Genomic DNA, 72089 nt, shown 5'->3' on the forward strand with positions numbered 1-72089 from the left:
CAGTAGACACCGACAGGGAGAAACACACGGGCAGGGCTTAAATACACAGGGTAACAATAGGAAGCAGGTGACAGACATTATGGTAACGAAAGGGGTGTGGCCGAGCGAAGTGGCACGGGCGTGACAGTTGACAGTGTCACTTCTTTTGTGGCTTACCTCTTCATCATTTCACATCTAAAGTATCGTATCATATTACCTTGCGGGTTATACCACACCGTACATACCATATCATGTCGCCCATACAACTCATGCATGAGATGCAGTGGCTGAGATATTCAGGCGATGTGTTGCTACCCGATTGTGGTCTCCACTCATCATTTCATATCACATCCTCGCCGGATTTTCAATATCTTCACATCGAAAGTATCTTGGCACAACGTACATAATGTGATGTGTCAACACAAATTGTCCAAGAAGAGGCGGCCGAGAGTTTAAGGTGATGGATTGATAATCCGCTGTGCTCTGCACGCATGGATTCCCATCCTCGTCGAAGGGTGGTTTTGAATCTGGAATCTGGCTTGTATTTGACTCTACATAATAATATTTATATGCTCTTTGGCGGCTTGGTGGTACACTGGTTAGCACGTCCACTTCACAGTTAGGAAAGTGCGGGTTCGATTCCACCAACAGCTGTTGCATGTTGTTGATGATGTCTGTTGCTGGGTCAGGAAAACTAAGATGTGGAGTAACGGTTTGTTCTTTATTGGCAAGATCTTGGGATTGTTTAATGGCGGTCAATGCACACGGCACTTCAGCAGATGTAACAACATCCCCCATCTCCAGGTCAAGCTATTATACTGTCCGGAAAAGGCGGGAAAGCGTCACCTGACTATTTTGTATCTATGTTTATGAGAGTCACTGTCCTGTGTGTGTGTGTGTGTGTGTGTGTGTGTGTGTGTGTGTGTGTGTGTGTGCGTGCGTGCGTGCGTGCGTGTGTGTGTGTGTGTGTGCGCGCGTGCGTGCGTGCGTGCGCGCGCGCGTGCGTGCACGCGTGTGTGTAAGTGTGAGTACGTGTGTGTGTGTCTATTCCATGGTGTAATGGTTAGCACTCTGGACTCTGAATCCAGTGATCCGAGTTTTAAGTTTCAGTGGTACCTCAAATAATTGGTCAAATAGTATTTGATAAAGTAATCACATGTTCTCCGAGTTACAATGTCAACTGGTGGAACTTACTTTAGATCTTGGATGGTTCGAAAGCTAATGCTCTTCTAGATTACCGTATAATGTTGGCATGGTGTGATTGTGAGCACTCTGAATCTAGCAATACAAGCTCAGGTCTTGGTGGAACTTACAATTTGTAGTCATTTGTCTGGAACAAAAATTTGGAAATTCCAATCCAGTACATTGTGTACAGCACTATGAGTGTGTAATCACTGCTTCCACTAATTTTGTCAGTTTAGTAAAATGAGCGCCTTAGAGAGTGCATTGTGCTTAGAAAAATGATGCCCCTCCTTCTGTCACTGCCAGGGTTCCATAGTGTAATGGTAAGTACTCTGGACACTGAATCCAGCATTCTGAGTTCAAGTCTTGGTGGGACCTCAAATATATTGTCATATAGCTGGGTAGAAATTGTGAAATGGTTGCTTGTGTGCTGCCCCATGAAAGCCTATGCTTGTATACACCTGAGGGTTCCTTGAACACTCAACTCTGAAACCAGTGATCCCAGCTCAAGTCTCGGTTGGACCTCAACCCTTTGGTCATATACGGTCATATGCAAAAGTTTCATTCGTATGCAAAATCAATTTCAAGATTTTCCTTTATAAATCATTGGCTGTTCAGATCAGCAATATCAGTTAAATATATCATATAACGGACAGAGACAAAGATATTTGAAAAGTGAAATGAAGTTCATGGGAGTTACAGATTTGTCAAGAAGAATGGTCCAATATACCTTCAACCAGAATCCACACTCACATTAGAAGCAGCTATAGAAGCTTTAGGAAGTATCTAGAGCAGTGGTTCTTAACCTTGTTGGCGGTACCAAACCCCAGCAGTTTCATATGCGCATTCACCAAACCCCTCTTTAGTGATTTTTTTTTTTTTTTTCAAGACAGAGATGTTTTTACTGGTGCACAAAATGAGCCGTGCATAAACATCACCTTGTTCAAAGAATAAAACAAACACAATGCATGAATTCACAACAAATGACATACCAGCAAATCAGTGTGACTTCTGCTTTTGCCTTTGCGAGACCAGTTCAGATATGTGGATATATAAATCAAGTGTGTTCGGACCTCTGCAGTGGAGGCTCTGTCGAACCCCTGAAAACCACTCACCGAACCCCCAGGGTTTGACCGAACCCAGGTTAAGAACCACTGGTCTAGAGGCTGTTATTTCTGCAAAAGGAGGATCTACTAAATTTATGTACCTGCCTACCTTTGTTGAAATAATGATTGCACACTGTCTGCAAATCCAATAAACTTCTTTTCACTTCTCAAATATCACTGTCGCCATCCACCGTGTATGGATTCGGGCTAGCCCCCAAGATTAAATTGGGCTAGTTGATCAACAGCAATGTTTTAAAGAAGGGTTCGTGTGGGAGTTGAACCCAGGACCTCCCACACCCAAAGCGAGAATCATACCCTTAGACCAACGAACAAGAATGAGGGCTTGCGGACCATGTTACATTCCGTGTAACGTTGGCCTGTCAAACGCTCCACATAATGATAGACAACAGTGTTTGCAAGAGGAGCTTGTCCGGGAGCTAAACCCAGGCAATCATGCACCCAAAGCAAGAATCATGCAAGAATCATTCCCCTGTACCAATGAGCCCCATAGTCGACCAGCTGACCCCGTTACATTCCGATTGGTAGCCCATGTGACATGGACCTGAAGACTGAATGTCAGTGATTAATGGAATAAATGGAATCTGGTTGGCCTAATGCTCCTAATTCCCTAACTTCAAGCCCTAACGCTAACTCTAAAACCCTAATAATAACCAAACCCTAATAATTAACCCCTAACCTGCTAACTCGCTAACGGTAACCCCCTCACATTTAACCCTAACCTTCAATGCTCCCCCTAAAGGTAGTGCCCTCTAAACTTGAAGGCAGGCATATATGAACCAGACCAGCAGATTGTCCCATTTCAGTACTGTTTTAGAAACCTTTACAGATGGTTAAAATCCACATAATAGGTATATGCGCATGTGTTCCGTGAGCGTTCTCCTTTCTGTCCCCTCCCTTTCCTTTCTTCCGCCAAGCAGCGCATCTTGCCCCAACACAGGGCATGTTCCTCGTTAGTATCGTGAATAGTATCTCTGCTTGTTGCGTGAAAGACCGGGGTTCGCTTTTCAACCCAAGTGCGTTAACCTATGTTTGCAGCAGAGTTATTATATAGCTGCATTGGTTGTGCGTGCGTCTGAACTTGAGTGACCTTTAAGTTTTTCAAATTGAACTGAAACGTTCATCTGTAGCCACCTTCTACTAAATCAGTGGTCCCCAACCTCTTTTGTGCCACGGACCGGTTACGTCTCAGAAATATTTTCGTGGACTGGCCTTTATATAAATAAATAACACATTTATACACCGTATGTTTCGGACTATAAGTCGAGGTTTTTTTTCATACTTTGGGTGGGGGGGCGACTTTTACTCAGGAGCGACTTATATGTGAATTTTTTCACAAATTTTTACTTTATCATTAACACTTTACTTATTTACTAGTATAGTTGATCACTTCACATGTTATTTTCACTTTTTAACCGCATGAGGGGGCACTATGGCTGTGGAATAATTGGAGCCTCACTGACAATGAGTTCCATTTACTGACTTCCGAAGTCGGGAGATTTAGTGATTTGGAGTTATACAGATTATTCGATAAACTTGTTATTTATTTTATAGTTATTTGATATGTAGTTTATTTAGAGTAGCAACGTGTATGTTGTTAGACTTCAGTAGTTTCCGATTTTTTAGGGAGGCCGTGAAGGCAGCAGGGCGTGGGGGGGGGCGGAAAGAGCGATCCTGGGCGCTTGCGTGTGTTGGCTCACATGTTGAGCTCTTGATTTGTGAAATAAAGAGCCGGCCTGTTACCAAACCCACGTCTTGCCTGGTACTTCTGTAACGCTACGATATAGTTATATATGTAGATCTGTGGAATAATTGGAGCCGCCAACTGAAAATGAGGCTGACATCAGCGCCGCACGTAGGTCCGGAATCGACAGCTGTTTATTTTGGGGTTTTTTTACACATAGGATGAATATTCCGGTGGATTTAATGATTTGGAGTGACACGGATGGTTTGTTAAAATTGATGTTTATATGTATTACATTTATTTGATATATCTAGTCTGACGTCCGTGGCACACGTATTCTTTCCGGCGTCAATTTTTTTTCTTTTTTTTTTTCTCAAGTGACACGGAAGACGAAGATTCTGATGGATTTATTGATTTGGAGTGACATGCATGGTTCGATAAAATAGTTGTTTATATTTTTGTTATTTCATACATAGTTTATATATTGTTATATGGGCCTGTAGCAAAATTTGAACTGCAACGCGCCGCTGACATCGGACTTGTTGACTTGACTTAAATCACTGACATTCAGTCTTCAGGTCCATGTCACATGGGCTACCAATCGGAATATAATGGGGTCAGCTGGTCTAGTATGGGGCTCATTGGTGCAGGGGAATGATTCTTGCCTAGGGTTCTTTGATTACCCGGGTAAAACTCCCGGACGGGCTCTTCTTTGAAACACTGTTGTCTATCGTTGTATGGAGTGTTTGACAGGCCAATGTTACACAGAATGTAACATGGTCTGCAAGCTTTCTTTGAGGCTCGTTGGTCTAGGGCATGGGTGTCAAACTCATTTTTGTCGCGGGCCACATTGTAGTCAAAGTTTCCCTCGACGGGCCATTATGACTGTCAACCCAAATAAATAAACGCCTCATATTATATACAGTATAAGCTACAAAACAAACTGACAAATAATTGCTTTTTCAAATCAGACTCGTGGAAACTTTTCACATATTTCAAAAATAATTTTAAGAAGATTCTTAAAAGTTCCGACAATTTGCAATGTTAGTATGACATAGATTTAATGCACAATTTGTCGTTGCGGGCCACAGAAAATGATACGGTGGGCCATAACTGGCCCCCGGGCCTCGAGTTTGACACCAGTGGTCTAGGGGTATGAATCTTGCTTTGGGTGTGAGAGGTCTGGGGTTTAACTCCCAGATGATCCCTTCGTTAAAACATTGCTGTTGATCAACTAGCCCCATTTCATCTGAGGTGCATGTCACATGGGCTGTCAATTGAAACGAAACGGGTTGTGTTCATTTACCTTGGGTCTCTTGAATCTGTTGTTTCGATTCTCATCACTTGAATCTGCTGTTAGGGTTTTCCAGGTTATCTTTATCATAGGATTATGTTGGAATGTAGACTGTAATGATTAAATCAATCCTGTCTGGCCCTCACAATGTAATAATTAAATCAATCACGTCTGGCCCTCACAATGCAGAGTCTGTTTCCCACAATAGTGTAAAACACCCCCTGCTCTGATCTTATCAGAGGCCGGGGGTTCACCAAACCTGTCCACTCCCACCCCCACTCTGTTCCTCCTAATAAATATGCCCTTGCAGGGAGGAGACTTTTAGACTTCATTCCTGTAGCGAGTGAACTCTCCACCTGCAGGTGTCTAAAAGAACTTGCCTGTCTCCTTGTGGTTCTTGCAAAATAAGTTGGAGTAAGCAAATCTCTAACATTTTGGTGCCGAAACCCGGGACCCTCATACCCATCATCTGGCTGACGGAGGACGACGCGCTGTACACCGTCGACGGGCCAGCGTCCACTAGCCGGACCTGGTAAAGAAAGACCTGGGAAGGAAATTTTTCGCTGGGCCAGCATCTTAGGTCTGCCTTCGTCTGACAGAGGTGGATTGACGGGACCCGGCAGTGCAACGAACCAGGGGACAAGTAAGTTAAAGGCTTGAAATTGTGTTGTGTTGTTAAACGCGTAACACATAGAGGTGCACGGGAGATAGCTTGGGTTCAAGTCCCAGTGGAAGAAACAGGCTAAGAAAGGCAGAGCTTCTTTTTCGTTCATCGAAGTGTGTAGACTCTTCTTTGTCTGTTTTTCCGAGCTGAGGGATCTGGCTTGGGTTAAAGTCCCAGTGGAAGGAACGTGCTAAGAAACACGGAGCTTCTTTTTTGTTAATCAAAGAAGGGCGTAGATTTTTCTTTGTATGTTTTTCCAAGCCAAAGAATAGCTTGGGTTCAAGTCCCAGTGGAAGAAACGGGCTAAGAAAAACAGAGCTTCTTTTTCTTAATTGAAGAAGGGCGTAGATTTTTTCTTTTGTCCGTTTTTCCAAAGCTGTTTGGGAGGGTTTTACACCCATCCCTGGATAGGCCTAAAAAAGCGCTGGAGTTTGTGTGATTGAGTGTGTGACTGGTAGGATAAATTGACTAAGAAGCAGTTCTAGCGTTGATCCATGGCAATAAAACAGGCTAGTAATTTGTTGAAAGGTCAATTTAAACCTGCATTGAGGATCCTCAAAGAAAAAAAATTGAAAAAAAAAAAAATTGTAAAACCTTAAGCTACTAAAATTAAGATGGGAAATAAAAACGGTAAATCTCTACCTCTTGACGGAGATGAGAAGTACATGGCGAGTAGATTTCTTAATTGCATGCAATATATGCCGAAGTGGAAGAAAAAGTATGGAGTAGAAGGGAAGTTGAGAGTTGAAGTGTGGAAGATAGTAGTTGATGTTTTAGAAGAGAGTGTGGATAAAAAGAAAAATGGACTGAAAAAGAAAACAAAAGAAAGAGAATTGGATTGTGCTAAAGTGTGGTTGAAAGCTTCACAAGAGAGAAAAGAACAAATCCAAAAGACAAAAGATAGAAAGATGAAAGGTGATGAGGCTGAGACTATGTTTGTCAGGCCGGAAGACAATGAGGCCGGAGTGCGCAGGCGCACTGCCGCGGCCACGGCTCCCGCCGACGCTGAAGGCGCAGCTCGAGCAGAGGAGCAAGAGGGGCCTTCCGCTCGTACACAAAACTTGTATCCAAGCTTAACAAACCTGCAGCCCCCCCCATATAACAACAAAAGAAGTCAGGGTCACATTACTAGAAGTCCTGTACAAACAAGAAGTTTGACCACTGCTGCTAGATTTTCTCAAAATTTGGACAAGGTTGATGTGTGCCCAATGATACAGGTGCCAAACCCTAATGTAGGGGAAGGCCAACTCCCACATACATATGTTTTCCGGCCATGGACTTTGGAAGAGGCAAGAAAAGCTGTTGAAGGGGTTACCCCTGTTGCTGAAGACCCAGCTATATGGGCAGAGGACATGGCTGGAATTATACATTCCTATAGACTGAATGGACATGAGGCAGGAGAAGCTGCAATGTCCTCCCTGGGAAAAGACTGGGCAAAGGTTAGGGGAAATTATACAGGTAGAAATAATCAAGGGCCTTTTCCCTATCCCGTTGAGGGAAATCAATTGGGAGGGGAGTATGCAGCACAATGGAATGGTCTTGTGCAAAGAGTGCGAACTATATTTCAAAGACGAGCGAATTATGGTCATTTGGCAGGAATAAAACAGAAGCTTGGCGAAGATACTGATGATTTTCGTTTGAGATTTGAAAAATAATTCAGGGTGCATAGTGGCATCCCATTCAATGATACAGCTGAGAGTGCTTATCAACAACAGCTTAAAAATGCGCTCCTCACTAATTTCCGCCCTGAAATAGGCAACTGGGTGAGGAAACATTTGGTGGAAGTGGATGTTGCAAGTGTGACAACAACTATGCAATGGGCCAGACATGCTGAAAAAGTGATCAAAAAAGGCAAAAGTTCTGATGTATTTCATCTAGATAATGATGATGATGAACTAGATGAAGATACAACAGTCTTCTTCCAAGGGTCCCAGGAGGTTAGAGGGAGAGGTAGAGGCCAACAAGGTCGCAGGCCGCCATATAATTCAAAACCCCCACGAGATTCTGACAACTGTTGGAACTGTGGGAGACGAGGACACTTCGCACGAGAGTGTCGTTTTGCAAAACAATATCAATCAAAGGGTAGAGGAAATAGCAGAGGAGAAGCCAAATTTTTAGCATGACAAGCTTCCTCCTCTTTGACCGCTTATGCTCATACAGAGAAAGAAAGAATAGATGCCCATATGACAGCAAAACATGTCATTGTCAGATTATTAGAATTTTTTTTAGATTTTTAGAAGTCCTGTCCATCCAAGAAGTATGACAATGCTGTTTGTATGCCCAAATTACAAATGACTAGAGCTCAAATTGTGTTACACTGAAGTTAAAATATGCAAATCAAGTGGTAAAGAAATGCAACTTGCTTCTAGAAGATAAATAAATAAAATTAGAATGTGCTGTCCTCGTGTGCATGGGAGGGACCAGCTCATGATCGACCACAGGAAATGGCCAGCCTGTGACGAATCATTGTTGCTGGGAACTACCTTTTGCATGCGAGAGCTGTGCATGTGTGTGCGTATATGTTAAAATGATGAACATTGGCTAAAGTTTTAGTATAAAAAAAAAATTGCTAGACTGTGGTCTATCCAGGCGGCTCGGTGGCGCACTGGGTAGCACGTCCGCCTCACAGTTAGGAGGGTGCGGGTTCGATTCCACCTCCGGCCCTCCCTGTGCGGAGTTTGCATGTTCTCCCCGAGCCCGCGTGGGTTTTCTCCGGGCACTCCGGTTTCCTCCCACATCCCAAAAACATGCTTGGTAGGCCGATTGATCACTCCAAATTGTCCCTAGGTGTGAGTGCGAGTGCGAATGGTTGTTTGTCTCTGTGTGCCCTGCGATTGGCTGGCAACCGGTTCAGGGTGTCCCCCGCCTACTGCCCGATGACGGCTGGGATAGGCTCCAGCACGCCCGCGACCCCCGTGGGGACTAAGCGGTTCAGAAAATGGATGGATGGATGGTCTATCCAATTTGCACCGCAGAACAGAAATGATTTTGAAAGATAAAAATGAGAGGAAAAAGAAATCTGTTTGCAAGCAGAAACTAATCCACACTAGTGCATGTAAAGTGTCGAGCCCACATGAGAAATTCGAAAAAAAAAAAAAAATGACAGAACATGCTTTCAGGAATTGGAAGAAGCTAAATTGTGAATTTAAGATTTTGCAATGCTACATTTAATAGGAATAATTGATTGGTTGTGTTATAAGATTATACAAAATTCTAAATGCAAGCTAAATCTGAGAGATTGGGTTCTTCAAATTTAAAAACAAAGAAAAAATTCAGATTAATTTGCCAGTTGGTTGTTATAGTTAAGTTTTTTTGAATTGGTGGATTGTTCTACCAGGAAACCTGAGTTGAAAATGATATATGAATGTTGTGTGGTGAGCTTGGATGAATTGGGACCAATGTAATAGAAAGACTCCTTTTTGGAGACTGCGTGTGAGATGCAAATGAACATTGATGAATGATAGCCTGAATGAAAAGAAATTACAGGTTGAATGTTAGAAAGAAACACGTAGCTTTTGGATTGATAATTAACTAGAAAAAAACTGGAGAACCAGTAACACATGTAGAAGATGTGTGAACTGAGAAATTGAGAAGCGTTTTGGAAAGAAAGTCAAATTAAATGATGATGGAATCGTATGTAGTAAAGAACGCATTCTCCCAAAAAGTTTGTCAAGGTGTGAGGCATGGGCGTTGCCAAGCCTCAAAAGGGGGGGGGAGCGAGTAGGACAGATAGTGGAAGATAGTAATAAGACAACACTTTATGATGAATTTTCGAATACATTTGGTGTTATATTGTGGTAATTTTTTTGTTCTGGTGTAGATAGTTTAGCAACACGAGAGATTTAGAGGTTCAAAAGAAAGACAGTTAAAAGAAAACATTTTTGATTTGGACAATTGCAGGCTAACAGGAACATGAGAAAGATAAGAACTACGAGGTGGGATCCAATTTCATTGGGGAGATTGAGAATTCACAGCACCATACTCTAAGTAACATTTTTGAGCAAGCATGACAATAACATGTGAGAGGTCAAGACATACAGATCAGGGCTTGATGTGGAAAGCAGACCTCGATGAGTTGATTTTCAATAATGATACAGAAGACAACATACTGTCTGATTAAATTGGAACTATAGATAAAATGTAGCTCAAAAAAATAGGATGAGTTGCAGGATTTACGATATAAAAACGAGACCTCTGTTATTAGAAGAATTTGAAGTTTGGTAAACAAACATTACCAGCAAATTGATGGAAGCAGCTACATTTGGAGATAGTCTTACAAGTGTTCAAACCAGCCTGTCATTCTCAGTGTCAGGGCCCCTGAAACCCAATCCGAGTCTTCGCCTGCAGCCGTGAACAACTACAAAATGGTGCCTGGCTCTGAAGCACCTTTGACCTTTGGCGAAGGACAAGAAAAGACTGCTGTTGTGCTTGGAGGAGGACAAGTACACTCTGGAGGAAATACAACATCCTCGGGGACGAGAAAAGACAGTGAAAAGCGGAGGAACTCACAATGATGAAAATTGACTCATTTGAACAATGGACTCATTCAAGAGTGATGGATGGGGTCGCTCTGAAGCAACAACAAAAGAACACCAACTTGATAGGGTGAAGTGCGGCAAAAAGATATGGACTTGGAGTGTCCGACAACCAAATCGCACTCCTTGCTACGGCGTTCCCAAATTTGGTGGAGCTTGGTTCAAAGTGGAAGGGAGGTTCATTGTGCACTGAGTTTGACAGAACTGAGGAGATTTGATAAATAAATAAATAAATAGAAATTTGAAAAATACGTAGGGCTACAGATTATAATCGGAGATTGAACGGATTTGGATAAAACAAATAGGCTAAAACGGTAGGAAACAAGAGCAAGATCTTATATTTTGGCTCATCAAGCTTAAGACGTAGAGGTCGAGTTATATAAATTTTAGAACAGGACATTTGGCAGTCAGGAGGAAGCTAGGTTGCTCAATGTACCTACTCAATACAATAGTAAGGGTTTTTATACCACAGTGGAGGTTGGATGGTCAGAAAGTTAGGTACGTTCAATTTTTGACATTCACACAGTCATGCATAGGAGTCACAAGGCGACAGTTAACAAGACAATGACTGCAATAGGGGCCACCTACGACTGCACCGACATGAAAAAGTAGAAGTGAGAGAGCAGAGTATGGGATTATATGCTAAAACGTCTGCTATACAGTTACCAACAGGAGATTCTATCAAGAGAAGCTACATGAGAGATGGATTAGAATCTCTTTGTCTGCGTGGGTGCGTGTGTGTGTGTGTGTGTGTGTGTGTGTGTGTGTGTGTGTGTGTGTGTGTGTGTGTGTGTTCACACCCTGTGTGGGTGCGAGCGTGTGAGGACAAAGAAGGCATGGATAAGACAATCTCTTTTAAACCAGGAGGCAATAAATGGGAACGCCCCTGTCATAAATAGTTTTTGGTTAAAGGGAATCATTAGGAAGTGTTCAAACTCTTCCCGCAAACATTCCTATTTGCCAGTTAAATGGGCACTACAATTGACTACGAGAGTTGCAAACAACAGATGAAGAGCAGTCCTTGGCAGATTATATGATCAGGACGCTCAAACTGTGTCAAAGACAAATTTACTGCCGCTTGATCTTTCCTCCTCACAGGTCGACAACCCCATAAATCCAGTAGACTGGGTCTACATCGAGGTCATCAAAGGAAGGAACTGGGCCAGCCACGACGGGAGGGACCATTCCAAGTCTTGCTGACTACACATGTTGCACCCAAGGTTGCAGGACCCACAAATGCATTAACGACGACTGCTCTCCAGGAGGAAACTGGATGGGAGCTTTGGACATCACCGCTGTGTGCCAGGATGAGAGAGCCGTTTTCAAGGTGTAAGGGCTCTACTACCAACATGGCTGCACCATCGGACGGGACCTACTTCAGCCAGAAGTTCAGAGGCACTGCCCCACCTGCATCCTATGAGTGCACGTGCCTGTTCAGTACGGATCATGGTTTTGTGGTCACAGGAGTTGTCCGATGCTGCCTGCCAACTGGACAAGAGTGTGTGCGCCAGTGTGTGTGACAGACCTCACCTACAGACTAGAACATCATCAGCTGACGAAAACACGAGCACATATACAACTTCTTAGACGTGACAGACGTGATAATGATAATGAGACGTGGATTGCGTAGATGCTGTTCTGTTGAGCATGTTTTACAGAAACTTGATGATTTGACCATCGAAAATGCTTCGCAAGTGATGGATACAATGATGTACTGTTTCTGTGTTTTTGTTTTTTATTGATAGCATTCTGGTCGTCTTAGGCAAAGGGACCGTGTAAGAATTTTCCTGCTAATAACATCTGGCCAGCAGGTTTTTCGCTTACACAATAAGTTTGATCTGGGGTATTAAGGTAATGCCTCATCTTCACTGGAAAGTGTTGCTATCATTGTTTGTTGTTTTTATTTTTCCTATTCTTCTTTCTTCATTATACATATATATGTGTTTTTTTCTTACTTGTCTTTGTTGTTTGGGGTAGCATAATCATATGATAAAACAGGAGGGAGATGTTAGGGTTTTCCAGGTTATCTTTATCATAGGATTATGTTGGAATGTAGACTGTAATGATTAAATCAATCCTGTCTGGCCCTCACAATGTAATAATTAAATCAATCACGTCTGGCCCTCACAATGCAGAGTCTGTTTCCCACAATAGTGTAAAACACCCCCTGCTCTGATCTTATCAGAGGCCGGGGGTTCACCAAACCTGTCCACTCCCACCCCCACTCTGTTCCTCCTAATAAATATGCCCTTGCAGGGAGGAGACTTTTAGACTTCATTCCTGTAGCGAGTGAACTCTCCACCTGCAGGTGTCTAAAAGAACTTGCCTGTCTCCTTGTGGTTCTTGCAAAATAAGTTGGAGTAAGCAAATCTCTAACATCTGCCGTCATGTGTCATCCATTGCGCCACTCACCCTACAAGACTGTATCGACTGTAAACTTGTGTGGAAAACTGTCATTGTCCAAAGGAAGGCTGTTTAGCAACAGTGACCAGCAGACAAATTCAACAAGGTCATTTGATTATACCATAACCCGGATTCGAATCGAACATTAACCACTACACGATCATGGCCTGTACGCAGTAGCGTTAATAAGATGCACATGTTGGCCATGATCGTATAGTGGTTAGTACTCTGCGTTGTGGCCGCAGCAACCCCGGTTTGAATCCGAGTCATGGCACACTCCAATTACTGTGTGGAATTTGTCCCTTTCTTACTATTGCTAAACAGCCATCTTTTGGACAATGACGATTTTCCACACGTTTGCGGTCGATAGCCTTAACTTGTAGGGCGAGTGGCGCAATGGATAAAGCATCATGGCGTATTCAAATAATGTCACCCATTTTTTATTTTTATTTTCATTTTTTGCAAAAGCTTACAAGCCACATATTCCCGTGGGGCTCGTGGAGCAATGGATAACGAACGCATCTGTCTACAGATCAGAAGATTCCAGGACTCCTGGCCAGCTCACATGCCATTTTGTGGTCAACATTAGCTATGTGTAATTTCTGTGAACTATTGGGTTGAAGTAACTCACAGACACTGTCAACCAATAGTCTTTCCAATTTTGTCTCATCTCGAGACTTAGGGATCATCGGATCTGCGTAGTTATTGGATAGTTCCACCAACATTTTAACATCAACAATCTTTCATGGTCTGCTTGAGTGTCGTGGCTGAAGATCCTAGAGAAAAGACCCTAAACATGCAACTGCATGTTGGCCATAATATAGCATTGAGGCGGCTGCAACCCCAGTTTGAATCTGGTTAATAGCCGAATGAACTTGTTGCAGTTATTTTTTATTCACCCTCAACAGTCTTACGTTGGACCATGACAAATTTACATACACGCAAGCTTACAGAAAATGACAACTTCCCGTGGGGCTAGTGGCTCGTTCCTTGCTCTGAACGGACAGCCAAAACGATTCCTAACACTTACTAATTAAGTCCTAACCAATTCCTGTGTGTGTATGGGGGAGGGGGGGGGGGCAAAGGAACCAATCAGATGGCCCGAATCCATGCATGGCCGATGACGGCAGTGATCAACACAGTGATATTTGAGAATTGAAATGAAGTTTATAGGATTTGCAGACAGTGTACAATCATTATTTAAGCAAAAGTAGGCAGGCGCATACATTTGGAAACCCCAACAGAAAAATGACATCAATATTTAGTAGTTCCTCCTTTTGCAGAAATAACAGCCTCTGAACCAGTGGTTCTTAACCTGGATTCGGTCAAACTCTAGGGGTTCGGTGAGTCGGTCTCAGGGGTTTAGCAGAGCCTCCCTCCACTGCGGAGGTCCGAACACACCTGATTTATAAATTCGTGATAACGCATATCTGAACTGGTCTCGCAAAGGCAACAGCAGAAGTACTACTGATTTGCTGGTATATCATTTGTCGTGAATTCATGCATTGTGTTGGTTTTATTCTTTCAACAAGGTGGTGTCCATGCACTTCTGCATAAGTTCCGCTCTAGTCTTCTGGCCCAACTCTTTCGTACATATGATGACCATGGAAAGTTCTTTGCGAATGATCAATCTTTGCCTTTCATGTTCATCGGGACTACCCTTTTAATAGGTACCTACACTGTGTATTTGGATAGAGACTGCTGAAAGGGGACACATATATGCCTCGTGAACTACATGCATTACTGCGGGTGAAGAAGAGTGAACAAATAAGTCAGCAGACAAGCTTGCCGATTTATTAGTGCCCAGAAGAGCAGCACTCTGTTCCGTACTGTAACCTGCTAGGTTTGTTCCCGGTTCTTTATCTTTAATGCTCGATATGCTAACAGCAATTACCAAGAGGCAGCCTTCACAGTTTAACTCTTTAATGTATGCCAGAATGATCGATGCACAGCTGTGGAGCCCTTTCTGCCAGATGCGAAAGAAGGTCCCTCTCTCAGCGCCAAGGTTCCTGCTCTTATACTACTCTGGGCCGCCTTCCTGCAAGGAGGCGACTCTGCCTAATCTGTATGATAACGTGTGACCTTGTCGTCTTAACTGAGAGCGAATTCTACATATGTGCAAAGGGTGTCATAGAGAAGAGAAAGCTAATAAAGCAAGAGAAGGGTTGCAGCGATATAACGGCATAGCTCAAGCTACCCAGCTAAACACATGTGCCAAAGAGGCCTATTCTAACAAACCGTTGGTGAGAATGGCTAGAGATAGACTCTTATTGTTCCTCCCCACGGAAATCTTTAGTAAAAGGCGAACGATTTATTCGATCTGAAGAGAAAAAAGAATGAGCTGATAATCTGGGTGAAAACGGGCCACCCCACTGCTGGTCTCACCAAATTCACAGGCGGTCTCACACTCAAATTGCAGCAACCATTCCTTCTAATACAAACAATAGACGTTCATAGATTTACTATACTTAGAAGGCCTCAACCTAAATAGAAGGTTTAAACGAACGAGTATTTTGTGTTCATTAATGTCTTTTTTACTTAAAACATTGTTGGCGCACAGGATTGTAGGTACCTGATCGAACACATTCTTTCAAACAGCGATTGGGCGTCTATTTTGAGTATTGAAGGTAAAAACAGTTGTATGTCTTGGTACGTGTAGAATGGGAAATGATCCCATATCTGTGTTTTATTTGAAAACATGTGATTTCATAACGACACAAATCGGGAAAGAAAATACGATCGTAATTTCTCAAATGATTTCTCAAATTTCAGAAGTGCTCTATATCTCTCGTGTCGCAAATAATTGAGGCTTTTGTCGTTGCAGTGGAGGTGAATTTGGAGTGTAATTCACCTCCACTGCGACGGTGGCGTTCGAGATTTGACATTTGAATATAAATCTGTCCGTTACATTCCGATTGGTAGCGAATATGACATGGACCTGAGGACTGCATTTTAGTGATGAACGAATTCTGATTAATATCATAGCCGGTTTGGGCGTGCCCTTTCAGGGTCATATTTTGTTTCTACCGCTGCCTCGTGGCAGCCAGGCCTAAAAAAAGATGGGAACACCTGAAGGAGGGAGTTTCACCAAGATGAATTTGGAAGAACTTTATGAAATAAAGTTGATGTTAAAACATAGGTGGACGTAATGTCTGGAAGCCTGCGTTCAACAGAAGGCTGTTTGGCAACAGTGAACAACGGACAAATTCAGCAAGGTAATTTACTGACGCCATGACCCAGATTCGTTCCGGTGATGCTACGGCCACAACACTATACGATCATGACCAATATGCAATCGCATACAATAAGTTTAGGGTCTTTTCTTTAGGATCTTCAGCCAAGACACCCATGAAAGAATGTTGATGTTAAAATGTCGGTGGAACTATCCAACTGTGCAGATCCGATGATCCCAAAGATTTGGGGTGAGACAACATTGAAAAAACGTTTTGCTTTGTTTACAGTGTCACTTATTTTGTGGCTTACCTTATCTTCGTTACACATCTAAAGTATCGTATCATTTTACCTTGCGGCTTATACTACACCGTACATACCATATCACGTCGCCTATTCAACTCATGCATGAGATGCGATCGCTGAAATATTTAGGCGATGGGTTGCTACTCCATTGTGCTCTCCACTCATCATTTCATATCACATCCTCGTCGGTTTCACATTCACATCCAAAGTATCTTGGCACAACATACGTAACATGACTTATCAACACTAGACGAGGTGGCCGAGAGGTTAAGGCGATGGATTGCTAATTCGTTGTGCTCTGCACGCATGGGTTCAAATCCCATCCTTGTCGAAGGCTTGCTTTGAGAGAATATTTTCCACAAACTAAACAGGAAAGAGGGTTCTTACCTGTGTATGTGTTTTGAACTGTTGCTTCTCTGAGAATCTTTGACCACAAACTGAGCAGGCAAAAGGTTTTTCTCACCAGTGTGGGTTCTTGTGTGTCTTTTGAAGTTTCCCATCTCTGAGAATCTTTGGCCACAAACTGAGTAAGAAAAAGGCTTTTCACCTGTGTGTGTTCTTGCATGTGTTTCTAAATTTACCTTCTGAGAGAATCTTTGGCCACAAACTGAGCAGGAAAAAGGGTTCTTACCAGTGTGGGTTGTTGTGTGTCTTTTCAAGCTTCCTTTCTCTGAGAATCTTTGGCCACAAGCTGAGCAGGAAACATTTTTTTCACCTGTGTGTGTTCTTCCATGTGTTTTTAAGTTTACCTTCTGGGAGAATCTTTGAAATTCTGCTGGAATGTAATGGGGTCAGCTGGTCTACTATGGGGCTCATTGGTGCAGGGGAATGATTCTCGCCTAGGGTTCTTTGATTGCCCGGGTTAAACTCCCGGACGAGCTCTTCTTTGAAACACTGTTGTCTATCGTTGTGTGGAGTCAAAGTCAAAGTCAAAGTCAGCTTTATTGTCAATTTCTCCACATGCCAAAGACACACAAAGAAACCGAAATTCCGTTCCCCCCTATCCCACGGTGACAAGACATGGCTCACAACAGACAAACAAGTAAACAAGTATAACAAAAGCGTGCTGAATAAATAATGAATAAATAACACAACAATAATAAATAAATAAATAAATAAATAAATAAATAAATAAATAAATAAATAAATAAATAAATAAGAGGAGCAGAAAAAAAAGGAGCAAGTGCGCGTACAGCAGACATTCCCGAAAATAGCGCAACAGTGCCGCACGCTACGCAGAAGGGGGTAGCGAGTTCAGGGCCCTAACAGCCTGGAGAAAGAAGTTGTTGGCGAGTCTGGTGGTGCGGGAGCGCAGGCTCCTGTACCTCTTCCCAGAGGGCAGAAGGTCAAACAAAGAGTGAGCCGGGTGACTCACATCTCTGGCAATCGAGGTTGCCTTGCGGGCGAGATGGGAGGTGTAAATGTCCTTCAGGGAGGGGAGCGAAGCACCAATAGTCTTACCAGCCGTATTCACTATGCGCTGCAGGGCCTTCAAGTTCTGTTCAGTGCAGTTACCACCCCAGACAGCGATGCAACTGGTGAGGACGCTCTCAATGGTGCCATGGTAGAATGTAGACAGGACTGCCTGAGGAGCACATGCACGCCTGAGCTTCCGCAGGAAGTACAGGCGGCGCTGAGCTTTCTTTGCCAGTGACGAGGTGTTTGCGGACCAGGAGAGGTCCTCACTGATGTGCACCCCCAGGAACTTGGTGCAGCTCACCCTCTCCACCACAGCACCGTCGATGATCAGCGGCAGGTGTGTTGTTTGACCCTTCCGGAAGTCAACAATGATTTCCTTGGTCTTATTGACGTTCAGCAGGAGGTTGTTGTCCCTGCACCACGTGGTCAGAAGGTCAACTTCCGACCTGTACCGAGTCTCGTCGCCTTTCGTGATGAGACCCACCAGAGTCGTGTCGTCAGCAAACTTCACTATGTGGTTGTCGCTGTAGGTCGCAGTGCAGTCATGCGTCAGCAGGGTGAAGAGCAATGGACTGAGCACGCAGCCCTGGGGGGCCCCCGTGCTCAGCGTGATGCTGGCGGAGATTTTGTCGCCAACACGCACCACCTGAGGCCTCTGACAGAGGAAGTCCAGTATCCAGTTGCAGAGGGAGGTACTGAGGCCCAGCTCATCGAGTTTGCAGATGAGTCGCTGCGGCACAATGGTGTTGAAGGCAGAGCTGAAGTCCACAAACAGCAACCTCACATATGAGTCCTTTCTCATATGACAGGCCAATGTTACACAGAATGTGCCATGGTCTGCAAGCTTTCTTTGAGGCTCGTTGGTCTAGGGCAGGGGTGTCAAACTCATTTTTGTCGCGGGCTACATTGTAGTCAAAGTTTCCCTCGATGGGCCATTATGACTGTCAACCCAAATAAATAAACGCCTCATATTATATACAGTATAAGCTACAAAACAAACTGACAAATAATTGCTTTTTCAAATCAGACTCGTGGAAACTTTTCACATATTTCAAAAATAATTTTAAGAAGATTCTTAAAAGTTCCGACAATTTGCAATGTTAGTATGACATAGATTTAATGCACAATTTGTCGTTGCGGGCCACAGAAAATGATACGGTGGGCCATAACTGGCCCCCGGGCCTCGAGTTTGACACCAGTGGTCTAGGGGTATGAATCTTGCTTTGGGTGTGAGAGGTCTGGGGTTTAACTCCCAGATGATCCCTTCGTTAAAACATTGCTGTTGATCAACTAGCCCCATTTCATCTGAGGTGCATGTCACATGGGCTGTCAATTGAAACGAAACAGGTTGTGTTCATTTACCTTGGGTCTCTTGAATCTGTTGTTTCGATTCTCATCACTTGAATCTGCCGTCATGTGTCATCCATTGCGCCACTCACCCTACAAGACTGTATCGACTGTAAACTTGTGTGGAAAACTGTCATTGTCCAAAGGAAGGCTGTTTAGCAACAGTGACCAGCAGACAAATTCAACAAGGTCATTTGATTATACCATAACCCGGATTCGAATCGAACATTAACCACTACACGATCATGGCCTGTACGCAGTAGCGTTAATTAGATGCACATGTTGGCCATGATCGTATAGTGGTTAGTACTCTGCGTTGTGGCTGCAGCAACCCCGGTTCGAATCCGAGTCATGGCACACTCCAATTACTGTGTGGAATTTGTCCCTTTCTTACTACGTATTGCTAAACAGCCATCTTTTGGACAATGACGATTTTCCACACGTTTGCGGTCGATAGCCTTAACTTGTAGGGCGAGTGGCGCAATGGATAAAGCATCATGGCGTATTCAAATAATGTCACTGTTGGAAATGATATACTTTTTATCATTGGATTCTATGTATCTACTTTTGTGTGCAAGACTCTCCGCAGTATGTGACCATCTAGCCTTGTGAAAATGATTTGGGGGCATATGGCCGGCTAATGACTGGAGTCATTAGCCACGCTATACAATAAGCCCCATAGTTAGCTAGACATGTTCAGATCATGAGATTGTCATGGGATGGCTGAAGCAGACAGAGGTCTCATTTAAGTTGAAGTCATGAGTACGACACCGGGATGTATTCCCAGGGCCACTAAAGACTACGTTTTTGTTAAGCTAATAGTCATGAGACGTCCAATACTGCTCCGTCCACGAGAGTATCCCCTTTGTTCTGTGGTAATGAGATATAACTTTGGAATGTATTTCCTGCCTGTGAACCTACCCGATCATGTACACTTGCCCAATTGTTTCTTTCTCAATAAAAAGGTCGGCAAAACTCAGCGCGAAGCGCGAATCTCAGCCACACTTGCTGTGTCTGGGATGCGCCCTTCTGCGCAGGAGAAAACGCTAAGCCAAGAAAGACCTACCGTCTCCGAGATTGATTTCAGATAAATGTTGTCAACCCAACATTTTTGGGGGCTCGTCCGGGATTTCCTGAAAATCTGCTCGCTGATCCGAAGAGTGTTGAAGACGCCGAATCCGTGCACGGCAGAGGTCACAGGACGCCTGAAGGAAAGCCCTGGGGAACAATGTTCATCCACCAGGCCGGCGTCCGGTTCAGCACCTCTCGGCAGCGAGGATTGACGGAAACTTCAAAAGAAATCTCTCAGAGACTCGGTGAGACCTCTTTGTTGGCTGCGTGGTTGGGGTATTTTAGTCCCCAGAAAAAGGGTACCCGGGTAAGGACGGCGGAGTCCTTGTTGTGAATTCCAAGTGATAGGAATTCGGTCTACAGATGGAACTTGTAGACGGAAATACACCTCGTTGTGTTAAGAAAATTCCGCGGTGTGAATGTGTGTGAATGGTAGCACGTATCACTCGCTATTGTGCTGCATGTAACATGGTGGGGAGAAATGGCAAATTTCTGTGGAATTCCTCACCAGAAAACTGGTCAAAGCAGGAATTACCACAGAAAGTTGTTATTGCACTAAAGAAACATTCCATCTTTAGAAATCCCTATGATTTAAATGTTGAACTAAATTGATTACAATGGGGGGGGCCGTCAAAGTGTTACTGACAATGTATCAGGGGATGAGAAGTATACGTTAAATAAGTTACCAAACTTGAGGCCGCAAGTATGATTGTCAGACAATGAAGCTATAGTGCGTAGGCGCACTGTTAGGCGTGGCTCAAGAAGAGGAGCCTGAGGCAGAAGCTCCTTCTGCTCCTATGCAAAACATGCATCTAATTTAAAAGACCTGAACCCCCCCCCCATATGATAGCAAAATATATTATGGTCAGTCAATAAGAACTCCTGTACAAACAAGAAGCATGACCAAGGCTGTTAAATTTCCCCAAAGTATAAATGATGCTGATGTATGCGAATGATACAGTTGTCAAACCTTATTGAAAGGCCAGTAATGTGAGAAAAAATAAATAAAAATAGTAAAACCAAAACATCAAATAGAGGAAGACGTTTGCACAGCATTGTTTGTTGATGTTGTTTGTGCACTGTGTTTTGTTGTGGGCCTTTGTGTTGTCCTTGTGTTCTCTGTGTGTTTATGTGTGTCTATGTGTTAAAATTTTGAAATTGGCTAAAATAGTGTGCAAGGAAAGTTACTAGACTGGGGTCTATTCGATTTGCACTGCAAGAAAAAATAAAATAAAAAGGAGACATTGAAACTGGAAAATGCATTTTTTGGAGAAATTGGTGTAAAGACAGGCGAAAAAGATGAATAAATATTTAGGAGATGCAACAGAATGATGTTCGAGCAGAATTGAATCAGTTGAAACATGTAGAACTTAGAGGTGAAATATGAATTTTGTAAAATTTTGCAGAAATTTGAATCAATCTTTTATTGGCCAAGTTTGAGCATGCCATAGCATTACAAAGAAGTAATAATTTAACGTGAAAATATGAATTTCTTAATTTTGCAATTTCGGGAATGTTTAAAAACGTTCCCAGTGTGATTTAAATGGGCTGAATGATGTGAATTTCAAACTGGGACAATGTAAAGGTGAAATGTAGAATTTGCCTGTAAGAATGAGTGGAAGGAAAATTGCCCTAAATCTGCAAATTTTTTGGAAATGAAAAGCTTATGGAATTAATTCAATGCAAGCATCTCTTGAGTGAATTTTTGGAATATGTCAAAATCGGAATGAGTGGGTTGTTTTACCAAGAACCTTGAGATAGGACAGATTCAAATGAGGACTGTGAATTAAAAATGATGTAGTATGACTGTGTGGACGGCTTGAAGAGAGCTTGAGGAGAGTGAGAACAGTGCATGCGTGCGTACCTGTGTGTGTGTGCGCGTGTGTGAGATGCAAATGAGCAGGAATGAATGACAAGATACAGCTTGACTGGTTGACGTTGTTGGAGACTACTATGTGAAAAGTAGTAGAACAACTTTGAAGAAAGAATGATTTTGAGCATATTTAATGCTAAGAAAAGAAAATAGGCCTTATTTCACAGTGGTTGACTGATTATCATGAATTGAATGGCTCGTTTTAGGCTTTCATCTAAAAGTCAAGTCAAGTTTATTGTATAGCCCTAAATCACAAACAGTCTCAAAGGGCTTCAAGTAGACAAAAGTTCAAGTTTTCGTCTACAATGATGATAATTGCTTTTGAAACAAAGGAAGTGTAAGGATGAGATTCCTTTCTCCTCATGCAGCATTTAGGCCAGAGAGGAAGTGAAGTCAAGTAACAGAAGTTAGGATGGGTAAAAACCAGAAGTAAACTATCTTGGTTTACTCTCAGCGAAAGGGAGAGCAGGTAACAGGTTATATTAGACACACCACGACCTGCCACGAAGAACAACTGATGTTTTTTTTTTTGTCATTACAGCTGAGCTTGGGCTCCATGCTATGCTGAAATTGCTAAGCCACTAACAGGAGTGGCTCATGGACAGCCGTTAGCAGTCAAAGATACATTCGCGTGGACACCAAAAGTAGAAGAAGGATTGACAAGATTGAAAATGATATTAGTTCAAACAACAAAGGGTGTGATAATGGATAAGGTGCTATTGACGATGTCAATAACAAAACTGTTTTGCCAAAATGACTTTTAAGGCAACGCCTGTTGTGTCACTTATGTGACAACAGGGGGGAGATGAGTTATTAGTTACCTATTAGTTACCTTTGGTTTAGATTCTTGAAAAAAAAAATTTTTTTAAGCATGTCCTGTTTGTGTGAAACATGATCCACACAGGAACCTAAAAGAAACTCTATATAAAAATTCGAAGATTCGAATAGTGGAGCCTAACAGGAACATGGAAAAAGTGAACGGCTGAGAAATGGCCTTCGATGTACTGGCAGTGAATTATAAATTCAGGACAGTTCAGTAATATCTGTAAAGTGAGCATAACACCATTAATACTGAGGTCAAAATAGAGATGATACTAGGCAAAATTTGGAAACTAGATCAGAAATTGAAGGCTCAAATCAGGAAAGGTGGAAAGGTAATAGAGAGAATGGCATAAAATCAAAGTTAGGAAAACAAAAGATAGATAGTGGCCTGAAAATAGGAGGAGTTTCTGGAAATTACAGTATAATTGAGAGAAATAACAGTTAAGACTTGCAATTTAAGTTTAGGGTAATCTGTCAATTTAAAATGGTTCAAATGAGGTCCATCACAATACATCCGAGCGCTCATGAAGGAAAGGCGCTGTTCTTCTCAGGTAGATTAGATTATTGATAATAGTAGAATTTGAAGTTTGATTAACAGAAGGCACTATGGAATTTATGTCAAATTGGAAGATGATATTTAAGTTTGGTATCCCAGTCTGTTTTTTCAGTATCCATCAGTGACTCTGAAACTCGATCCCGAGACTCCACCGACAGCTGAGAACATCAAGAAAAATGGTGCATGGCTCTAAGGCACCTTTGACCTTTGCAGGAGCAAAGAAGGACTATATTTGTGCTTGGGGGGAGCACAACGCCCTGGAGGAGAACGACATCCTCGGAGGCGGAGTACAAAGAGTGAAGGAGCTCACAAGATGAGAATGGACTCAGTTGAAAATGGACTCATCCAAGAGTGAGGGATGAGTTGACTCTGGGACTACAACCAAAGATAACAACCTGACAATGAGGTGCGGCGAAAGACACACAAGACCTGAAAGATGCATCAAGACGTTATCAAACTTGGTGGAGCTTGGGTCAGAGTGGATGGAAGCTTGCTTGGGCACTGAGTTTGACACAACTGAGGAGTCTTGCTAAAAGATAAACAAATAAGGAACAAATTGTGTAGTGTTACGAAGAAAGAAAAAGTATCATAGTCAGAGGATAAATTTGGATGAAACAGATAGGCTAAAATTGTAAGAGATAAGAGTAGAATCACATTTAGCCCATCCAGCTTAACAATTAGACATTTAGTCATTAACAGTTCGGAGAAGGAAAAATAGGGCATTAGGATCTACTAGGATGCAGTCAAAAGGTGATTAGATTATTCAATGGAGGTAATTAATAAAGTAGAAGTTAATCACACCTCATAGGGAAATTCTGGTGTCAAAACAAAAAGTTTGATAAGATCAAGGAATAACAGCCATGAAAACTTTTTACAGTTAAGAATAACACTGCATGAGACTCACACCAAGTGACAGTGAACGCGATGACAAATGTGATAGGACTCGGAAAACAAATGCCTTAACATGGCAAAGTGAAAATAATGTAGTGGAGTAGACTGTTGGAGGAAGACTTTTGAGTATCTTTACCCAGGTGCTCGATCAGAACGATGGATTAGGACAAGATTATTTAAGGACCTACTGAGGCTGCTTCTTTCCCCATGCTCACCCATGAACATGCTCAGCAGTACAAATGACTGAATTTTTAGGCATTTAATTGGCAATTTTACAGTAAAGGTCCGGTACGAATGTACGAAATATTCACTTGGGAAGGACATCCAGAAATGAAGGGTTTACCGTTAATATTCGCTGATTGCCTGTTCACTTACACATACTAAATTTGTTTGCTGTTGTATGAGTGATAGATGCAAATGGATTGGCGCTTGTGTGGTTACGAATATGTGTGTGTGTGTGTTGAGGGCAGTATGAAAGGCCAAAGTATTTTGTGGTTGGTATGAAAGGGTCACAGTTGAGGGTGAGATTCCTCTCACCTGAGACGGGAACACCCAAGCGTGATGACTAACAGCCGATGGTTAATCAAAGGCACCATGAACAACAAAAATAGTTCATGGAGAAGGCCGAATTCAGCAACACGGATGGACAAGACAGGACTGATATCGAACACTAGGACGATGGACATATGACATGACGAACCTGAACTCACCCGACAAGGTGACAGACTATGTAGATGACAACCATACATATGGAACTTAAGCTTGCTTGTGGCAAGTGCGAGCTTGGCTTTGTTTCTGTGTGTCACTTGACTTATTGCAGCGTCAACCGACAGCCAAGGAGCAGATTGCTGGTTGTTTTATAACTTGTATTACTTTTGCAGGTTGTCGATTGCAGTCTTGGAAAGTTTATGTTGAATTCACGTGAAAATGTTAACCCTAACCCTTTTGATTTTTATGATGATTGATGATTTTCAGGACGGAATCCCCGTGCGCCATGATTCATTGTGTGTCTATTTTCATTTAGTAGATACTCGATGCCTGTGTAGTTTTGTGAGTACAAGTGTTCGTTGTTGGTATTGCCGAGTGTGAGGTGCACAGTCAATTTTCAGGAACTTGGGGATGACGATCCTGGATGACTGCAAGGTTCGACAGGACTGGCTGCAAGACGTGATGATGTGGTAGGACGTTTGCCGGTTCCTTTTTAAATGCCTAATGACACATTGGGCGAATGTGTTAAAGGGGGGTGGAGTTACGTTTGAGTGCGTAAGTAGATACATATAAAATTTAATTGTGACATTCAATGCTTTTTTGGATTCACTTGTTTTGGAGGCTTTAACAGGACGTGCCAGAATTCAACAGGCAGCAGTCACAGGAGAAATCGTGCGAGACTGACAGCACGATGAGAAATAAGGAAGATAATTCATAACTCCTGGGGGGAGTGTTGTTGTTTGTTTGTTTGTTTGTTTTAGGTTCACGCGGGCCTCTGGATCGTAGGAGTAGATGCAGGGACGCTTGGAGGTTCTATTGAACAACGACCACCAATCATCCCCGTGCCCCAAACAACCACAAAGGAGAAGAATTGTTTGCTGACGACTGGTTATGGAGATGTCGATTACTAGGGAACTCCTGAACGCTGACCGGGGCCTGGGAAGAGACTCTGAGGACGGTGAAGTGGACATAAAGATCTTGGATGGACAGCAGGCCCTGGGCAGTGATCCCAGAGCAATTCATCGACAGACACATACATATGCAAGGGGGGCAAAACTAAGAGCATTTCAACTTTGCAGTATGCTGTGATATTGTGTCAATATTATGTCCTTCATTACTTTATCAAATGACCACATGCGGCATTATTTTAATTAGTCACATGACTAAAAGGCTGACATCAGCATCTGCTGTCCAGAATATCATGTTGGCCCAGTGTGAACAAGATGAGTGGGACCGCCTTGCGTAAATCGCCTACCTGTCTATTTTTCTTGACGATCCAGAACAAAATACATTCCATTATAACGAACATAGCCAAAGCCGGATGAAGGGCTGTAGTTCTGATAAACTCTGGAATGTAAATTTTCATGCTTTTTGATGGTACTATACTATATTGTGTAAGCATATACTCATTTATACACATATGTAGTTATTAGTTGATGTTTTGTTTTCCCATGAATTCCAATGTTAAAAACAGGAGGGAATGTTGGAAATGATATACTTTTTATCATTGGATTCTATGTATCTACTTTTGTGTGCAAGACTCTCCGCAGTATGTGACCATCTAGCCTTGTGAAAATGATTTGGGGGCATATGGCCGGCTAATGACTGGAGTCATTAGCCACGCTATACAATAAGCCCCATAGTTAGCTAGACATGTTCAGATCATGAGATTGTCATGGGATGGCTGAAGCAGACAGAGGTCTCATTTAAGTTGAAGTCATGAGTACGACACCGGGATGTATTCCCAGGGCCACTAAAGACTACGTTTTTGTTAAGCTAATAGTCATGAGACGTCCAATACTGCTCCGTCCACGAGAGTATCCCCTTTGTTCTGTGGTAATGAGATATAACTTTGGAATGTATTTCCTGCCTGTGAACCTACCCGATCATGTACACTTGCCCAATTGTTTCTTTCTCAATAAAAAGGTCGGCAAAACTCAGCGCGAAGCGCGAATCTCAGCCACACTTGCTGTGTCTGGGATGCGCCCTTCTGCGCAGGAGAAAACGCTAAGCCAAGAAAGACCTACCGTCTCCGAGATTGATTTCAGATAAATGTTGTCAACCCAACAGTCACCCATTTTTTATTTTCATTTTTTGCAAAAGCTTACAAGCCACATATTCCCGTGGGGCTCGTGGAGCAATGGATAACGAACGCATCTGTCTACAGATCAGAAGATTCCAGGACTCCTGGCCAGCTCACATGCCATTTTGTGGTCAACATTAGCTATGTGTAATTTCTGTGAACTATTGGGTTGAAGTAACTCACAGACACTGTCAACCAATAGTCTTTCCAATTTTGTCTCATCTCGAGACTTAGGGATCATCGGATCTGCGTAGTTATTGGATAGTTCCACCAACATTTTAACATCAACAATCTTTCATGGTCTGCTTGAGTGTCGTGGCTGAAGATCCTAGAGAAAAGACCCTAAACATGCAACTGCATGTTGGCCATAATATAGCATTGAGGCGGCTGCAACCCCAGTTTGAATCTGGTTAATAGCCGAATGAACTTGTTGCAGTTATTTTTTATTCACCCTCAACAGTCTTACGTTGGACCATGACAAATTTACATACACGCAAGCTTACAGAAAATGACAACTTCCCGTGGGGCTAGTGGCTCGTTCCTTGCTCTGAACGGACAGCCAAAACGATTCCTAACACTTACTAATCAAGTCCTAACCAATTCCTGTGTGTGTATGGGGGAGGGGGGGGGGCAAAGGAACCAATCAGATGGCCCGAATCCATGCATGGCCGATGACGGCAGTGATCAACACAGTGATATTTGAGAATTGAAATGAAGTTTATAGGATTTGCAGACAGTGTACAATCATTATTTAAACAAAAGTAGGCAGGCGCATACATTTGGAAACCCCAACAGAAAAATGACATCAATATTTAGTAGTTCCTCCTTTTGCAGAAATAACAGCCTCTGAACCAGTGGTTCTTAACCTGGATTCGGTCAAACTCTAGGGGTTCGGTGAGTCGGTCTCAGGGGTTTAGCAGAGCCTCCCTCCACTGCGGAGGTCCGAACACACCTGATTTATAAATTCGTGATAACGCATATCTGAACTGGTCTCGCAAAGGCAACAGCAGAAGTACTACTGATTTGCTGGTATATCATTTGTCGTGAATTCATGCATTGTGTTGGTTTTATTCTTTCAACAAGGTGGTGTCCATGCACTTCTGCATAAGTTCCGCTCTAGTCTTCTGGCCCAACTCTTTCGTACATATGATGACCATGGAAAGTTCTTTGCGAATGATCAATCTTTGCCTTTCATGTTCATCGGGACTACCCTTTTAATAGGTACCTACACTGTGTATTTGGATAGAGACTGCTGAAAGGGGACACATATGCCTCGTGAACTACATGCATTACTGCGGGTGAAGAAGAGTGAACAAATAAGTCAGCAGACAAGCTTGCCGATTTATTAGTGCCCAGAAGAGCAGCACTCTGTTCCGTACTGTAACCTGCTAGGTTTGTTCCCGGTTCTTTATCTTTAATGCTCGATATGCTAACAGCAATTACCAAGAGGCAGCCTTCACAGTTTAACTCTTTAATGTATGCCAGAATGATCGATGCACAGCTGTGGAGCCCTTTCTGCCAGATGCGAAAGAAGGTCCCTCTCTCAGCGCCAAGGTTCCTGCTCTTATACTACTCTGGGCCGCCTTCCTGCAAGGAGGCGACTCTGCCTAATCTGTATGATAACGTGTGACCTTGTCGTCTTAACTGAGAGCGAATTCTACATATGTGCAAAGGGTGTCATAGAGAAGAGAAAGCTAATAAAGCAAGAGAAGGGTTGCAGCGATATAACGGCATAGCTCAAGCTACCCAGCTAAACACATGTGCCAAAGAGGCCTATTCTAACAAACCGTTGGTGAGAATGGCTAGAGATAGACTCTTATTGTTCCTCCCCACGGAAATCTTTAGTAAAAGGCGAACGATTTATTCGATCTGAAGAGAAAAAAGAATGAGCTGATAATCTGGGTGAAAACGGGCCACCCCACTGCTGGTCTCACCAAATTCACAGGCGGTCTCACACTCAAATTGCAGCAACCATTCCTTCTAATACAAACAATAGACGTTCATAGATTTACTATACTTAGAAGGCCTCAACCTAAATAGAAGGTTTAAACGAACGAGTATTTTGTGTTCATTAATGTCTTTTTTACTTAAAACATTGTTGGCGCACAGGATTGTAGGTACCTGATCGAACACATTCTTTCAAACAGCGATTGGGCGTCTATTTTGAGTATTGAAGGTAAAAACAGTTGTATGTCTTGGTACGTGTACTTTTGATATCAGAGAATGGGAAATGATCCCATATCTGTGTTTTATTTGAAAACATGTGATTTCATAACGACACAAATCGGGAAAGAAAATACGATCGTAATTTCTCAAATTATTTCTCAAATTTCAGAAGTGCTCTATATCTCTCGTGTCGCAAATAATTGAGGCTTTTGTCGTTGCAGTGGAGGTGAATTTGGAGTGTAATTCACCTCCACTGCGACGGTGGCGTTCGAGATTGGACATTTGAATATAAATCTGTCCGTTACATTCCGATTGGTAGCGAATATGACATGGACCTGAGGACTGCATTTTAGTGATGAACGAATTCTGATTAATATCATAGCCGGTTTGGGCGTGCCCTTTCAGGGTCATATTTTGTTTCTACCGCTGCCTCGTGGCAGCCAGGCCTAAAAAAAGATGGGAACACCTGAAGGAGGGAGTTTCACCAAGATGAATTTGGAAGAACTTTATGAAATAAAGTTGATGTTAAAACATAGGTGGACGTAATGTCTGGAAGCCTGCGTTCAACAGAAGGCTGTTTGGCAACAGTGAACAACGGACAAATTCAGCAAGGTAATTTACTGACGCCATGACCCAGATTCGTTCCGGTGATGCTACGGCCACAACACTATACGATCATGACCAATATGCAATCGCATACAATAAGTTTAGGGTCTTTTCTTTAGGATCTTCAGCCAAGACACCCATGAAAGAATGTTGATGTTAAAATGTCGGTGGAACTATCCAACTGTGCAGATCCGATGATCCCAAAGATTTGGGGTGAGACAACATTGAAAAAACGTTTTGCTTTGTTTACAGTGTCACTTATTTTGTGGCTTACCTTTTCTTCGTTACACATCTAAAGTATCGTATCATTTTACCTTGCGGCTTATACTACACCGTACATACCATATCACGTCGCCTATTCAACTCATGCATGAGATGCGATCGCTGAAATATTTAGGCGATGGGTTGCTACTCCATTGTGCTCTCCACTCATCATTTCATATCACATCCTCGTCGGTTTCACATTCACATCCAAAGTATCTTGGCACAACATACGTAACATGACTTATCAACACAAGACGAGGTGGCCGAGAGGTTAAGGCGATGGATTGCTAATTCGTTGTGCTCTGCACGCATGGGTTCAAATCCCATCCTTGTCGAAGGCTTGCTTTGAGAGAATATTTGCCACAAACTAAACAGGAAAGAGGGTTCTTACCTGTGTATGTGTTTTGAACTGTCGCTTCTCTGAGAATCTTTGACCACAAACTGAGCAGGCAAAAGGTTTTTCTCACCAGTGTGGGTTCTTGTGTGTCTTTTGAAGTTTCCCATCTCTGAGAATCTTTGGCCACAAACTGAGTAAGAAAAAGGCTTTTCACCTGTGTGTGTTCTTACATGTGTTTCTAAATTTACCTTCTGAGAGAATCTTTGGCCACAAACTGAGCAGGAAAAAGGGTTCTTACCAGTGTGGGTTGTTGTGTGTCTTTTCAAGCTTCCTTTCTCTGAGAATCTTTGGCCACAAGCTGAGCAGGAAACATTTTTTTCACCTGTGTGTGTTCTTCCATGTGTTTTTAAGTTTACCTTCTGGGAGAATCTTTGAAATTCTGCTGGAATGTAATGGGGTCAGCTGGTCTACTATGGGGCTCATTGGTGCAGGGGAATGATTCTCGCCTAGGGTTCTTTGATTGCCCGGGTTAAACTCCCGGACGAGCTCTTCTTTGAAACACTGTTGTCTATCGTTGTGTGGAGTCAAAGTCAAAGTCAAAGTCAGCTTTATTGTCAATTTCTCCACATGCCAAAGACACACAAAGAAACCGAAATTTCGTTCCCCCCTATCCCACGGTGACAAGACATGGCTCACAACAGACAAACAAGTAAACAAGTATAACAAAAGCGTGCTGAATAAATAATGAATAAATAACACAACAATAATAAATAAATAAATAAATAAATAAATAAATAAATAAATAAATAAATAAGAGGAGCAGAAAAAAAAGGAGCAAGTGCGCGTACAGCTGACATTCCCGAAAATAGCGCAACAGTGCCGCACGCTACGCAGAAGGGGGTAGCGAGTTCAGGGCCCTAACAGCCTGGAGAAAGAAGCTGTTGGCGAGTCTGGTGGTGCGGGAGCGCAGGCTCCTGTACCTCTTCCCAGAGGGCAGAAGGTCAAACAAAGAGTGAGCCGGGTGACTCACATCTCTGGCAATCGAGGTTGCCTTGCGGGCGAGATGGGAGGTGTAAATGTCCTTCAGGGAGGGGAGCGAAGCACCAATAGTCTTACCAGCCGTATTCACTATGCGCTGCAGGGCCTTCAAGTTCTGTTCAGTGCAGTTACCACCCCAGACAGCGATGCAACTGGTGAGGACGCTCTCAATGGTGCCATGGTAGAATGTAGACAGGACTGCCTGAGGAGCACATGCACGCCTGAGCTTCTGCAGGAAGTACAGGCGGCGCTGAGCTTTCTTTGCCAGTGACGAGGTGTTTGCGGACCAGGAGAGGTCCTCACTGATGTGCACCCCCAGGAACTTGGTGCAGCTCACCCTCTCCACCACAGCACCGTCGATGATCAGCGGCAGGTGTGTTGTGTGACCCTTCCGGAAGTCAACAATGATTTCCTTGGTCTTATTGACGTTCAGCAGGAGGTTGTTGTCCCTGCACCACGTGGTCAGAAGGTCAACTTCCGACCTGTACCGAGTCTCGTCGCCTTTCGTGACGAGACCCACCAGAGTCGTGTCGTCAGCAAACTTCACTATGTGGTTGTCGCTGTAGGTCGCAGTGCAGTCATGCGTCAGCAGGGTGAAGAGCAATGGACTGAGCACGCAGCCCTGGGGGGCCCCCGTGCTCAGCGTGATGCTGGCGGAGATTTTGTCGCCAACACGCACCACCTGAGGCCTCTGACAGAGGAAGTCCAGTATCCAGTTGCAGAGGGAGGTACTGAGGCCCAGCTCATCGAGTTTGCAGATGAGTCGCTGCGGCACAATGGTGTTGAAGGCAGAGCTGAAGTCCACAAACAGCAACCTCACATATGAGTCCTTTCTCATATGACAGGCCAATGTTACACAGAATGTACCATGGTCTGCAAGCTTTCTTTGAGGCTCGTTGGTCTAGGGCAGGGGTGTCAAACTCATTTTTGTCGCGGGCCACATTGTAGTCAAAGTTTCCCTCGATGGGCCATTATGACTGTCAACCCAAATAAATAAACGCCTCATATTATATACAGTATAAGCTACAAAACAAACTGACAAATAATTGCTTTTTCAAATCAGACTCGTGGAAACTTTTCACATATTTCAAAAATAATTTTAAGAAGATTCTTAAAAGTTCCGACAATTTGCAATGTTAGTATGACATAGATTTAATGCACAATTTGTCGTTGCGGGCCACAGAAAATGATACGGTGGGCCATAACTGGCCCCGGGCCTCGAGTTTGACACCAGTGGTCTAGGGGTATGAATCTTGCTTTGGGTGTGAGAGGTCTGGGGTTTAACTCCCAGATGATCCCTTCGTTAAAACATTGCTGTTGATCAACTAGCCCCATTTCATCTGAGGTGCATGTCACATGGGCTGTCAATTGAAACGAAACGGGTTGTGTTCATTTACCTTGGGTCTCTTGAATCTGTTGTTTCGATTCTCATCACTTGAATCTGCCGTCATGTGTCATCCATTGCGCCACTCACCCTACAAGACTGTATCGACTGTAAACTTGTGTGGAAAACTGTCATTGTCCAAAGGAAGGCTGCTTAGCAACAGTGACCAGCAGACAAATTCATCAAAGTAATTTGATTATACCATAACCCGGATTCGAATGGAACACAACCATTAACCACTACACGATCATGGCCTGTATGCAGTAGCGTTAAATAAGTTGCGCATATTGGCCATGATCATATAGTGGTTAGTACTCGGTGTTGTGGCTGCAGCAACCCTGGTTCGAATCAGGGTCATGGCATACTCAAATAACTATGTGGAATTTGTCCCTTGCTCACTATTGCTGAACAGCCATCTTTTGGACAATGACGATTTTCCTCACGTTTGCGGTCGATAGCCTTAACTTGTAGGGCGAATGGCGCAATGGATAAAGCATCATGGCATATTCAAATAATGTCACCCATTTTTTTTTTGTTTTTCATTTTTGTAAAAGTGTTACACACAAGTTTATAAGCCACATATTCCTGTGGGGCTCGTGGAGCAATGGATAACGCATCTGTCTACAAATCAAAAGATTCCAGGACTCCTGGCCAGCTCACATACCATTTTGTGGTCAACATTAGCTATGTGTAATTTATGTGAACTTTTGGGTTGAAGTAACTCACAGACACCATCAAAAAATAGTCTTTCCAATTTTGTCTGATCTCAAGTCTTAGGAATCATCGGATCTGCGTAGTTATTGGATAGTTCAACCAACATTTTAACATCGACATTCTTTCATGGTCTGCCTGGGTGTCGTGGCTGAAGTTCCTAGAGAAAAGACCCTAAACATGCAACTGCATATTGGCCATAATATAGCAATGAGGCGGCTGCAACCCCAGTTTGAATCTGGTTAATAGCAGAATAAACTTGTTGCAGTTATTTTTTATTCACCCTAAACAGTCTTACGTTGGACCATGACAAATTTACATACACACAAGCTTACAAAAAATGACAACTTCCCGTGGGGCTAGTGGCTTGTTTCTTGCTCTGAACAGACAGGCAAAACGATTCCTAGCATTTACTAATCAAGTCCTAACCAATTCCTGTGTGTATGGGGGGGCAAAGGAACCAATCAGATGGCCCGAATCCATGCATGGCGGATGATGGCAGTGATCAACACAGATATTTGAGAAGTGAAATGAAGTTTATAGGATTTGCAGACAGGGTGCAATCATTATTTAAACAAAAGTAGGCAGGTGCATACATTTGGAAACTCCAACAGAAAAATGACAGCAATATTTAGTAGATCCTCCTTTTGCAGAAATAACTGCCTCTAAACCAGTGGTTCTTAACCTGGATTTGGTCAAACTCTAGGGGTTCGGTGAGTCGGTCTCAGGGGTTCAGCAGAGCCTCCACTGCGGAGGTCCGAACACACCAGATTTATAAATTCGTGATAAAGCATATCTGAACTGGTCTCGCAAAGGCAATAGCAGAAGTCACACCGATTTGGTGGTATGTCATTTGTCGTGAATTCATGCATTGTGTTGGTTTTATTCTTTCAGCAAGGTGGTGTTCATGCACTTCTGCATGAGTTCCGCTCTATTCTGGCCCAACTCTTTCGGTGCAGCCGTTGTACATATGATGACCCTGGAAAGTTCTTGGCGAATTATCCATCTTTGCCTTTCATGTTCATCGGGTCTACCATTTTAATAGGTATCTACACTGTGTATTTGGATAGAGACTGCTGAAAGGGGAAGCATATATGCCTCGTGAACTATATTTATTACTGCGGGTGAAGAAGAGTGAACAAATAAGTCATCAGACAAGTTTGCCGATTTATTAGTGCCCAGAAGAGCAGCACTCTGTTCCGTACTGTAACCTGTTAGGTTTGATCCCAGTTCTTTATCTTTAATGCTCGATATGCTAACAGTAATTACCAAGAGGCAGCCTTCACAGTTTAACTATTTGATGTATGCCAGAATGATCGATGCACAGCTGTGGAGCCCTTTCTGCGAGATGCGAAAGAAGGTCCCTCTCCCAGCGCCAAGGTTCCTGCTCTTATACTACTCTGGGCCGCCTTTCTGCAAGGAGGCGACTCTGCCTAGCCTGTGTGATGACGTGTGACCTTGTAGTCTTAACTGAGAGCGACTTCTACATATGTGCAAAGGGTGTCATAGAGAAGAGAAAGCTAATAAAGCAAGAGAAGGGTTGCAGCGATATAACGGCATAGCTCAAGCTACCCAGCTAATCACATGTGCCAAAGAGGCCTATTCTAACAAACCGTTGCTGAGAATGGGTAGACGGGGAAGCCTGTAAGTGAGTCCGTCACTCGCATACTCCATCGCTTCTCGGCCTTTTGGCTAAAATCAAGTGTAGTCTCGGTTCTTGGGTTTGAGGGATTAAGAGAGCTGATCATAGAAGAGAGAATTTTAACCATAAAAGTGGTGCCAAAGAGGCCTATTCTAACAAACCGTTGGTGAGAATGGGTAGAGATAGACTCTTATTGTTCCTCCCCACGGAAATCTTTAGTAAAAGGCGAAAGATTTATTCCATCTGAAAAGAAAGAGAGATCTGATAATCTGGGTCAAAACGGGCCACATCACTGCTGGTCTCACCAAATTCACAGGCGGTCTCACACTCAAATTGTAGCAACCAGTCCTTCTAATACAAACAATAGACGTTGATAGATTTACTATACTTACAAGGACTCAACCTAAATAGAAGGTTTAAACAAGTATTTTGTTTTCATTAATGTCTTTTTTACTTTAAACATCTTTGGCGCACAGGATTGTAGGTACCTGATCAAACCTTCTTTCAAACAGCGTCACCTATCGATTGGGCGTCTATTATGAGTATTGAAGGTAAAAACAGTTGTATGTCTTGGTATGTGTACTTTTGGTATGAGAGAATGGGAAATGATCCCATCTCTGTGTTTTATTTGAAAACGTGTGATTTCATAACTTTATTCAAATCGGGAAACAAAATACGATCGTAATTTCTCAAATGATTTCTCAAATTTCAGAAGTGCTCTATATCTCTCGTGTCGCAAATAATTGAGGCTTTTCTCGTTGCTGGCATGGTTTGGAGTGTAATTTACCTCCACTGTGATGGTGGCGTTCGATATTTGACATTTGAATATAAATCTGTCAATTTACTTTAGAAAGTAAATGTTGTTTTCTAGAAATCTATACTGAGATGTATGAGGAACAACAATCGGGCGTATTCTTAAAAAGACAGACCTACAGCCGACAAAAAGGTTTTGATACGTTCATATCATATGACGAGTCAGGAACGTGGTAATTCCATATTATTTTGCATTGACTAATTTGGTTAATACAGTTTAGCAAGCAAATGCACAGTTCCATAGTACAGTTAATAACATGCTCAAAAGCATTCAGTGTGTCACAGCACCGCAGACCTAAACTCCATGTACGTACGACTGCGTGTGATTTTTGTTTTAATCAGAAAGACCAGGGGAGAGCGCGAACGCAGTCCACGACTGTTGTGTTTATACGGAGTAGAGATGAACACGAATGCAACTTCTTTATTCAGCAACTTTTTATTTTCTCCCCACTCATGTCTTACATAGCAGTACAATGCCCCTGGCGCACCACAGAGCCCCCAACTGTCAACATTATTTGAGACCTCCAATAACAAACTATATAATATTATAGTTTCAACATACGATAATACCACATCTCCCTTTTTCCAGGGATCATAGGGTAGACTGCCTTTGTCTCGTCAGACCTTAGAGCAGTGGTTCTTAACCTGGGTTCGATCGAACCCTAGGCGTTAGGTGAGTCGGCTTCAGGGGTTCGGCAGAGCTGGTATGTCATTGCCCCGCCCCCGCCCCGCTAACCCCCCCCCCCCCCCCCCCGCCCACGGATGGCTGAACACACCTGAATATCGTGTAAATTCGTGATAACGCATATCTGAACTGTTCTTGCAAAGGCAACAGCAGAAGTCACACTGATTTGCTGGTATGTCATCCCTCCCTATATAGAGGGGTTCGGTGAATGTGCACATGAAACTGATGGGGTTCGTTTAACTCGCCCCCCAAAGAGGGGTTTGTTGAATGCACATATGGACCTGATGGGGTTCGGTACCTCCAAAAAGGTTAAGAACCACTGCCTTAGAGGATTATTCTGCCTCTTGTGTAGAAAGGTCTGTTCCTAACTTTTGCCAAGGTCTTTCAGGGCACCCTGATGGCACGAGTGCCTCTTTTGGGTTGTGTCGCTCTTGTATGCATGTCCTGCAGTTCAGTACCATTTTGTTCACTTGCTGGCTGAGTCCCGGCCACCACACAGATTGACGTGCACGTGATTTACATTCCAGGACACCTAAGTGTCCTTCGTGTAATTTGAACAGCACGTCATTCCTCATTGCGGAAGGTATTACCAGTCGTGTGTCCTTTAGCATCTTTCACTGTTAATGTGGCTCGCTCCGGCCAGTCATTTTTTAGCGCTGGTTCCTGTTTTGCATGTGCTGGCCATCCTTCCATGCACATGGTCATGACACGCGAGCAGACACTGTCGGCTTTCAACTGCTCTTTCAGGTTTTCTGTATATGATGAGCTGACAGGTAGACTCTCAGTGACACAGTCCACAAATATGTTTGTGCTCTCCATCAGCTCCTGGTCATCAGTGGACATGCGTCATTTTACAGGTTGCACGTGAAAGTGTGTCTGCTGTCCAAAGCGACTTTCCTGGTACGTGCACGATGGAGTATGAGTAGCGCATCACCCTCATCCTGAAACCCTGGATTCTCTGTGGCAAAAGATCCAGTGCTTGGGCTCCAAGCAGGATGAGAAGGGGTTTATGGTCGGTCTCCAGGCAAAACTCCTTTCCAATGAGGAAATCCCGAAACCGTTCACAGGCCCATATGAGGCCCATGTGAGGCCCAGAGCTTCCTTCTCCACCTGTGTGTATCGTTGCTCAGTTGGAGTGAGTGACCGTGATGCGTAAGACACAGGCTTCCATCCTTCCCCTCATTTCTGAAGAATTACGCCCCCCAACCCATATGATGATGCATCAGCAGATACTTTGGTGTCTCTGCCCGGGTCATACATAGCCAGCACCGGAGGAGAGGACAGAGCTTTCTTTAGGTCTTCAAATGCTGCTTTTGTCCTTTTGGGGCACGACCACCATGCCGGCACACCAATCAGTTGGCTCCTTCACCCGACTAATGACGAGCTTCCATGCGCTGGAGCTCTCTCTTGACTTCACCCACCAGTGGTAGTGGAATCCTCCTGGTTTTTTTTACTGAATATGGCACGGCACCTGGCTTGACCTTTATGGTGTATGTTTGTTGTAGCTAACCCAGACCGCTGCGCAACTTGGGGTAACTTGCCTTGAAAGTCTCCATGTCTATGCTGTCGACTCGGATAAGCAAGCCAAGAAATGTGCTCTGGTTTTGATCAATATATCAGTGTTTTTTTTCATTTGCCGTTCTCATCCCTGATGTTTAGCTCTGCTTCAAAATGAGGCTTGTCATCTTTCTGTGGCAACTGTGATTTTTTTCTGTGGCTCATCACCTGACACCTACCCACAGTTTGCGGTGTATTTGTCTCCCTAGACTCAATATATATATTTGTGTGTGTATATATAAACAGTGATCTCCAAGAACCACCATCATGTGTTTTTTTTTTAACAACGATTACTTCTAGAACATTCCTTGAAAATAATACGTCCTCATCAGTGAGTTGTTTTAGAACAGGCCTGTCGGCTACTCATGTGGTAGTTGGGGGCTGCCTTTTGCCGATGGGCACAACTGTAGTGAATGCAAACTTCCTGTGTTGCAGAGAAGAACCAGCGGACACACATAGTCATTGCTTTTCTTTTTGTACCTTTAATCAGAAATCTGCTATTGGCTGTAATGAAGATTTGGCACACAAAACGTACCTATATTCCTGGACTTGGACTCTGACTCGGGGACTCGGACTCGGTCGGACTCTGTCATTTTTGCCGGACTCGGACTCAGACTCGGTGCTGATTTTGACCGAGTCCACCGAGTCCGACAATAAAAAAATCACGTTCAATTTTATTTTCATCATGCTGCTCAGAATGCGAGTAGGAATACTGTCCACAGCCCTGCTTACGATCAATGCGGCCACGTTGAGTTGCACTTAGGCTAATGTTTACATTATGTACCAATGTCAAGGACGATTATGTCACCCAGCTTATATCATTGATGTGTTTCGATAGTTGTGGGGTCGTCACTAATTATTTGTGTTTAGATAAATGTCTGAGCTATAATGGTGTAATTAATGATTAAAAAATATTATCTTACATGTCCCGTGTTTCAGAATGGTTATTTAATTGGGCAAGAGTGTTTTCAAGCGTTTTGCCTCATGCCAATGGCACTCAGGGCTAAGGGTGGGCTTCAATGACCATTTTTGTAAAGCCACGCATTTAATACCATGTCAAATAATATATTAGAGTGTAGGTTATGTTCCAATGTATCCACTTCTATCGGTTAAATTGTCAACCGTACATTTATGACTATGCCTCGAGTGATCTACGTTATGAACTAGCACAACTCCGGTGGGGCAGGGAAAATGTTATCGATCCGACGTCCGATTGGAACGTCGCCTCACTTTTACGTCCGCCCTCTCAGCAAGGGATCCTATATAAGCCGAACCAGCCAGTGTGAAAGCAGTTGCGTTCGTTCTGATAGATTTTGATCTAAATTAGCCTTGACTAAAGACGAAGCAGTCACATGAATTAACGGAAAAAATTGACAGCCGGACTGGGACCCGGACTCGGACTCGGTGGTCAAGAGGCCGGACTCGGTGCAAAAATCCGACCGAGTCCACAGCTCTGGCTCAAACCTCATTGAATAAAGTACATAAGCAGACAAGTATATTCACATATTAAATAAATAAAAGAAACATTTTAAACATATAATTATACCTACACACCAAATCAATAAAGAAGACATAACTAGACATTTTTGATAAGTGGTAATGAGAAAGGTTTTTATAACTTTATGATCTGATATATATATTTCTGAGCACTTTGAAATAACAAATGTTTTTTGATATATTGCCTGAATAGCTTAATGACCCTTAAGGAACTGTTCAATGCATGCCTGATGATTTTCTAAATCACGGACACTGCCAAAGTCGTCTAAAAATGTTCAGTACTTGATTGTATCTTATGTTTTGACTAATTCTAGACACCAGTTTTCGATTACTACTGAACGTTCTGGACAGAGGGAAATATTTTGCCTAACAAAGAAAAGATATGGTTGAAAGCATGATTAAACTAAGAATATGATGACGTAAGCAAGTACATGGAGATCAAAAGAACAAACAAACAAAAACATGGTAAGTGGTGAGTACAAACTTTGCATGGTCAGGGAACATTAATAAATAGGTAGATGATGTCACAGCCAAAAGCTCACATAATTTCGTACAAAATGACAAAATTGAAAGAATGATGAATGGATGAGGTGGAACAGTATATGTGCAAGAATGTTTACAGGAAGGTCACTTGGAGATAAAACCAGCAGGTGCCAGAGGGAGACAGCCAAGCCAAAGACGATCGTCAAGGCTGAAAGACGGAAAGGACAACAACAGCCCCCACAAATCGAATCTCCCATAATCAGCACCCAACCCCACGGAACCAGCTCTCACCGAACCAGCATCCACTCCCATGGAATCAAACTCTCCTGTGAACTTGCCCCACCCCAAAGACTCATCACCCATCAAACTCGGCCCACACTGGCCGACTGAATATAAGCTGACCAAAGAACCTTGAAGGTGGCCTTTTCTGAATGGAGACTTTGCGCTCTTGAAAGGCCCAGCGCTGTATTGTACTTTCCTGAAGACAGAGCTTTCTGAACAAGAATTGTGATTGAACTCAACCAACCTGTGTAAGTCTAATTTCTGCTTCAGTGTCTTAGCATTTTCCTAAATCTGAAGAAATCAAACGAGCACACAGTGAGTAAATTGGATAACTGGTGATTGGCAATGACTTTTGCCGTGAGGCGCAGATAGTGCGCTCCCTAAATTGTGGACAAAATCCAACAGGTGCATGAACTCAATCTGTTCTTCAACAGATTTGATTCCGCCTCCCCCCCACCCCTTCACCTCACTCCGCATCTTTTTCTACCACCTTCGACACTCCAGCCCCCCCGCCAGCTCACCAACCCCCTCCCCCGGAGTCACTCTTCTGTCTCCTGTCTCCACTCCATCACCCCGGTCTTCCGACATCCCCCTCTTCTTTACAGATCTTCAGGTTCACTTCAGAAAGATCAAAGCAGGGAAGACCCCGGGCCCAGACGGCATCTGGCCGAGACTGCTCAGGGATTGTGCGGACCAGCTGAGTGGTGTGGTCAGGTACCTGTTCAACCTAAGCCTGAGCCTGAACAAGGTCCCAGTACTGTGGAAGACCTCCTGCGTGGTCCCTGTACCAAAGGTGCCATGCCCCAAGGAGCCTAACCACTTCAGGCCTATTGCCTTGACTTCCCACCTGATGAAGACTATGAAGAGGATCATCCTGGGTCACCTGCGTTCACTAGTGGGAGCGCAGCTGGACCCCCTGCAGTTTGCTTACCTGCCTGGTGTTGGGGTGGACAATGCATTGATTTATTTACTGCACAGAACACTGCTTCACCTGGAGGACAACAGGAGCACTGGGAAGATCATGTTCTTTGTTTTCTTCAGCGCTTTTAACACCATCCAGCCGTCACTGCTTAGGGTGAAGATGGAGAAGGCGGGTGTGGACCAGTGCCTGACTGCATGGACAACGGACTTCCTCACCGACCGGCCGCAGTTTGTGAGGTTACATCGCAGTGAGTCCGACGTGGTGCACTGCAGCACTGGTGTCCCCCAGGGTAGGGTGCTCCTTTCCTTTTCACCCTGTTCACGTCAGACTTTACCCACGACACCGCACACTGCCAAATCCAGAAGTTCTCCGACGACATGGCCATTGTTTGAAATGTCGCAGAGGGGAACGATCTGGAATATAGGTTGGTCATCAAGGACTTTGTCAGCTGGTGTGAGCTCAACCAGCATCAGGTGAACAACACCAGCAAGACGAAGGGGTTGATTGTGAGCTTCGGGAGGACAGCACCCATCTTCACTCCAATGAACATCCAGGGATCGGACAGTGAGGTAGTGGAGAACTACAAATTCCTGGGTGTTCGCCTTAACAACAAACTGGACTGGACTGGACTGATCACACCCATATCCTGTACAAAAAGGGCCAGAGTCGCCTCCATCTGCTGAGGAGACTGAGGTCCTTCGGTGTGTGCAGGGCTCTCCTCCGGACCTGCTATGACTCTATGGTGGCCTCGGCCATCATCTACGCTGTGGTCTGCTGGGGTGGGGGCAGTAGTGACCGGGACAGGGGGGGACTGAATAAGATGCTCAGAAGAGCGAGCTCTGTTCTGGGCTGTCCCCTGGACTCCATTGAGGTTGTGGGTGAGAGGAGGACGTTGATTAAGCTTAAATCCATCATGGACAACACCTCTCACCACCTCCATGAGAGTGTGCGGTTCCTGAGCAGCTCCTTTAGCGGCAGACTTTTGCACCCTCGGTGTAGGAAGGAACGGTTCCTCAGGTCCTTCATTCCCTCTGCTGTCAGACTTTACAACATGCATGCCGCCTGATAAAATGAATGTGTTTCGTCTCTACTAGCAGCACTTGTGTTTATCCTTGTCTGTTATTTACCCTTTTTTGTAATTCTGGCACTTGTTTTATTCTTGCACTCGTATTATTATTGCACTGATATGCGCTGCTGTGACAAGTGAATTTCCCTGCTGTGGGATGAATAAAGTTCAATCAATCAGTCAAGAGTTGGTTCAGACTGAAGTCAAGTTTTTGATTTCAAAGCATGACACGTTAAATTGACTATGAAAGGGATCGTCTGATCCGAAGTCAGGTGCCTTATCCATTAGGCCACATCGCCATGTGAAATACTCCATGTTTTCAGTGTGGCCTTGATAAGACTGTTTAACGGTTCCCAACAAGCAAGGATGCCCAATGTGGGAACCGAACCCACGGCCCTGAGTTTAAGAGTCGCATGTTCTCCCCACTGAGCTAACCAGGCTTTTCGACCTTGGAATTGTTTCATTTTTTCATTTTTTTTGAATGGGTTAGGGGAAATAGAGAAATGTTTTAAGTGTGGCCTCTGAAACACATCTATTGATAAGACTAAAGAATCAAAGGTTCCCGACAAGTGTGGGCTGCCCAATATGGGGATAGAACCCACAACCCTGAGATTAAGACTTGCATGCTCTACCACCTGAGCTAACCAGGCTTCTCCTATTAAGAACTGTTTCATTCTTTCACTTTTTTTAATGGGTTTGGTTCACGAAAACCAGAAGCCACGTTTTAAATCTGGCCTCTGAAACACATTCGTTGATAAGACTAAACATTTAAAGGTTCCCAACAAGTGGCAGCTGTCCAATGTTGTCTCTAGTTGGAAACCCCAGCCCGAGTTGGAAACCCTAATTGGAAACCCTTGCCCCAGTTGGAATTCCTAGTTTGAAACCCTACCCGGAGTTGGAACCCTAGTTGGAAACCCTAGCCCTAGTTGGAAATGCTGGCTCTAGTGTGCAATAGAGAAAGCATTTTTTCTTTTGGTTTTTGTCACTTTGTTGCACTGAAAATGGAGATTGGGGGGGAGTCAGCACAACAAAAAAGAAATCAGAAACCAAAACCTTTCTGACAGTATAGAAAAGAATAATAAATAATACATAGAATAAGGTTTACTGTCTGTGAAGTTGAGTTTAATTGAAATGGCCAGTGGTTGAATCAATTTTACAGTAAAATAGCTCTGTAAAACCAACTATTCATGGCCTCGGTAGCGCAGGCGGTAGCGCGTCAGTCTAGTAAACTGAAAGTCGTGAGTTCAACCCTCACACGGGGCTATGTCTTATTTAGTCCTAACCCTAACTCGAGCCCTTGTTGGAAACCCTAGCCCCAGTTGGAAACCCAACTTTGAGAATGGTCAGACAGAAGTACCTTTTTCTTTTGATGAAGTTCAGTTTGATGGAAATGGCCGGTGGTTGAATCAATTTTACAGTAAAATAGAATTTTAAGACAGGTGCCACAAATTCTCGTTGGCGCAGGCGGTAGCGCGTCAGTGTCGTAATCTGAAAGTCGAGAGTTTGATCCTCACACGGTGCATGATTTATATATATTCCAACCCTAAATCTAGCCCTACCTGTAAACCCTAGTCCTAGTTGGAAATCCTAGCCCTAGCCTAGTTAAGTTTGATCAAAATGGGCGGTGGTTGAATCAATTTTACAGTAAAAAACAATTGCACAAATTGCAAATGCATAGCCTCGTTTGCGGAAGTGGTAGTGTGTCAGTCTCATAATCTGGAGGTCGTAAATTCGACCCTCACACAGGGCACACTTTTATATAGTCCTAACTCTAGCCCGAATTGGAAACCCTCATCCTCGTTGGAAGCCCCAGTTGGAAACCCTGGCCACAATTTGAAACCTTAGTTGGCTTCCCTAACCCGAGTTGGAAACCCTAGTTTCAGAATGCTCAGACTAAAAGTCACTTTATCTTTCTGTGAAGTTCAGTTTGATTGAAATGGCCGGTGGTTGGATCAATTTTACAGTAAAAAAGAATTGTAAAACTGTAAATGCACAGCCTCATTAATGCAGGTGCTAGCATGCCAGTCTCACAATCTAAAGGTCAAGAGTTCGGTCCTCAGGTGGGGCAGACCTTTTATATACCTAGTCCAAACTAGCCCTAACCCTAACTCTAGCCCTAGTTGGAAACCCTAGTCCTAGTTGGAAACCTTAGTTGAAAACCCTATTTTCAGTAGGGAGCAGGTTGCTCAGACTAAAATAACTTTTTCTTCTTTTAAGGGGTAGGGCAGCAAAGTAAGCAGGGATTGTGAATATCAGCAAGCACAGGTTGCTCAACTGGAGTCAAGAGAAACAAATTAAAAATTGTACATCAGATGAAAAATGTGCCTCTTTCTTTTGGCTTTTGTCACTGACATTTGGGGTCACCACAACAAAGATCAAAACAGCACAAAAACAGTTTACCTATATTTTGTCACGTCTCGCCCCCAACTGCTCCACTATGTGTCTGTCTTGGTTTCTGTCTGTGTGCTCGCCCCTCCCCTCCTGTGTGCCCATGATCAGTGTGATTGTTCCCACCTGCCTCTCGTTACCTGTCGTGTATAAAAGTCCTGTCTGCCCCTCTCTCCCTGTCGGATCATTGGTTTTGGTTTTGGTTGCTGTCGTTCGGTGTTGGCGTGCTGTCTTGGTGCCGTCGTGTCCTGCTGTCTTCTTGTTTCACGTCCCGGTCAGTCAAGTTATTGTTTAGGTCATGTCAGTTTACCGAGTCTGTATTTTGAGTTGCTTCGGTGGACCCTGGTCCGGGCTGCACTTGGTCGTCCTGCTCCATGCTCCACACCCGACCGTGACAGAATGATCCGACCATCACAGCGGCCAGCGCTTGGACCACCCTTCACCACCAGCTCCCGCTGCGACGCCCGATCCACATCCGAGCATGTTCCAGCGCCATGGGCTTGCAGCCGCCATCGGATCTTGCTCCAGCGACGCCGGGCTCACGGCCGCCATCGGAATTCCCCCCCGGCGCCATCAGCTCTGCGACCGTTGTCGGACTTCGCTGCCGCGACGCCGGACCCGCGGCCGCTATCGGAGTGCCCCCCCGGCGTCATCAGACTCACGGCCGCCATCGGGCTCCACCCCAGCGTCGCAGGACCCGCGAACGTCGCCAGACATCCAAGCCAGCTGCGTCGGACCCGCGATCGTCCCTGGCTCCGCTCCCTCTGCTGCGGCGCGTGATGGCTCTTGCCGCCGCGCACAGCCCCGCCTTCCGAATGTCGCCGATCACTGTACGGACTTTGTGAGTGGCCGCCGATCGCGGTACAGACTTCCCAAGGCGCCGCCCCAGTGCGGTTGTGTTTCCCCGAGTTTCCGCGGAGTGCGGTTCTGTTTCCCCAAGTCGCCGCCCGTGTGCTGTTGTGTTCCCCAAGTCGCCGCCCGAGCGCGGTTCTGTTCCCGAAGTCACCGCCAGAGTGCGGCTCTGTCCCCTAGGTCACCGCCAGAGTGCGGCTCTGTCCCCTAGGTCACCGCCAGAGTGCGGATCTGTCCCCGCAGTCACCGCCCGAGTGCGGATCTGTCCCCGCAGTCACCGCCCGAGTGCGGTTCTGTCCCCGCAGTCGCCGCCAGAGTGCGGATCTGTCCCCGCAGTCGCCGCCAGAGTGCGGATCTGTCCCCGCAGTCGCCGCCAGAGTGCGGATCTGTCCCCGCAGTCGCCGCCAGAGTGCGGATCTGTCCCCGCAGTCGCCGCCAGAGTGCGGATCTGTCCCCGCAGTCGCCGCCAGAGTGCGGATCTGTCCCCGCAGTTGCCGCCAGAGTGCGGATCTGTCCCCGCAGTCGCCGCCAGAGTGCGGATCTGTTCCCCGAAGTCGCCGCCCGAGTGCGGTTCGGTTCCCCAAGTCACCGCCCGAGTGCGGTTCGGTTCCCCAAGTCGCCGCCCGAGTGCGGTGCGGTTCGGTTCCCCAAGTCGCCGCCCGAGTGCGGTGCGGTTCGGTTCCCCAAGTCGCCGCCCGAGTGCGGTGCGGTTCGGTTCCCCAAGTCGCCGCCCGAGTGGGGCGCGGTTCGGTTCCCCAAGTCGCCGCCCGAGTGCGGCGCGGTTCGGTTCCCCAAGTCGCCGCCCGAGTGCGGCGCGGTTCGGTTCCCCAAGTCGCCGCCCGAGTGCGGCGCGGTTCGGTTCCCCTAGTTTTTTTTTTTTTGGGACGTCGGGAGACGTCCCTTGTGGGGGGGGTTCTGTCACGTCTCGCCCCCAACTGCTCCACTATGTGTCTGTCTTGGTTTCTGTCTGTGTGCTCGCCCCTCCCCTCCTGTGTGCCCATGATCAGTGTGATTGTTCCCACCTGCCTCTCGTTACCTGTCGTGTATAAAAGTCCTGTCTGCCCCTCTCTCCCTGTCGGATCATTGGTTTTGGTTTTGGTTGCTGTCGTTCGGTGTTGGCGTGCTGTCTTGGTGCCGTCGTGTCCTGCTGTCTTCTTGTTTCACGTCCTGGTCAGTCAAGTTATTGTTTAGGTCATGTCAGTTTACCGAGTCTGTATTTTGAGTTGCTTCGGTGGACCCTGGTCCGGGCTGCACTTGGTCGTCCTGCTCCATGCTCCACACCCGACCGTGACATATTTTCCTCTTTCAATTTGATGATACACTAGACATGAATACCTGTTTAGATTTGAAATCTTATCCATTAGGCCAGATAGCCATACAGGAAATTCTGACAAGTGATAGCAGTGCAATGATTTTTGAGCATATACAGTAAATCTACAGCCTAGATTCAAGTGGAGTTAACTGACTGGATCAGAAGATTAAGGGGTTCAAGTCCCTTCGTTGTCAATTTAATGAATGTCAAGAGGAAAGTAGCCTAGTGGATAATGTGTCTAACATTAAATAATAGTTTTTATTTTGTTTCTGCATTACCCAATACATCTCCTTCACATTGTGACACATTCTCCCATTATCTGTCTGTGTTAGGTAGAGAAAAAGATTTTAAAGGAAAGGTACCGTAATTTCTGGACTATAAGCCGCGACTTTTTCCAAAATTTTGAACCCTGCGGCTTATAGTCAGGTGCGGCTTATATAAGATTTTTTTCGTGATTTTTGTGATGACTTGATCACTTTTATGCACTCGTAAAAACGCTGTGGACCACTGTTGTGCGGTATCTTGAAAAAAAAAAAAACAACAACAAAAATACTATTTTGAAACACTACTATGGCTGCTGCTTATTCTGACTGTGTTGCTTGTGACTATTATGAGCTTTAGTAGGAATGCACGCTAGGTGACCTGCGTCAAAGGGCTCCAAACCCTTTCTCTTAGAGATTACACAAAGCAGTGGCGCTGTTTGGACCATCTGCATTGTATTAAAACCCAATCAATTAGCATTTAAATTCAATTCTTCTGACATTTTGCTCACCAAAAACAAGTTGTAATGAATGTGAACTTTTAATGCATTTTATTCAGAAGGTTACTTTGAACCCTGAGGCTTAAATGGCGGCGAGGCGTATTTATGGATTTTTACGGCTTTCTGTGTACTGTCTTTCTTTGTAAAAAAACTCATGTGCACGTGCGGCTTATAGTCCGGTGCGGCTTATGTAAGAAAAAAACTAAAATATCCCTGAATTTTAGCTGGTGCGGCTTATAGTCCGGTGCGGCTTATAGTCCAGAAATTACGGTAAGTATTGTTGTGTTGTGTTTTGTTGTATTGTGTGTTGTCATTACCGTATTTTCTGGACTATAAGTCACGTTTCTTTTCATAGTTTGGGTGGGGGGGCGACTTATACTGAGGAGCAACTTATACGTGATTTTTTGTCACAAATTTTCAAAATAAAAAAAAAAAACGAAAAATGGATAAACGAACCGTGATGTAGCAAGGGATTACTGTAGTTTGAACTGCAAGTGACATCAGCGGCGCGGCGGTTGTTTACTTAAAGGACAAAGGATTCGATCACGGGATGACGAAGATGACGAAGGGCCCCATGTACTACCGGCATCTTTAGTGGCTTTGCTTGTAAGTGACACAGAGGACGGAGAGTTTTTTTTTCCCAATGATCATCACACACACATCTGGGTGTGGTGAGATTTGTCCTCTGCATTCAACCCATCCCCGTGTGATTTTGATCCATCCCCTGGGGGAGAGGGGAGCAGTGAGCAGCAGCGGTGCCGCGCTCGGGAATCATTTGGTGATCTAACACCCAATTCCACCCCTTAATGTTGAGTGCCAAGCAGGGAGGCAATTGGTCCCATTTTTATAGGTATGACCCGGCCGGGGTTTGAACCCACAACCTTCCAGTCTCAGGGCGGACACTCTACCACTAGTTTGAAGGATTTAATGATTTGGAGTGACACAGAAGGTTTGAAAAACTATTATATGTTTCACGCACACCCGGTCCTATTCTATGGAGCTCTCTTCGACCTCTGTGGCTGGAAGTGCCACCTCCAGGGATGGAAGTCCACGCTGCCACACGCCTGGAAGTCGATGCCGGTGCTTGGGGCTGTGTGGCGGTGAACTGTTTATGTTATTGTTATTTGATATATTTGTCATTTTCAAAACTTGTTCAGGAAAAAAAATATTATTCAGTGGTAATGTTGGACGTTTTCAATAAATACAAATTCATACAGTTTTAGGGTTCTCAGGTTAAAAAAGGCAATGCATGCACGGGGGCCCCCAGGGCTGCGTGCTTAGTCCATTGCTCTTCACCCTGCTGACGCATGACTGCACTGCGACCTACAGCGACAACCGCATAGTGAAGTTTGCTGACGACACGACTCTGGTGGGTCTCATCACGAAGGGCGACGAGACTCGGTACAGGTCGGAAGTTGACCTTCTGACCATGTGGTGCAGGGACAACAACCTCCTGCTGAACGTCAATAAGACCAAGGAAATCGTTGTTGACTTCCGGAAGGGTCACACAACACACCTGCCGCTGATCATCGACGGTGCTGTGGTGGAGTGGGTGAGCTGCACCAAGTTCCTGGGGGTGCACATCAGTGAGGACCTCTCCTGGTCCGCAAACACCTCGTCACTGGCAAAGAAAGCTCAGCGCCGCCTGTACTTCCTGCGGAAGCTCAGGCGTGCATGTGCTCCTCAGGCAGTCCTGTCTACATTCTACCGTGGCACCATTGAGAGCGTCCTCACCAGTTGCATCGCTGTCTGGGGTGGTAACTGCACTGAACAGAACTTGAAGGCCCTGCAGCGCATAGTGAATACGGCTGGTAAGATTATTGGTGCTTCGCTCCCCTCCCTGAAGGACATTTACACCTCCCATCTCGCCCGCAAGGCAACCTCGATTGCCAGAGATGTGAGTCACCCGGCTCACTCTTTGTTTGACCTTCTGCCCTCTGGGAAGAGGTATAGGAGCCTGCGCTCCCGCACCACCAGACTCGCCAACAGCTTCTTTCTCCAGGCTGTTAGGGCCCTGAACTCGCTACCCCCTTCTGCGTAGCGTGCGGCACTGTTGCGCTATTTTCTGGAATGTCTGCTGTACGCACACTTGCTCCTTTTTTTGCTCCTCTTATTTATTTATTTGTTGTGTTATTTATTCATTATTTATTCAGCACGCTTTTGTTATACTTGTTTACTTGTTTGTCTGTTGTGGGCCATGTCTTGTCACCATGGGATAGGGGGGAACGAAATTTCGGTTTCTTTGTATGTCTTCGGCATGTGGACAAATTGACAATAAAGCTGACTTTGACTTTGACTTTGACTTAAACAGTTCTACGAATCCTGTTTCACCCACTGAGTGTGTATGTGTGCCACACGTTTTTAGCAATTAAGCCCGTGACTGAAAATGGCGTGTGCGGTAAAGACGTCGGCCCATGATCAAGAAGGTGGTTCACCCCATGTGAGGCTCAGCCATTGCACTACGGTTGTGCTGACCTCTGCAAATTCCCCTACTGTGTGAATCTTGACTGCATTATTTCTGGTAGTGGGGGACTGTGTTCGCGCTCTCCTCTGGTCTTTCTGATGAAAACAAAAATTAAGCGCAGTAGTATGCACATGGAGTTTAAGTCTGCGATGCTGTGACACACTGAACGCTTTTGATTATGTAATTAACTGTACTCTGGAACTGTGTATTAGGGTTCTCCAGATTATTCTTATCGTATGATTATGTTGGAATGCAGCCTGTAATAAATAACCTAGCTAGATTAGTTTTATGCTTATGTTGGAATGCAACCTGTGATAAATCACCTAGCGTGTCCCATCCTACACAAAGTCGTAAAACACCCCTTGCTATGTTTTGACTAGAGGTCAAGGGCTTTCTCTATTCAGTCCACTCTTACCCCCACCCTGTTTCTCTTAATAAAAATGCTCTTGCAGGAGGCGAGAGTCAGACCTCCATTCGAACATCGCTGTACGCACAGCGACGAATGGACTCTCCACCTGCAGGTGTCTAAAGGGACTTACTCGTCTCCCGTGTGGTTCTTGCAAAACAAGTTGGACTGAGCGAATCTCTAACACTGTGCATTTGCTCGTTAAACTGTATTCACCAAATTAGCAAATGCAAAATTCAAAGTCAAAGTCAAAGTCTCCTTTATTGTCAATTCCTCCGCATGTCAAGACACACAAAGAGATCGAAATTACGTTTCTCACTATCCCAGGGTGACAAGACAGAGTTCACAACGCACATACAAGTAAACAACACAGGAAAAATAACATAAGAAGTCAACATCAATGAACAATAAGCGTGATAGCACGCTAGCCGCTCCCGATGCACAGCAGAGTCCGGTAAGATGACAGTCAACCAGGCCACTGTGAACACGAGCACACAGCAGGCACGCACTGTCCGGTTCGTGGATCCTATCAGGCGAACGCAACCCATCTTGTCGTCCCGCGAACGAACGTACGCCAGGAGAATGGAAGGCACGGATGGGCGAGCTGGGTTGGCCGCAAGCCTGGCCCGACGTCTCCGCGCTGGCCCCTCTTCCGCTGCCTCGCAGACCCGCTGCCGACGCATCCCAACAATGCTCCAGGACGGAGCAGTCCGAGCTCAGGACGCAGTCCAACCGGGGGAGGAAGAGCAGGCCAGTCCGGCATCGCTCCATGACGAAGCAGTCCGAGCGCTAACACCAGCAGCAAATCTCTCCGCACCAAAGTCCAGAACGCCATAAAACCCACGTCCGCCGATGTTGAGCAGAACATGCCCGCCGCACTAGTAGCACGACGTATCACACGAGACGAATACACACAAAACTGCCAGACAAACACTCAGTAAACACTCACAAAACACCGAACGGGACAGAGAGTGGCCGCTGCATGTGCACGCGCCGCCATCTTGAACGGTAGTCTCTTTTCATTTCAATATGTAATTACCACGTTCCTGACTCGTCATATGATATGAACGTATCAAAACCTTTTTGTCGGCTGTAGGTCTGTCTTTTTAAGAATGCGCCCGATTGTTGTTCCTCATACATCACAAGTATGGATTTCTAGAAAACAACTTTTACTTTCTAAAGTAAAATGACAGAAATATTTTCTAATGTCAAATATCAAACGCCACCAACGCAGTGGAGGTGAATTACACTCCAAACCATGCCAGCAACGTCAAAAGCCTCAATTATTTGCGACACAAGGGAGACATAGAGCATTTCCGAAGTTTGAAAAATCATTTGAGAAATTACGATCGTATTTTGTTTCCCGATTTGTGTTGAATAAAGTTATGAAATTACAAATTTTCAAATAAAACACAGGGATGGGATCATTTCCCGTTCTCTCAGACCAAAAGTACACGTACCAAGACATACAACTGTTTTTACCATCAATAATCAAAATAGACGCCCAATATAATTGAAAGAACGAGCGCCATCAGTGTTCGATCAGATACCTACAATCCTGTGCGCCAACAATGTTTAAAGTAAGTGAGACATTAATGAACACAAAATACTCGTTTAAACATTCTATTTTGCTTGAGTCCTTGTAAGTATAGTAAATCCATCAACTTCTATTGTTTGTATTAGAAGGAATGGTTGCTGCAATTTGAGTGTGAGACCGCCTGTGAATTTAGTGAGACCAGCAGTGGGGTGGCCCGTTTTGACTCAGATTTTCAGATCACTCGTTTCTCTTCAGATCGAATAAATCTTTCGCCTTTTACTAAAGATTTCTGTGGAGAGGAACAATAAAGAGTATACCATTTCCGTGGAGAGGAACAATATATAATAATATATAATATAATAATAATTGAGTATATCTCAATTTGTTGATGCTCTGCGAAAGAATATCAATATTGCAACGGATAGCCGCCTATATCATACTCCGTGCAACAATCATACGTTCACATAATTTATACCGGCACGTGTGAACATGTTCACATAAACAGAGAAATTATGCCGAGTGCAGACAGACAATCACGTTTAAAACCTCGTTTATCATCCATCCATTTATCCATCCTATTCCGCTTATCCGGGTTGGGTCGAGGGGGAGACAGCTTTAGGAGGGACTCCCAGGCTTCCCTCTCCCCAGCCACTTCATCCAACTCAACCCGGGGAATCCCAAGGCGTTCCCAGGCCAGCCGAGAGACATAGTCTTTCCAGCACGTCCTGGATCGCCCGCGAGGTCTCCTACCGGTGGGACATGTCCGGAACACTTCCAAAGGGAGGCGTCCAGGAGGCATCCTGATGAGATGCCTGAGCCACCTCATCTGGCTCCTCTCACCGTAGAAGAGCAGCGGCTCTACTCCGAGTCCCTCCCGGATGACCAAGCTTCTCAAGGGAGAGCCCGGACACCCTGCAGAGGAAACTCATTTCGGCCGCTTGTATTCTGGATCTCGTTCTTTCGGTCACGACCCAAAGCTCGTGACCATAGTTGAGGGTAGGAGCGTAGATCGACCGGTAAATTGAGAGCTTTGCCTTTTGTCTCAGCTCTCTCTTCACCACGACGGATTAGTACAGAGTTCGCATTACTGCCGACGCTGCACCAAACCGCCTGTCGATCTCGCGCTCCATCCTGCTCTCACTCGTGAACAAGACCCAAAGATACTTGAACTCCTCCACTTGGGGCAGGATCTCATCCCCGATCCGGAGAGGGCATCCCACCCTTTTCCGACCGAGGACCATGGCCTCGGATTTGGAGGTGCTGACCCTCATCCCGACCACTTCACACTCGGCTGCGATCCACCCCAGTGAGAGCTGGAGATCACGGCTTGAAGAAGCCAACAGCACCACGTCATCTGCAAAAAGCAGAGACGCAATGCTGAGGTCCCAGAACTGGACCCCCTCAACGCCTTGGCTGCGTGTAGAAATTCTGTCCATAACCATTATGAACAGAATCGGTGACAAAGGGCAGCCTTGGCAGAGTCCAGCCCTCACTGGGAAAGAATCTGACTTACTGCCAGAAATGCGGACCAAACTCTGGTATTGGTGATACAGGGACCAAACCGCCCTTATCAGTTGGCTCAGCACCCCGTACTCCCGAAGCACCCTCCACAAAACTTCCCGAAGGACACGATTGAACCCCTTCTCCAAGTCCACAAAACACATGTGGACAGGTTGGGCGAACTCCCATGCCCCCTCGAGGATCCTGCCCAGGGTGTAGAGCTGGTCCACTGTTCCATGGCCAGGACAAAAGCCACACTGCTCCTCCTTAATCCGAGGTTCGACCTCCCGACAGACCATCATCTCCAGCACCCCTGAATAGACCTTACCAGGGAGGCTGAGGAGTGTGATTCCCCTATAGTTGGAACACAACCTCCGGTCTCCCGTCTTAAAGAGGGGAACCACCACCCCAGTCTGCCAATCCAGAGGCACCGTCCCCGATGTCCACGCAATGCTGTAGAGGCGTGTCAGCCATGATAGTCCCACAACATCCAGAGCCTTTAAAAACTCTGGGCGGATCTCATCCACCCCCGGGGCCATGCCCCAGAGGACTTTTTTGATTACCTCAGTGAGTTCGACCCCAGAGATTGGAGAGTCCACCTCAGAGTCTCCAGGCCCTGTTTCCACAATGGAAGGCGTGTCGGTGGAATTGAGGAGGTCTTCAAAGTACTCTCCCCACCGACTCACGACGTCCCGTGTCGAGGTCAGCAGCACGTCATCTCCAGTGTAAACAGTGTTGACGGTGCACTGGTTCCCCCTCCTGAGACGCCGGATGGTGGACCAGAATTTCCTCGAAGCCATCCGGAAGTCATTCTCCATGGCCTCGCCAAACTCCTCCCACGCCCAGCTCGGGCTCCTTTTCAGTCAGAGAGGCGATATTCCATGTCCCAAGAGTCAGCTTCTGCAGCCAGGGATCGGTCCGCCAAGGTCCCTGCCTTTTTCCGCCGCCCATTTTGCACTGCACCCGACCCCTTTGGCCCCTCCGGCAGGTGGTGAGCCCATGGGAAGGGGGACCCATGTTTCCTTTTCGGGCTGTGCCCAGCCGGGCCCCGTGGGCGAAGGCCTGGCCACCAGACGCTCGCCTTCGAGCCCCACCTCCACGCCTGGCTCCAGATGTGGGGCCCGGTGACCCGCGTCCGGGCGAGGGAAAACAAAATCCATTTATGTTTTTCTTCATAAGGGGCTTGTGAGAGCCGTGCTTTGTCTGGCCCTTCACCTAGGATCCGTTTGCCATGGATGACCCTACCAGGGGCATGAAGCCCCAGACAAGATGGCTGCTAGGATCATTGGGGCGTGCAAACCCCTCCTCCACGGTAAAGTGATGACTAACGAAGGGGCTTCGTTTATCAATGCAGTTTAACTTCTGGTGGGACCCATTTGAATTGGCACATGCCAGTCTATTGTAATTTGGCAAAAAATATTGTTTTTAAATAAAAAACAATAACCAACCCTGTCAATTGCACAAGCACTCCTCTTTACTGTTCACAAGCACAATCACAAGTACAAGTCGTCTTCATCCATAAGCACATGAGTCTTTCCTTGTTAAAACACAGCAGCCCTACAAAAAATGTTCCATCAACTTTTAGTGTCTTAATAGACAATGATGGTATTTATTTAAATATTGAAACAAAATATCTACCTCCTTCAATGTTACACGTGAATGCACATACAGAGAGAAGTTTTATTCATTTTGATAAGGCTACATGAAGCAAAATATAAAGGTGAATACACACTGTTTTCGTGCACCATTTTAGCCCAATTCCATCATTTCCTTGTCTGTCTGTGCCTCCTTACCAGCAAATTTCTGGAAGTCCACATGGCGTCTTTGATGGCAGCAAAAGTGAGCCACTGCAAAGTCTTCTTGCTTGATTTTCAACGGGCTCACCCCATAGAGTACAAGGTTCAAGATTCAAGAGTTTTTTATTCGCCATGTTTGAGCGTGCCAAACAAGGAATTTGACTTCGGTAAATCACAGCCTCTGTTCAACATTTAGGTGACTAACAACAACATGTGAAAAATGAAAGATATTCTCAAACATCCCCTGATCTTAAACTGATCTTAAACTCCCAAGAGGGCAAGGAAAAACTCATAACTCCAGCTAGGGGAAATGAGAAACCTTGAGAAGAGACCACAGATGGGAGGGTCCCTCTTCGAGGATGACCAGGCTGCAATGGATGCAGAGAGGACACATAGTACAAACAGTGTAAACAAAAAAGGTGTGGAAAGCGGGATGTTATTGCACAGTAATGACTCTGAGACTCTAAGAGTGGTGTGAGTTCATCAGAGCGACAGCCTGGGGGAAGAAGCTGTCTCTGTGTCTGCTGGTTTTAGTGTACAGAGCTCTATAACGGCGTCCGGAGGGGAGTAGTTCAAACAGGCTGCAACCTGGGTGCGAAGGGTCTGTTGAGATGTTGATGTCTGCATTCAACACTTCCCTTGCCGGGAACTGCAGGTCGCCCACAGGTATACGGCAGCCATGAACTACCTGAGCAGGTGCCACACTGACTCCTGGGCGCCACAGCCAGGTCGGGGGCACGTTGAGAGCGCTGATATGCCCCGGGAGTGCATAACGGACCTGACTGGGAGGCCATCATGGGCCACCATCCACGACAGGTCCCAACAAGTTTGTTTCGAGAGGGCGGGGTGGTTGACGTTGTGCCAAACTGTTGTGGGCTCGCCGAATGCGGGTCCGAGCACTGGACAAACCACTTCCCGCTGTACGACAGAGATCATAGATCTGTGACTTGTTAAAATGTCACTATTTTCTTGCTCTAATTTAAAGTTCTTCAAAAACTTTTTGGTGAAGAAATAAGAAGGTGGCGCGTTAAAAGACACAGGAATTCATTGGTCGATGGGTATTAGCTTTAGTTTCCGGAGGTATGTGTCACGTCTCGCCCTGCTCCACTATGTGTCTGTCTTGGTTTCTGTCTGTGTGCTCGCCCCTCCCCTCCTGTGTGCCCATGATCAGTGTGATTGTTCCCACCTGCCTCTCGTTACCTGTCGTGTATAAAAGTCCTGTCTGCCCCTCTCTCCCTGTCGGATCATTGGTTTTGGTCATTGGTTTTGGTCATTGGTTTTGGTTCCTGTCGTTCGGTGTGTCGTCCTGTCTTGGTGCCGTCATGTCCTGCTGTCTTCTTGTTCCACGTCCCGGTCAGTCAGTCAAGTTATTGTTTAAGTCATGTCAGTTTACCGAGTCTGTATTTTGAGTTGCTTCAATAAACCCTGGTCCGAGCTGCACTTGGTCGTCCTGCTCCATGCTCCACCACCCGACCGTGACAGTATGAGCCCATCCAGAATCGTGTCATTGCTTGGCTTTTCGATGCATTTGGTGTAACGAGCGCGCTTCGCAGGTGCAGGGCAACATATCTGCTTCCGAGGAAGAGTTTTAAGTTCGGGACTCCTTCTCCTCTATTTTTTTTTCTTTTTCTTCATGGTGTCCCTCTTCAGTCCCTCTGACTTGGATTTCCAGGTGAAGTAAAAAATGGCTCGGTCCAATTCTAAAAGCAACTTACTTGCTGGGATGAAAACAGAACTGATTAGTAAAAGCAAGGGTAAAATCACCACTTTTATGGTTAAAATTCTCTCTTCTACGGTCAGCTCTCTTAATCCCCCAAACCCAAGAACAGATACTACACTTTATCTTAGCCAAAAGGCAGAGAAGCGATGGAGTATGCGAGTGAGGGACTCGCTTACAGGCTTCCCCGTCTACCCATTCTCACCAACGGTTTGTTAGAATAGGCCTCTTTGGCACATGTGATTAGCTAGGGAGCTTGAGCTATGCCATTATATCGCTGTAACACTTCTCTTGCTTTATTAGCTTTCTCTACTCTATGAAACCCTTTGCACATATGTAGAAGTCGCTCTCGGTTAAGATGACAAGGTCACACATTATCACACAGGCTAGGCAGTCGCCTCCTTGCAGGAAGGCGGCCAGAGTAGTATAAGAGCAGGAACCTTGGCGCTGGGAGAGGAACCTTCTTCTGCATCTCGCAGAAAGGGCTCCACAGCTGTGCATCAATCATTTTGGCATACATTAAATAGTTAAACTGTGAAGGCTTTCTCTTGGTAATTACTGTTAGCATATCGAGCATTAAAGATAAAGAACTGGGAACAAACCTAACAGGTTACAGTACGGAACAGAGTGCTGCTCTAATGGGCACTAAAAAATCGGCAAACTTGTCTGATGACTTATTTGTTCACTCTTCTTCATCCGCAGTAATGCATGTAGTAGTTCACGAGGCATATATGTGTCCCCTTTGACCAGTCTCTATCCAAATACACAGTGTAGATACCTATTAAAATGGTAGACCCGATGAACATGAAAGGCAAATGAGAATTTGCCAAGAACTTTCCAGGGTCATCATATGTACAACGGCTGCGCCAAAAGGAGTCAGGCCAGAAGAATACAGCGGAACTAACACAAGATTTGAACGCACGCCTTAGTAGAGACTGAGAGCCTAAATCCAGCGCTTCAGCGACACTACCTACCAACTGCAGTTTCAACATTGAATTTTGTTGACATTTCTAATAAAATGTGAAAGTGGATAAAAAGTTGGTTTCTCCACCAGCATCCAGGTTAGTGCTGCCCGACTGAGCTTTGTTCATAATGTAATGAGTGACAGTCAGAATCCAGTTACGAGTTGGAACCGAATGCTTGTTAGCCGATTAGAGGACTTGATGAATTGCTAGCACTGAGCAGCAGAGTGGCGCAGCGGGAGCGTGCTGGGCCCATAACCCAGAGGTGGATAGATCAAAACCATCCTCTGCTGTTTGTCTGGTTTGGACCTTCTTTCAAGTCATGCTTTTGAGAAAAAATGTCGTGCGCATTATCTTTTCCACACGTTGGTTGTGCTGCACCTGGAGGCAGGGCTCGAAGGCGAGCGTCTGGTGGCCGGGCCTTCGCCCATGGGGCCCGGCCGGGCACAACCCGAAAAGGAAACGTTGGTCCCCCTTCCCATGGGCTCACCACCTGTGCGAGGGGCCAAAGGGGTCGAGTGCAGTGTGAGCTGGGCGGTGGCCAAAGGCAGGGACCTTGGCGGTCTGATCCCCGGCTGCAGAAGCTAGCTCTTGGGACATGGAATATCACCTCTCTGGCTGGAAAGGAGCCCGAGCTGGTGTGCGAGGCAGAAAAATTCTGACTAGATATAGTCGGACTAGCCTCCACGCACAGTTTGGGTTCCGGTAGAAGCCCTCTCGAGAGGGGCTAGACTCTCTTCCACTCTGGAGTTGCCCACGGTGAGATGTGTCGAGCAGATGTGGTGGGTATACTTATTGCCCCCCCGGCTGGGCGTCTGCACATTGGGGTTCACCCCGGTGAACGAGAGGGTAGCTTCCCTCCGCCTTCAGGTGGGGGGACGGGTCCTGACTGTTGTTTGTGTCTATGCCCACCCTTCTTGGAGTCCCTGGAGGAAGTGCTGGAGAGCGCTCCTTCTGGGGACTCCATCGTTCTACTGGGTGACTTCAATGCTCACGTGGGCAATGGCACCAGGACTTTGTAGTTGTGTCATCAGATTTTCGGCCGCATGTTTTGGACACTCGGGAGAAAAGAGGGGCGGAGCTGTCAACTGATCACCACCTGTTGGTGGGTTGGCTCCGATGGTGGGGGAAGATGCTGGTCCGACCTGGAAGACCCAAACACTCTGTGAGGGTCTGCTGGGAACGTCTGGCAGAATCTCCTGTCAGGAAGAGCTTCAACTCCCACCTCCGGCAGAGCTTTTCCCACGTCCCGGGGGAGGCGGGGGTCATTGAATTTATATAACTCGACCTCTACGTTTTAAGCTTGATGAGCCAAAATATCAGATCTTGCTCTTGTTTCCTACCGTTTTAGCCTATTTGTTTTATCCAAATCTGTTCAATCTCTGATTATAATCTGTAGCCCTACGTATTTTTCAAATTTTTATTTATTTATTTATCAAATCTCCTCAGTTCTGTCAAACTCAGTGCACAATGAACCTCCCTTCCACTTTGAACCAAGCTTCACCAAATTTGGGAACGCCGTAGCAAGGAGTGCGATTTGGTTGTCGGACACTCCAAGTCCATATCTTTTTGCCGCACTTCACCCTCTCAAGTTGGTGTTCTTTTGTTGTTGCTTCAGAGCGACCCCATCCATCACTCTTGAATGAGTCCATTGTTCAAATGAGTCAATTTTCATCATTGTGAGTTCCTCCGCTTTTCACTGTCTTTTCTCGTCCCCGAGGATGTTGTCTGTCCTCCGGAGTGTACTTGTCCTCCTCCAAGCACAACAGCAGTCTTTTCTTGTCCTTCGCCAAAGGTCAAAGGTGCTTCAGAGCCAGGCACCATTTTGTAGTTGTTCACGGCTGCAGGCGAAGTCTCGGATTGGGTTTCAGGGACTCTGACACTGAGAATGACAGGCTGGGACATCAAACTTGTAAGACTATTTCCAAATGTAGCTGCTTCCATCAATTTGCTGGTAACGTTTATTTACCAAACTTCAAATTCTCCTAATAACAGCGGTCTCGGTTTTATATCGTAAATCCTGCAACTCATCCTATTTTTGAGCTACATTTTATCTATAGTTCCAATTTAATCGGACAGTATGTTGTCTTCAGTATCATTATTGAAAATCAACTCATCGAGGTCTGCTTTCCACATCAAGCCCTGATCTGTATGTCTTGACCTCTCACATGTTATTGTCATGCTTGCTCAAAAATGTGACTTAGAGTATGGTGCTGTGAATTCTCAATCTCCCCAATGAAATTGGATCCCACCTCGTAGTTCTTATCGTTCTCATGTTCCTGTTAGCCTGCAATTGTCCAAATCAAAAATGTTTTCTTTTAACTGTCTTTCTTTTGAACCTCTAAATCTCTCGTGTTGCTAACCTATCTACACCAGAACAAAAAAATTACCACAATATAACACCAAATGTATTCGAAAATTCATTGTCATAACGTGTTGTATTATTACTATCTTCCACTATCTGTCCTACTCACTCCCCCCTTTTTGAGGCTTGGCAACGCCCATGCCTCACACCTTGACAAACTTTTTGGGAGAATGCGTTCTTTACTACATACGATTCCATCATCATTTAAGTTGACTTTCTTTCCAAAACGCTTCTCAATTTCTCAGTTCACACATCTTCTGCATGTGTTACTGGTTCTCCAGTTTTTTTTCTTCTAGTTAATTATCAATCCAAAAGTTACGTGTTTCTTTCTAACATTCAACCTGCTCAAAATCATTCTTTCATCAAAGTCGCTCTACTAATTTTCCATAGTAGTCGCCAACGACTTCAACCATTCAACCTTTCATTCAGGCAATCATTCATCAATGCTCATCATATGTATCTCACACAGTCTCCAAAAAGGAGTCTTCCTATCACATTGGTCCCAATTCATCCAAGCTCACCACACAACATTCATATATCATTTTCAACTCAGGTTTCCTGGTAGAACAATCCACCAATTCAAAAAAACTTAACTAAAACAAACAATTGGCAAATTAATCTGAATTTTTTCTTTGTTTTTAAATTTGAAGAACTCAATCTCTCAGATTTAGCTTGCAATTAGAATTTTGCATAATCTTATAACACAACCAATCAATTATTCCTATTAAATGTAGCATTGCAAAATCTTAAATTCACAATTTAGCTTCTTCCAATTCCTGAAAGCATGTTCTGTCATTTTTTTTTTTTTTTTTTTTTTTTCTTCGAATTTCTCATGTGGGCTCGACACTTAACATGCACTAATGTGGTTTAGTTTCTGCTTGCAAACAGATTTCTCTCTTTTTCCTCTCATTTTTATCTTTCAAAATCATTTCTGTTCTGCGGTGCACAGTCCACAGTCTAGCAAATTTTTTTTTTTTTTTTTTTTTTTTTTTTTTTATACTAAAACTTTAGCCAATGTTCATCATTTTAACATACGCACACACATGCACAGCTCTCGCACGCAAAAGGTAGTTCCCAGCACCAATGATTCGTCACAGGCTGGCCATTTCCTGTGGTCGATCATGAGCTGGTCCCTCCCATGCACACGAGGACAGCACATTCTAATTTTATTTATTTATCTTCTAGAAGCAAGTTGCATTTCTTTACCACTTGAACTCTCAACTTCCTTTCTACTCCATACTTTCTCTTCCACTTCGGCATATATTGCATACAATTAAGAAATCTACTTGCCATGAACTTCTCGTTTTAAAGAAGAGCAGAGCAAGAGATTTACCGTTTTTATTTCCCATATTAATTCTAGTAGTTTTAGGTTATACAATCTCTTTGTCTCAAAAATATTATTATTATTATTATTACTATTATTACTTATTTATTTCTTTAACTATTGCTTTGAGGATCCTCAATGCAGGTTTAAATTGACCTTTCAACAAATTACTAGCCTGTTTTTTTGCCATGGATCAACGCTAGAACTGCTTCTTAGTCAATTTATCCTACCAGTCACACACTCAATCACACTAACTCCAGCGCTTTTTTAGGCCTCATGGCTCGGACAAACCAAAGCCGTATCTCATAGCTCGGATAAACCAAAGCCGAATCTCATAGCTCGGACAAACCAAAGCCGAATCTCATAGCTCGGACAAACCAAAGCCGAATCTCATAGCTCGGACAAACCAAAGCCGAATCTCATAGCTCGGACAAACCAAAGCCGAATCTCATAGCTCGGACAAACCAAAGCCGTATCTTTAGCGCTTTAACTTACTTGTCCCCTGGTTCGTTGCACCGCCGGATCCCGTCAATCCACCTCTGTCAGACGAAGGCAGACCTAAGATGCTGGCCCAGCGAAGAATTCTCTTCCCAGGACTTTCTTTTCCAGGTCCTCCTAATGGACGCTGGCTTGTCGACAATGCAGCACGTCCTCCTTCGCCGGTCAGATGGTGGGTATGAGGATCCCGGGTCACGGCACCAAAATGTTAGAGATTTGCTCACTCCAACTTATTTTGCAAGAACCAAACAGAAGACAAGCAAGTTCTTTTAGACACCTGCAGGTGGAGAGTCCATTCGTCGCTGTCTGAACAGCGATTATCGAATGAAGTCTAAAAATCTCCTCCCTGCAAGGGCATATTTATTAGGAGGAACAGAGTGGGGGTGAGTGGACAGGTTTGGTGAACCCCCGGGCTCTGATAAGATCAGAGCAGGGGGTGTTTTACACTGTTGTGGGAAACAGAACAACTTTGATTGCTTCCCCTGCAGCTGGTCAATCAAGCAGAGGAAGCAACCACTTCATCTTACTCTGCATTGTGAGGGCAAGACGTGATTGATTTAATCATTACATTGTGAGGGCAAGACAAGATTGATTTAATCATTACAGTCTACATTCCAACATAATCCTACGATAAAGATAACCTGGAAAACCCTAACACGCACGTCTTCGTTTTTTCCCGCTTTGTTTGTGTGTGTGTGTGTGTGTGTGGGGGGGGGGTTGTGCGTGTTGGCTTCACTTGAGTTCAATTTGGTATTTTGGTCAAAAGCGCATGTGGTGAAATTCCACAAAGTAGGATGGGCAAACACATTCCAGTAAACTATTAGTGTCAATTGGGCTCTCGAAATGGCAGGGAAAAGATGCACAGCAAAACGGAAATATGTAGATGAACACAGGACGTTTTTATCAGAGTGGGAAAGTTTCTATTTTTTGTTGAACGTGATGGCAAACCATTCTGCCTGATATGTCAGACCTCAGCGCATTTCAAAGATTCAAATCTTCAGCGCCATGCACTTCAGCTCACTCCATGGCTAACATTGATCAGGCGTCGAACCCGCAACATCATGCTTAAGAGGTGGACATGCTAACCAGTGCGCCATTATGTCAACGCATAATAACTAAGTCTACTGATCAAAACAGCGGTTACTATATGACGTCGCTACGTCGTGGTCAAGTGACGCAGACAAGACATCAATGGACGGACCTTCCTCCGAAATTAGAATCCGTGGGCAGAGTTAACTTGTTTAAAAGGGAGTGGGCAGAAGAAATATTTAATTTATTTAAATCTATTTTGAGTGCACACCATTATGCCAATGCATAACAACTGTAAATCTACTAAATGGAATGTCTGCTGTACGCGCACTTGCTCCTTTTTTTTCTGCTCCTCTTATTTATTTATTGTTGTGTTATTTATTCATTATTTATTCAGCACGCTTTTGTTATACTTGTTTACTTGTTTGTCTGTTCATTGTTCTTCATGTCTTGTCACCGTGGGATAGGGGGGAACGAAATTTCGGTTTCTTTATGTGTCTTTGGCATGTGGAGAAATTGACAATAAAGCTGACTTTGACTTTGACTTTGAAAACAAAACAGCGGTTGCTATATGACATCTGCCACGTTGTGGTCACGTGACAGACGTGACGTCGATGGGCGAAACTTCCGCCGGAATTCAAATCCGCGGGGAGAGTTAACTTGTTTAAAAGGGAGTGGGCAGAAGAATTATTTAATTTATTCAAATCCATTTGGAGTGTGCGCCATTATGTCAATGCATAACAACTGTAAGTCTACTAAACAAAACAGCGGTTGCTATATGACGTCTGCCACGTCGTGGTCACGTGACGCGGATGTGACGTCGACGCCTACTTTACATCCCACCGATCACAGGACCCCTCGGCTGCATAACCGCGCCCCCTTCCCAACCAATCGGATTTGCTATACGCGAAAACGACGCCAATGGGCGGGCTCTTCCGCCAGAATTTAAATCCGTGGGCGTGGCTCGCAACAGGAAGTAGGAAAATGTTGACAAAGACACAGCGGATGGTAACATACGACTAACGAGAGAAATATTTTTATTTTCTGCTTGCAACTGGACCGTCCAGAGTGTACACGGTAAGTACAACTCATCGTTTTTAAAAAGAAGTACTTTTGTTGCCCTGAAAAGCGAGTGAGTGTGGCGTTTGGGGGGAACGTCGAATTTCGACGATTATTTCGACTGGTCAACGGTTGTAAATGATTGCGTTGATTAAAAACTTTATTTAACTCTACTCTTAACTTTGCCGTTTCAGATATGCGGGTATTACACCGCGGAAATGACGTCAATAGGCTGAACTGTCACCAAAATTCAAATCTGTGGGCGCAATGGCCTTGAGCGAGACAACGGATACAAACACGACGACTATCAACAGAAATATCTTTATTTTCTGCTTGCAAGTGGACCGTCTAGAGCACATATGTCAGAGTCAAGGCCCGCGGGCCACATCCGGCCCGCGAGAAGGTTTTGTACGGCCCCTGGGATGATCTTGATTTATTATTAGAACCGGCCCGCAGACCGCAGCAAGCCGGCAGCCCGCAGATCTTTCACACGCACCAATACTATATTTTCCCACAATGCAACGCTGAAGCACCGAGCAGTAGGCTGCTTGATTTCAGTGTTTATTAGCAAAGCAGTCGTCAGCATAACTGTAAAATTAACCCTCAGATACCCATCATAAATGGCAAAAAGGAAGGTGGACACTGAGAACCGGGGGTTTCAAACAAGGTGGGAGTCGGAGTATATGTTCGCGGAGGTAGCTGGAAAATCTGTGTGTCTTCTGTGTGGAGAAAGTGTGGCGGTACTGAAAGAGTATTATCTGAGACATTATGAAACGGAACACGCGGACAAAAACAAGAATATAGACATGGAACAAAGGCTACAGAAGGCCGAGGAATTAAAACGAGGCCTCAAATCTCGACAGGCTCTGTTCTAAAAAGCCAAAACACAAGGCTAGGCTGCTGTCAAGGCCAGTTTTATTTTGGCAGAAGAGATCGCTAAATTAGCCCGGCCATTTAAGGAGGGGGATTTCATCAAAAACTGTCTGATTAAAGTTTGTGTTTTTACTCAGTTCAAGTTTAAAAGTTAAAGTTTAATATTTTTTTCACTGCATGTTACTTATCCTTGAGGAAAGTGTTGTTTTTGATTAACAGATTTCTGCACTTTATTTTATTGTATTTCAATCCAATTATATTTTTAAAATATTTCAGTTGAGTGGATAATAGAAAATTGCTATTATTTTTTTCTTTGAAGTAAATTTAGCTCACTTTTGCTAAAATAGAAAATATAGGTTACTGGTGGTGCCTTGAATAATACAGGTTTCTTTCATTTAATGTTCATGTTATGGGGATTTTTATATAAAGGAAATTTGTCTTTTCTGTCTGTTGAAAATTAAAGATTATTGACAAAGCCATAAGAAAATATTGCTTTATTTATCTGATCATATTGGAATATATTTGTTAGGTTTTCAGTAGGTTCAATTAGGTTCACTAGACTACATGCGTCATTTAAAAAAAAAATTCAATGAACATTCGATCAGTCCGGCCCTCGGCTTGTAGCTAAATTTTTTATTGGGCCCTCCGTCCATTTGACTTTGACACCCCTGGTCTAGAGCGTACACGGTAAGTACAACTCATTGTGTTTAAAAATATTTACGTTTGTGTAGTTTGCGTTGCGTTACATCTGTGAATGTTGGTTGAGGCTAAATGTTAATGTTCAATTTCCTTCCTTTAGGTTCCACGGTGTTTGTTGGCTGTAAGTTTTCCACTGCAAGAAGAGGCTCGTATCATTGACCAGGAGCGAGCTACAAGTATCATTGACCAGGAGCGAGCTACAATGGTGAGTAGCCATAACATTCATGTTAAACACTTCCTATTTCATGTCTAACAGTACTTGATTTAACAAATAACCATAAATAAATACAGTGTGGGCACTGAAGTTAACATATGTGATTATACTGCCTAATCCGTCACCGAGTATATTGTTGCAAAGTAATAAAAGATCCAAAGTTGTAATTCAGAATAGTTTTCAAAAGAAGGCCATTAGAATTATATACAAGTCTGATTACCCTGAACATAATAACAAGCTATTAATTAAATCACAAATTCTTCAACTCAAAGATTTGGTAGATTATCAGACAAATAATGTCTAACAGTAATTGATTTAACACATCACGATAAGTAGATTGAGTGTGGGCACTCTCAAGTTAACATATGTGATTATACTGCCTAATCTGTTACAGAGTATGTTGTTGCCAAGTAATGTAGAATAGATCCAAAGTAGTAATCCAGAATAGTTTTGAAAAGGCCATTAGAATAATAAACAAATCTGATTACCTTGAACATAGTAACAAGCTAAGTGTTTAATATGTCCTACGAAGTCAAAATTGGGCACCATCATGTGGTGAAATTTGGAATTGCATCACATCCAATTTTGCCTGGGAACAAACAGATTAAATAAATCTTAGTTTTGAATAAGCCACTCCTTCTCAAACAAGTAAACTCTGCCCATTTTGCGCAGTAGATGTTCTGTTAATATCTAGTATTTATACAAAGTCATAATTTAAATTGCTTTCAACCTTCATTCATCGGTTCAACCAACATTACTCGCTCTTATTACCAATTTGTATCGATTTAACTAAGCGTTTAATACTTCCTATCAGGTCTCAAGTCAAGATTTGGCAAAATACAATTTCAGCAAATCCAATTTTGCCAGGGAACAAAAATAGATTAAATAAACTAAATAAGTCTTCTTCCCATTAAATACATCAGAAAAGTTTGTCTTGTAACCAGTCCTCTTCAAACAAGTAAAGTCTGCCCATTTTGTGCCGTAGATTTTGTGTCTATGCCTAGTATTTATAAAAAATCATAATTTAAACGACTTCTTTCCTTCATTCACTTTGGAAATTTGGAATTGCAGCAAATCGAATTTTGCCAGGGAACAAAAATAGATCAATTAAACTAAATAAGTCTTCTTCCCATTGAATAAATTAAAGAAGTCTGTCTTGTAACCAGTCATTTTCAAACAAGTAAAGTCTGCCCATTTTGTGCCGTAGATTTTGTGTTTATGCCTAGTATTTATACAAAATCATAATTTAAAGGATTTCATTCCTTCATTCACTTTGGAAATTTGGAATTGCAGCACATCAAATTTTGCCTGGGAAGAAAAGTAGATTAAATAAATTTAATAAGTCTTACTACTTCCCATTAAATAAATTAAATACGTCTTACTTGTTCCCACTCCTTTTCAAAAAAGTAGTTTAAAACGAGGGCCCTTCACTCAACCTTTAACCCTATTTATTCACCTTCTAGGCTAAGTGTTAAAGGCTAAATGTTAAAGGCTAAGTGTTAGAGGCTAAGTGCCAGAGGCTAGGCGCCAGAGGCGAGTTTTTGTGGGCTGAAGTTTTAGTAGGGTTAGTGTGAATACAATCCAAAAGAATACAACAGAATACAATACAATAGAATATAATACATAGATTAAATTCAATAGCTCTTACTACTTCCCATTAAATAAATTAAATACGTCTTACTTGTTCCCAATCCTTTTCAAAAAAGTTGTTTAAAACGAGGGCCCTTCACTCAACCTTTAACCTCAACCCCGCACGTCACATTGTGTTGTATCTGTGAATGTTGGTTGTGGCCAAATGATAGTTTTCTTTCATTCGTTTAGGTTCCACGGTGTTTGTTGGCTATATGTTTTCCACTGTCAGAAGGATGAAAATACAAAGTACAACGCTTGGACGTGGGCAAAGACGTCATCGGTGAGTCCTTCCTGTTAAGGATCGGACAGTACAGCCAAGTGCGGGACGACGGACTTTATTGGAAGGGGATGAGGGGAACAGCCGGCGCTGGAGCGGCGATCGGGCTGGAGAGGACAAACGGTTCTGCGGGGGTTTCGAATAGTCAAGCGAGTCAAGTTTCTCCGGGACTGATGAGCGAAGCAGCATCAAGGGACAGACTGGCACTCGGTTCTGCGCTTGCAGCGCTGATATAGCGCTGTCCATGAATCCGTGGCAGGTGACGGTGATTCCACTGACAGGGGGGGCGTGGTCCCGTCGCAGGTGGCACCAGCACGTGACAGAACCCCCCCCACAAGGGACGGCTCCCGACGTCCCCAGGAACCGAAAACAACAAAACAACAACAACAAAAAAAAAGGAAGGCAATACCCCGGGCGGCCAGGTGGAGGGGTCAGCACACCGCTGAAACGTCCGACACCTCGCCAGACGCAGGCTCGACGGGCGCGGGGGCAGAAGAACCCGGTACCGGTGGGCAAGACCTCCCCGGACCCTCACCCCTGGTCCCCTCGTCCCTCCTCGGGCGCCCGCGCCGAGGACCCGGTTGGTCCGGATGACAGCGATGGAACTCCGTGATGAGCGAACGGTCGAGTATCCAGCGGCTCGGAACCCAGGAGCGGTGCGCGTCGTCATAACCCTCCCAGTCCACGAGATATTGTAGGCCCCGACCACGCCGCCGCGATCGGAGCAGGGAGCGGACAGCGTAAGCCGGGCCCCCATCGACGAGCTGGGGCGGCGGCGGCGGAACGGGCGCCGGCGCCAACGCGCTCTCATGGATGGGCCGCACACGGGACACGTGGAACGTGGGATGAACCTTCATGGAGTCTGGAAGGAGCAGACGGACTGCGGCCGGGCCAATCACCTTCTGGATAGGGAACGGTCCAACAAAGCGGGGCGCCAGTTTGCGGGATCCCGCTCGCAGCGGCAAATCCCGCGTCGAGAGCCACACACGCTGCCCCACTCTGTACTCCGGAGCCGGCGTCCGGTGCTTGTTCGCCTGGCGGGCGTAGCCTGAAACAGAGCGGAGAAGAGTGACCCGGCCCCTCGCCCAGGCACGATGACAACGGCGGACACAAGCCTGGGCCGACGGGCACGCCGCACCACGCTCCTGGTGGGCGAACAAGGGTTGCTGGTACCCGAAGACGCAGTGGAAAGGCGAAAGTCCCGTGGCCGAGGTGGGAAGGGAATTGTGAGCATACTCTACCCAGGGAAGCTGTTGAACCCACCCGCGCTGGTCCCCGGCGGCCATGCATCGGAGAGCCCTGCCCAGTTCCTGGTTCAGGCTTGACCGTTGGACTGAGGGTGAAACCCCGAGGAGAGGCTGGCCGTGGCGTCGAGGAGTCGGCAGAACTCCATCCAGAAGGTGGACGCGAATTGAGGTCCTCGGTCTGACACGATGTCTTGTGGAAGACCGTGGTGACGAAACACCTCCCGCACCATGATGGACGCCGTCTGCTTCGCAGATGGGAGCTTAGGCAGAGGGATGAAATGCGTCATCTTGCTAAAACGGTCTACCACCGTGAGGACCACCGTGTTTCCCTCTGAGGGGGGGAGGCCTGTGACAAAGTCAATTGACAGGTGAGACCAGGGACGCTGGCGAACCGGCAAGGGTTGAAGCAGCCCGGCCGGAGGACGAGTAGACGTCTTTTAGCGGTTACAGATTGAGCAGGCTCTGACGTAATCGCTGGTGTCCACTTGCCAGGTGGGCCACCAGAAACGCTGTGCCACCACGTACCTCGTGCGTGCAGCGCCGGGATGACAGGCCAGGCGTGAGTCGTGCGCCCATTGCAGCACGGCCAATCGCAGGCCTTCAGGGACGAACAGGCGACCCTCCGGGCAGTTGCTGGGGCCGGGTTGATCGCGTGATGCGGTTTCCACTTGGCGTTCGATCTCCCATGTGAGAGCCGCCACCCGAACCGAGCTCGGGAGGATAGTGGGAGGCGGACCCTGTCCCTCCTCCCCACCAGGAAACAAACGCGACAGGGCGTCCGCCTTCGCGTTACGGGAACCCGGTCTGTAGGAAAGAGAGAACTCAAACCGGTCAAAGAACAGAGCCCACCGTGCTTGTCTCGCGTTCAGTCTCTTGGCCGATCTCAGATACTCCAAGTTGCGGTGGTCGGTCCAGACAATGAACGGAGTGGTGGCGCCCTCCAGCCAATGTCGCCACTCCTCCAAAGCCAACTTGACGGCGAGGAGCTCACGATTACCGATGTCATACTTCCTTTCTGAGGCTGACAAACGGCGAGAAAAGAAGGCACACGGATGGAGACGATCGTCTTGGCGGCTACGTTGAGACAACACCGCCTCGACACCCACGTCCGAGGCGTCCACTTCGACCACGAACTGTCTGTCGGGATCGGGAACTCTGAGGATGGGAGCGGATGTGAACCTCCTCTTAAGCTCCTGAAATGCCTGTTCCCCCCGTTCTGTCCATTTGTATGGGGAGGCGGGGCTGGTAAGGGCGGTGAGTGGCGCGGCCACCGTGCTGTATCCACGGATAAAACGTCGCTAAAAGTTCGCGAAACCTAAGAATTGTTGCAGCCGCTTGCGTGTCTCGGGAACAGGCCATGACGTGACCGCCTCCACCTTCCCAGGGTCCATTTCGATGGATCCCTCACGCACCACGTAGCCGAGGAATTTGACAGAGGAGGCGTGGAACTCGCACTTCTCTGCCTTCACGTAGAGCGAATTCTCTAGGAGGCGTCGCAGCACCGCCCAAACATGCTTGATATGCTCAGGAAGCGAGCGGGAGAAGATGAGGATGTCGTCCAAATAAACGAACACAAATTTGTCCAGCATGTCTCGTAACACGTCGTTTATCAGGGACTGGAAAACTGCTGGGGCGTTGGTGAGCCCAAACGGAACCACCAAGTACTCGTAGTGTCCGCTCGGGGTGTTGAAAGCCGTCTTCCACTCGTCTCCCTCCCGGATGCGGATCAGGTGGTAGGCGTTGCGAAGATCCAGCTTTGTGAAGATGGTGGCACCCTGAAGGCTCTCAAAGGCGGAAGAAAGAAGAGGCAGAGGGTATCGGTTCTTTACGGTGATCTCGTTTATTCCCCGGTAGTCGATACACGGGCGGAGCGTGCCCTCCTTCTTCTTCACGAAGAAAAACCCCGCTCCCGCAGGTGAAGAGGACGGCCGTATGATACCGGCTGCCAGGGACTCCCGGATGTATTCCTCCATAGCCCGGCGCTCAGGAGCGGACAGGGAGTAGACGCGTCCCTTGGGAGGGAAGGTGCCGGGCAACAGGTCGATGGCGCAATCGTAGGACCGGTGTGGAGGAAGAGAAGCGGCCCTGGCTTTACTTAAAACCTCCTTGAGTTCGTGATAAACTGCTGGGACATTGGAGATGTCGGGACTGTACCTGGGCAGGGCTCTGCCGAGTGGGCTGGTGGCCGCCTTCAGGCACACTCGATGGCAGCGTTCGCTCCACTGCCGTACCACCCCCACCTCCCAGTCCAGCACCGGGTTGTGCTGCCGCAACCAAGGGTGCCCCAGGATGAGCTGCTGTCCTAGGAGGGAAAGAAGAAAAAACTGGATGGTCTCGTGGTGATTGCCGGAGAGCATTACCTTAACCGGTTCCGTCACGAAAGCCACCTCGCCAATCAGACGGCCATCAATGGCACGCGCGGGAATGGACGGGCTCAGCGGGAGGAAGCCGACACCCCACTGACGCGCCAGGCTAATGTCCATGATGTTCCCCTCCGCGCCGGAATCCACCAAGGCCGCCACGTTCTGGTCGCCCGCCGCAAGCTGGACACGTGCCTGTAGCGTGAGCGTGCTGGGACTGGGAGAGCCGGTGCTGGTCGAGCTCACGCGGATC

General features: G+C 45.3%; 1 long non-coding RNA gene, 8 other non-coding genes and 1 pseudogene across 9 annotated transcripts; 6 read left to right on the forward strand and 4 right to left on the reverse strand.

Annotated features, from left to right (window-relative positions):
• Positions 1–15093: 15093 nt before the first annotated feature.
• On the reverse strand, positions 15094–15205 carry LOC125994042 (U5 spliceosomal RNA). The gene has a single exon (XR_007490478.1). It is a non-coding gene; the product is annotated as a U5 spliceosomal RNA (small nuclear RNA).
• A 1386-nt stretch (positions 15206–16591) lies between these two features.
• Positions 16592–16673, forward strand: trnas-gcu (transfer RNA serine (anticodon GCU)). Its single transcript has one exon. It is a non-coding gene; the product is annotated as a tRNA-Ser (tRNA).
• A 2957-nt stretch (positions 16674–19630) lies between these two features.
• LOC125989896 (uncharacterized) lies at positions 19631–27052 on the forward strand. The gene is made up of 2 exons (XR_007488739.1): positions 19631–22521; positions 22594–27052. It is a non-coding gene; the product is annotated as an uncharacterized lncRNA (long non-coding RNA).
• Positions 27053–28889: 1837 nt separating this feature from the next.
• Positions 28890–29001, reverse strand: LOC125994044 (U5 spliceosomal RNA). Its single transcript, XR_007490479.1, has one exon. It is a non-coding gene; the product is annotated as a U5 spliceosomal RNA (small nuclear RNA).
• Positions 29002–30401: 1400 nt separating this feature from the next.
• On the forward strand, positions 30402–30483 carry trnas-gcu (transfer RNA serine (anticodon GCU)). Its single transcript has one exon. It is a non-coding gene; the product is annotated as a tRNA-Ser (tRNA).
• Positions 30484–35411: 4928 nt separating this feature from the next.
• LOC125994030 (U5 spliceosomal RNA) lies at positions 35412–35521 on the reverse strand. Its single transcript, XR_007490475.1, has one exon. It is a non-coding gene; the product is annotated as a U5 spliceosomal RNA (small nuclear RNA).
• Positions 35522–43755: 8234 nt separating this feature from the next.
• On the forward strand, positions 43756–43828 carry trnat-agu (transfer RNA threonine (anticodon AGU)). Its single transcript has one exon. It is a non-coding gene; the product is annotated as a tRNA-Thr (tRNA).
• A 6436-nt stretch (positions 43829–50264) lies between these two features.
• LOC125993982 (U1 spliceosomal RNA) lies at positions 50265–50430 on the forward strand. The gene has a single exon (XR_007490458.1). It is a non-coding gene; the product is annotated as a U1 spliceosomal RNA (small nuclear RNA).
• Positions 50431–52521: 2091 nt separating this feature from the next.
• Positions 52522–52640, forward strand: LOC125994004 (U5 spliceosomal RNA). Its single transcript, XR_007490469.1, has one exon. It is a non-coding gene; the product is annotated as a U5 spliceosomal RNA (small nuclear RNA).
• A 4600-nt stretch (positions 52641–57240) lies between these two features.
• Positions 57241–57448, reverse strand: LOC125993990 (U2 spliceosomal RNA; annotated as a pseudogene).
• Between the last annotated feature and the right edge of the window lie 14641 nt (positions 57449–72089).

The sequence above is a fragment of the Syngnathus scovelli genome, chromosome 1 (assembly GCF_024217435.2).
Source record: "Syngnathus scovelli strain Florida chromosome 1, RoL_Ssco_1.2, whole genome shotgun sequence".
NCBI lineage: Eukaryota > Metazoa > Chordata > Actinopteri > Syngnathiformes > Syngnathidae > Syngnathus > Syngnathus scovelli.